Raw genomic sequence first — 60,948 nt, forward strand, 5'->3', positions numbered from 1 at the left:
TGCGCGCTGAGGACTGTCCAGTTTCCCCTTTGGGGATGAAGACAGAGCCAGTGAAAGGAGAGAGGCCCAAGGGCCAAATCTAGAAATAAAGGTTTGGCAATAAGGTTTGACTGGAACACAGCTAAGCTCATTTCTTTACTTCTTATCTATGGCCACTTTTACACGGGTTGAGACCAAGGGAAAGGAGGCTGTGAGGGCACTAGCCCCGCTGCAGGCCACGGACAGCTCTGGGTGCGGGCGCGGCGTGGTGGTGAGCGCTGACCGAGGGGGTGGCTGTTGGCTGGGGAGGTGGGCACGGCTTGGAGAGCCGCCCGGAAGGAAAGAAACATGGGAATAGCAATTCAAGAAAACCAACGGTACCTCTGAAAAGAATTAGGGACCTCACTGGGCTACCCTGACGTCTAAATTTTAGTTTTTTTCTTCTTAGTCGTTAAAACGGAACCTCAACATGATGTTCAGCAGAGCACTCTCAGACAGACCACCTAGATTCAAGGTAGCTTAAAGGATTTTAAAGATTATTCTTACTACGTCATGGGCATGCTGGAGTAACTCCAGATAACCTGATGATGAATAGTCTTTTTCTCTTCATGGATAAAAACAAAAGTTCATGGATCCACGTTCAAGGACACTATAAAGAAACGGAACAACTTAAGCTGTTCACAAGTCATCGATGTAAGTTAACTTCTCATAAAGTACAGGCTTTACAGGCAAGCAACAGGATTTCCTCAGAGGACACTCAGTCTTACGTTGGCAACACATCAAGGGGACATATGGGAGCTGTTGCCATGGGACATCCACGTGGCCAGCTGTGTCTGCTTGTCTGACAGAGATTTTGACAATGAAAAAAACAAACAAAAACTATCACCAGTCACATATAAAATGATAATATAATATTAAAGGGAGTCCTGGGGGAGGGGATCAAAAAGCCTTGGGCAAGAAGAATGTATTGGCCGTGATCCTAATATTAGCCACTGAGTGAGTTCTCACTCTACACCTGTACTTGCCATACAAGACGTGTCCAGGTAGATTGTTTCTGCCAAGGGAAAAGCAAAAGATTTTTCAAACTCTGAGCAGAAATCTTATTTAAACTGCCACCATCATGCTTTCTCACCCTTGGACCAGTAGCTACTCTGAAAGGGTGGGCCTGGTGCCTGAAGGCTTCTCTGGCACAGGTAGCAGGGCAAGACTGGCCAGGTGTGTTCCTTGCCACCCATGCACCATGCTCGCCAGCAGGGGAACAGCTGGAGTTCCTAGGATGAGGTCTGAAGACTTGCTTCAAGACTCGCCTCAACTTGGACACGGCCAGAGGCTTAGACGATGCATTGCTGCGGGCGCGCCTCGTGGACACCTGCTTGGCTCTGCCTCTTCTGCCCACAGTCGTCGGTCCCGCTGGTTCAGGGCCATCTGACCCTCCTGGCCCACCCAGGGTCCAGGGCACAGGTGGGTCTGTGTGGCGCTGCTGTGCAGACTGACCGCGAGGTCTTTCCCCAGAGGGAAATGAACGATAGTAACTGTAGTTGTAATTACCAGCTGTTCTGAACGCAGGCAGGCCCCAGGAGACGGGAACTAGACCTCCTAATGCTCCAAAACTATAGAAGGAAAGAAGCTACTGAAGCTGCTGATGTGGACTCATCTAGAAATTCACGCCCATGGAGACAGCCCGTTAGCTAAGGGGGAAGAGAATGTATGGTTGCCGGATGGCGCTGTGCCTTAAGGTTAATGTTTTGCCTCTTTTGAGTCCTGCTGTTGAATGATAGGATGGGAGGAACCCAAATAAGGAATACAACATGAATAAATTGTAAAAAATCAACAACACTCAGATCAACTGTAAAAGGACGTTTTGGGGAACATGAGGAACATTTTAAATACGGACTGGGCATTAGATGATACCAAAGAATGATTGGTAATTTTCTGAGGTACAATAATGGCATAATGTTTATTTAATATTATATTTTTAGAGAGCAGGCTGAAATGCATAGGGATGTAATGATTTGATGTCTGGGATTTTCCTTGAAATACTTAAGTGGAAAAAAAAAGAGAAAGGGATGGGTAAAGCAAGGGTGGAAAAATAACTGTTGACGCTGGAAGCCTTTACTATTGTGCATATTTGAAATTTTTCAGAAAACTAATTTTTAAATAAACAATGCAGAATTTTCTGGGACATTAGAAAGCTTCACGGACGGCCATCCACGGTCCTGGGAGACGGCAGGAAGGAAGCCTGCAAGGAGCGCGGCTGCGAGGGGTGGAGGGCCGCGCAGCGCGGGATTTTCTGCCTGGGCTGCAGGAGACGGCAGGTGCAGGCTCCGGCTCCGCACCGAAGTTTCACAGTCGGCTGTGCCACTTCATGGCTAGGTGGCCTTCGGCCAAGTCACATTTTAACACAGTCACAGCGAGAGAGATGTGTGCGCACGCGCACCCGCCCCCCCACAGGGACTCAACCCCCCGGGGCCCCCGGGGTGCATGTGTGCCTTTTGCCACGAGTTTCATGGTCACCGGCGGGACAGACACTAGGGACCAGGAAGGGGAATAGGACAAAGTAGGTCGGGGGGATGGATAATTTAGCTAAGACATCAGTCAGGGAGCCCGTCATTTCATCTGCGAACTGACCAGAGACATGAACACTCCCTCTTCCCCTCAAACTCCAACCCTAACCATAAAGTTCACAATACCCCATAACGAATACTAAATAATTCCACTAAGAGTGACAAATAGGGGTGGGGGCGGGGGCGGGGGTGTTCCAGGACAGACAGGCCAGGGGTGGTGTAAGAGAGAGGAATCCGAGACGCACACTGACTACCTCAGCGGCCTTCATCTGCGGCATTTGTTCCTTTCCGCAAAAAGCTAAGATTGAACTGATCTCCAGTGCTCCAAGATTTTAGACGACGAAATTAATTTGGGGGATGTATCCGACTTTCACGCATACCTCTCCTCTCATCAGGACTTGAGGTTCCCTAGACACGAGTAGTCCGTCCCCTTCCGCAGCGGCACCCCGCCGCCGCGTCCCCTCACCTCGCCGACGCTGCTATTTGGTGACGTTTACTGGAGGAGGGGGTGGTGATAGAGAGAAAGGAATCTCAGTCACGCTCGTTTCTTCCAATCAGGTCTATTCCGCGCGCGGCGCCGCGGTACAGCGACCCCTCGGGCAAGCCCCTGAACCGGAGCGCAGTGGCCAAAGCGCCTGCGTAAAAGTTGCCGTCCCCGAGGACAGCAGGAGAATCCCGCAGGACTCGGGGTAGCTCTACCCCGGCGACCCTGCACACCCGACCCGACCTGCGGCCTGGTTTGTGCTGGTTCTTTCCTACACCAGGGCCTCTCTGTCATAATGGCGGGAGAGGTTTCCGAGTCCCCGGAATAGCCAGGGTGACTTGGGAGTGAACATCTGGCGTGCGAAGCGCACCTCTCCTCCCAGAGGACTCAGAGGGTTCGGCCGCTCAACCGAGACCTTACTGGAAGGCCGAGGAGAAAACCCGGTTCCAAGCAATGGGCGTTGGAGTTCCCAGGCTCAGCCCCAGGGACCCCACCCCCACTCTGCTCCAGTCCGCTGCGCTCAACATTTCCAAAGCTGTGGCTCCGTGCAAGCCCCGTCCCCGGCGCACCCCACACCCCTCAGAGCCAGAACTTCGAGCTCGAGCACCAGTCCCAGTGTCCCTAGCCCCTCGCTGCCTCCCCCTGCGCCCCTCTTGCACACTGAGCCTCGACTGGCACTGCCCTGCCTGGTTGCAGGCGCCCCAGGCGCGCAAGGAACCGAGCACCCCACTCCTCGGAGCGCGCTAGCGGCATCGCCTGACCCTGCTCCAGCGAGGTGGGGCTGGGTGGGTCCGTTCGAGTCGGAAGGGGCACCCGCTGGCCTGCACGTCCCGAATCTCTCAAAGCATAAAGCCTTCACTGTGTTTGCTGCCGCCCCGGTCTCGGAACACCAAGCACAGCGAGGAGACGGCCTCGCGGGGAGTGGAGTCTACAAACCCCGCGTGGACGCTCTCGCTTCCCCTCGAACCGCTGCCCTCCCAGGAGGCCGCAGGGAGCGCTCTTACTTGGTACAAGGGTCCGCTCTGGCTTGGCTGGTGCCAGGTTTTCCACGGTGGCCCCTGTCCACGCCCACGCCTCCTCGCCTCTCTCCAGAGCAGAGGGGCGGTTGGAGAGAGCGAGGTCCGAGCTCAGGGAGCCGCGGGCTGAAGTACCTCCTTCACTCTTTTCCCGGTACTTTTAGCTGGAGTCGGACAGCAAACCCCTCCCCGAGCCCAGCCCCTCCCTGAGGGCGGCCACCGCATTGGCCGGCCTGCTGTAATCCGAGAGCGGCGACTCCCCGGGCGGAGGGATGTACCCAGAGACTGTGCGCCGCAGGCTCAGCCCTCGGAGGCTCTGCCCTCGGAGGCTCTTCCTGCCCGTGTTTCCGAAGCCTGAGAAGCTAGAAGGGGGTCTTTTCTCAAACAGATTCCTTTACTCCCCAACTTCTTAACGCTGCTGGATTTTAACCAACCTAATGCTGGTTCTCACCAACATTAGGGGCCGGGACTAATCCAGATCCCTGTCCAGAGAACCAAGCACTGACTGGTACATAGTAGACACTCAGTTAAAACTGACAAATGTCCCTGACTGGTGCGGCTCAGTGGATCGAGTGCCCACCTGCAAACCAAAAGGTGGTGGGTTCGGTTCCCAGCGGGGCCACATGCCTGGGTTGTGGGGGAAGGAGTGTGCAAGAAGCAACCAATGGTTCTCTCCCTCTCTTCCTCTGTCTCTAAAGATAAATAAATAAAATCTGTTTTAAAAAAACTGACCAATGAAGGAGTTCAGAAACTTGCATCCATCTCTCCTGGGCTTCTCCTCGAAGGGGAAAGTGGATTCCACACACTAAACAGCAGTTTAGTGCAGCAGATCGCATCTCGGGCCCTTGCCAAGCCCCTCTTTCTCCCCCCGCCTCTCCCCAGCCCCAAGGATCTGTTCTCTCTTTTGTGAATTAAAGGTTTTGGTTTCAGGAAGCTGGCCACCCCCTCCTCCACCAGGCCCAAGGAGGCTTGAGAGTAAGAGGGCAGAGGCGGGGAACCGGAGTCGGAAGCCCCACTCCCTCCCTACATGGGGTGGCTTGAGGGGAGAACAGTAGTTGCCTCCTGGCTCCAGGCCCACCAAGACCCACAGTGACCAATAAGGCACAATCCCTAGGACCAGTCCCAGCCACTGGAGGTGGAGGTTGTTTGGGGGCAGAGGCAGCTTTAAAGCAAGGCTATAGTCTGTGAGCCTCTGTGTGGACAGAACCCAGGAATGCACTGTCAACAGCCGCTGTCTGTGTCCTCCTCTGGCTCCTCCCTCGGCCCTCTGCCCTCACTCCACTCCCTCTCTAGCACACCCACACCCCCGCGGGTGGTAGGCGGACTTCCACCCGCAGCCTCAGCTCAGACTTCGCCCCTCACCCTAGGTGAGCCACTCCGCTGGAAGCGCCTGGCCCTGCGCACAGCCTCATGGCCACACTCTTGGCGCCCAGTTCACAGCCCGCCCCGGGCCCTGTGAACTGTGTCTGGCAGAAACAGGGTCTTCTCAGGCCCCTCCGCCTTAGCCGGCTCACTGAATCGATCCCCTGGACCAGCGGGCAGTGGAGGGACAGGCAGGAGGGTGGCGGGTGAGATTATAGAAGTTCCTGTGGGGCTGGGATCGTTCCATACCTTGGCTGCGACGGTGGATGCAAGAACCTACAGAGGTGATAAAGTTATACAGAACTTAACACACATGCACAGCTACAGGAAAAACGGGGGACATCTGAGTACGATCAGTGGATGGCATCCATGTCAATATCCTGGTTGTGATATTGGGCTGTGGTTCTGCGTAACATCACCATCAAGGGGAATGGGCCAAGTGTACGAGGGATTATTTTTTACAACTGCATGTGAATCTACAGTTACCGCAATAAAAATTTCAACGGAAAAAATACCCCCCACAGTACTTCTAGGGTCCTCGGAATGGAATCTGACCCCTCTGATACAGCTGACAGCCCCTTTCCGGCCTGCTCGTCTCCCAGCCACATTCTCTCCTCCCCTCCACAGGCTCTACTCCCCGTTCTCCAAGCCTGCTGTTTCCCACCCCAGTGTCTTCGCACACTCCAGTGCCTTGCCTTGTCTGCCCAGCAATGCCTTGTTCTTTGAGACCCTACCCGGCCTTCTGTCAGCACTGTACAGAGAGTCCGCACACAGCAAATGCTCAGCGAATGCCAGTGCAGCGGTGAACATGGTGCAGAGCGAACGGGCCACGCCTGCAGCCTGCGAGCTGCTTCGGCACCCACTGAGCCCTGCCCGCCGGGGCCCTGGGGCCTGCGCTTTGGCCCCCATCGGCTCTCCATGTGTAAGTTCACAGAGAAACATGAATGGCTAACAACAGAAAATGGTATTGGAATAGAGGAAATCAGCAATTTGGCACAGGAAGTTTTGGGAGATGTTGTTCACTGTAATCTGCCTGAAACTGGGACAAAATTGAACAAACAAGATGCGTTTGGTGCTTCGGAAAGTGAAAGCCGCAAGTGAACTCTATTCCCCTCTAATAGAAAAAGTAACTGAAATTAATGAAGCTCTTGCAGAACATCTGGGATCTGTCAACAAATCTCGTCACACGGATGGCTGGCTGATCAGGACAGAACTGAGTGCCCTTCGGAGCTCGATGAGCCGATGAGTGAAGGGCTATCTGAGATAGACCTAAAAGCGAGTGAGGAGTGTAAAGAGGACCCCTAAACGAAGCAGGATGAAACAACTTAATCTAGCATAGTTGTCTTAAATCGGTGGTGGGTAGAAGTTTTAAAATAGCAACTTTTAGTCGTACCAATGGAAAAAAAGAAACTACAGCAATGCTATTGGAAGACAATACCCTTTAACTTTCTAATGATTGCTGATAAACATGATTTGCACCTTTTTTACAACACCCTATAATTTTTAGGCCAGGATACTGTTATGATACTCAGAATTCCTGAAATTATCTGTGGTGAGATCTACTTATGAAAATTATGTACTGGTATTTCAAGGATAGCAATGTTATCTTAAGCCTTATATAATACTGTAGCTTGCTTACATCAGTCTCTGGACTTGGGCCAAAACACTTAATCAGATTTACATTGGAAATAATTGGCAGTGGAGAAAAGGGTTTGTAAGTTGTTACGGTATCAGATGATAAACAAAACTATCTTAATTTAGCAATATACTAAATTTGCGGGTGCTATTTTTATACAGTGAAGCATCTGCCTTGCAGGAAAACAAGAAAGTTTAATAATGAAACATTCACGTTCTTCATTAATCATCTTTTTTGTTTTGCTCTTAACATTTGGTGTCTCTGCTAGTATTTATGAAGATGTTAATTTTAACTTATGGGAAATTTTTTGAAAAAGGAAATTAAAGCCATAACAATGAAAGTTAAAAAAAATGCCAATGAAACTGAGCTCTGTTCTCTCCCCTCACACTTTTGTCTTATCTTTCCTGCTAAAGCATTAACCAATAAGGCATAAAATGAAACAAACTTTTAAAATAATGTTTTGTCTGATTCTAGGAAAAAAAGAAAGCAAACTCCTTGAGGAACATTCATAAATAAACAAACACATAACATTTTGGAGTATTTCCTTCAGGATATTTTTTTAAACCAAAGTAGGTCGTTTTAGTACCCATTTTTTTCAATTTTTAACTATTTTCATTTTGTGTCCGTTTTCCGTTGTGCTTTTAATGGTTTTAGATGGTCCAAGGTCTGAAACTCCCATGTTCTAGGGCATCATTTCCCTGTTGTCAGACAGCAAGTAGTTTACAACTTTTTACCAATATAAAATACCAACAATTGTCCTTCAGAGAGTAATATTAATTGAGCGGCTATTATATGGTTTCTACTAATTGTTACAGATCAGAAAGCCAAGACTCAGAGACACGGGGTAATGTTCGCTGAACCGCAAAGCTGGTAAACAGTCAAGCGGGGAGGGGGGGGCGGGAGGGCGGGGGGACGTTGATTAGAGGGCGCCCGAGCCCCCCCGCACGTGCTAAGTGGCTGTACCCGGGAGGCCAGCCTCGGTAAGTCCGTGTGTGCCTCTCCGTGCCCCATCCCGAGAGAAAAATGGGCATTTTCAGCTTCGCTTGTTCAGGGTGGTTCATCGACGCGTGTTGTTGAGTTGAACCGAAGACCCGGGAGATCACCCGAGGAAAGGCATTAGGCCTCTGCTCTAGATGAGATAAAATCATGGCCGTAGGCTTGTCTGTCTTGTCAGTCCGGAAGCGCCACCACCCACCTTCCAGGTCCTGTGCCACAGCGGGGACTCAGAGCAAGCTGGCGCAGTCATGGGACCTGGGTGCAAACCCCACTCCCCCGAGGGCGCGGCACTGGGGGAGCCAAGCTGGGGGGAAGGCATCAGCCTCCGGCCCGCACCGGGCCCGCGCAGGGCCAAGGAGTGACTTCGTTAGGACGCATTCCAGGATGTGATGACAGTTGTGTTCTATCACAACCCCTCTTAATGGGCGTGGACCCTTTTTAGAAGTGCTTGGGGCCAACTCACACTTTCTCCTGGTAGGCAGCGCCCCCTCGTGGCCCACGTCTCACACTGCACGGCGCGTTTGCAGTTTTCAGGGCCAAGTCACAAAACTAACAGGTTTTAAACGAACATTCTGCCTAAGCTTTTTGCTTACACACCTGGAAGCAGAAACCAGAGAAGCTGTCGACTAGACGGCGGTCCTTCGGCAGGTTGACAGCAGTGCTGGGACCAGATCCAGAACAAGGTCTTCCGGTCCATGGGAGAAGCCCACATCCGCTCAGAAGGCACAAGGCCAAACTGCAGGTGTGCCCTCCCTCGCCGGCAGGATCGGCCTTTTCTCCAGGAGGCACGTGTTTTTATGTTTAACAGCATAAACATAAAAACCTGTTCAAGGGTACAAAACAGTTCATTTAGGGAGCTCAAAGCCTCTCGTAGCCTTCTCTGATTTCTAGCCTTCCTTTCGGAAGGAAGAGAGCAGGGCAAGGCAATCCTTTACCTTCCGCACAGAGGAAAGCTAGGCCTAGGAAAGGGAGATGGGGGTCCGTTTTCCACGGTAACCTGCCATTTCTGACCAGAGCTTGGGCTGGAAGCCCCAGGTTTCTGCAGCAACTTCCGGTGCTTACAGCTTATGCAGGGTCCAGTGCAGCTGACTTTGCTCGGTGCCTCCTCTCCCCAGCAGCTCGACCAGGGCAGGTGTGGTTTGAGGAGCCTGTTGTCACTCCTGAAATCCTGCCATTAGAAATCAAATAAACCACCCATACATGCAACAGTATGGTCGAATCTCAAAAATATTATGCTGAGGAAAAAACACGCCAGCCACAGAAGAGTAAGCATACTGCATGATTTCATTCATATGGAACTCTAGGAAAGTTCGAACTCAAAGACAGGACAGAGAGCAGTTCAGGTGGGGCCTGAGGCTGAAGGGGCCTGAGGTTTGCCTGGAAGGCACAAGAGGGGACTTCGTGGGGGGATGAAAATGATCTGTGTCTTCACTGTGGTGGGGTTCACATGGGTATGTGCATTTTTCCAAAATTCAAGAAACTGGACACTTAAAATGGGCAGATTTGATTTTATGTAAATTATTGCATAATGAAATTGACTTAAAACAGCCCTCCCACCCCCCACCATACCCTCTTCCTTTACAAGGAAAGCAGTTCGGAGGCCAGCGGCACAGGGGACCTGGGGTTCGCGGCACAGCGGCTGGAGCCCCACTGCCTGGGTCTGAGCCCTAACTTCCACGCTGAGTAGCTGTGTGAGCCCAGCATGTCACTGACCTGTCCCGGCCTCAGTTTCCTCGCCTGTAAAATGCAGAGATGCCTCACAGGTTTCTCATAAGGCTGAAATGAGTTCAGACACGGGAAGTTCTAGCTTTAAGTCAGTTTATGTGGGGATGTAAATATCACTTCAAGTTCACTACGTTTTGTTCTAGTTCCTTTTTTTGTTTTTGGAGCAGTGTTAAGTTGACAGAAAAATGGAGCAGAAAATACAGAGGGCTCCCATGTACCCCCTTCACACAGCGAATTTCCCTTATTAACCTTTGCATTTGTGTAGCACATTGTTACAATTGATATGGGTTGTGACAAATGTGTGATGACCTGTGTCCATCATTACAGTGTTGTACAGATTGGCCTCACTGCCCTAAGCGTCGCCTGTGCCCCACCGAGTCATCACTCCCTCCCCCCAGCACCTGGCAAACACTGACCCCGTCACTGTCCCCATAGCCGGCCTTCTTCAGAATGTCACGAAGCTGGAATCGTGGAGAGTGTGATCCTTACAGGTTGGCTTCTTTCACTCAGTAATGTACATTTGAAGCTTCTTTATGTCTTTTCATGGCCTGATAGCTTATTTCTTTTTATTGCTGAATAATATTCCATTGTCTGGATGAACCACAGTTTATTTTTCATTTCCTACTGAAGAACATCTTGGCTGCCTCCAAGTCTTGGCAGTTATGAATAAAGCTGCTACAAATATTCGTGTGCAGGTTTTTGTGTAAATAGAAGTTTTCAACTCATTTGGCAAACTACCAGAGTGTGCAGTTGCTGGGTTATATAGTAAGAGTAGGTTTAGTTTACATGGTCTATCCATGCAATGGAATATTATTCAGACTTAAAAAGGAAGGAAATTCTGACACCTGATACAATATGGATGAAACCGGAGGATATTATTCTAAGTGAAATAAGCCAGACACAAAAAGACTACCATTGTAGGATTCCACTTATTTAAGGTACTTAGAACAGTCGAATTCATAGAGGCAGAAAACAGAGTGGTGGGTGCCAGGGTCTGTGGAGAGGGGCAACAGGTTGTTACTGTTTAATGGGTCTGGAGCATCAGTCTCACAAGATGAAGGAGGCGGAGTTAGGAGATGTCACAGAGAATTCTGGAGAGGGATGGTGGCGATGGCTGCGCAACATTACAAAAGTTTTTAATATCACTGAACTGTACACTTAAAAAAATTACAAAAGTTTTTAATATCACTGAACTGTACACTTAAAAATACATGATGGTAAAACTCATATGCATTTTACCACAATAAAAACAATTAGCCCTGGCTGGTGTGGCTCAGTGAATTTTGTGAACCAAAGGGTTGCTGGTTCGATTCCCAGTCAGGGCACACGCCTGGGTTGAGGGCCAGGTCCCCAGGAGGGGGCATGGGAGAGGCAACCACACATGGATGCTTCTCCCTCTCTCCCTCCCTTCTCTTCTCTAAAAATAAATAAATAATATCTTTCAAAATACAAATTTAAAAAATAATTAGAAAAAGTCACAACGCAGAATAATTGTGTGTGAGAAAAAAAAGAGTGTTTAATTTTGTAAGAAACTGCCAAACCGTCTTCCAAAGTGGCCGTCCCATTGTGCATTGCCACCGGCAGTGAAGGGGCGTTGCTGTCGCTCCTTAAGCTCCTCCGCATTTGGTGCTGTCAGTGTTTTGTCAGTGCTCCAGGCTCGGCCCTTCCGGGAGATCCCTGCTGGTGTGTCAGTGTCGTTTTCACGTGCATTTCCCTGGTGACAACGTGTGGAGCATCTTTTTGTGTGCTTGTTTGCTATCTGCTTATCTATTTTGGTGAGGTATCTTTTCAGACATTTCCTACTTTTTCATTGGGTTGTTTGTTTTATTATTGTTGAGTTTTGAGTTTTTTGTATAGTTTGGAACCAGTCCTTTATCAGATGGGTGTTTTGCAAAGATTTTCTTCCCATGTGTGGCTTGTCTTCTTATTTTCTGAGCAGTGTTCACCAAGCACCTGGAATAGCATCATACCTTCCTGTCTCTGTGCGCGTGCTAGAAATAAATAAAACTTAGTGCAGTGCTCAGGGGGCTTACTTTGTGATTTGGGAGAGAAGATAACATAGAAAGTAAATAGCAATACAAAGTCACATGAGATTCCCTTCAAAATTCCTGGCATCGGGCAGTGAGCTGAGATCAGAGGGACTGGAGAGCGGGGGAGGGGCATGAGACTGGGGGTGGGTGGGCGCGGAGGGGAGCAGGAGAGGCGGTCCTTTCCAGGCTGGGCCAGGTGGGGGTAGGAGTGGCAAGAGAGAGACACAGAAACCGTTGTAACCCTTGCTCAGGGAGGAGCCATGGGACATCTGGGAACAGGTGGCGTACGGCTGGGCATAGAACAGGCTCTGGACATTTGGCAAAGGCGCAGAACATGGGGCAGGTTCTGCAGACAGGCTTTGCCCACGTAAGGTGTCGGCTCGTCTCACTTCCCATTGGCCCCTCCACCAGGAAAGGCTCCTGCTAAGAGGGAGACTCACCTAGCACAGTCATTTAGAGGAAAACAAGTTAAGAAAATAAACTGGTCCAAATCACATTTCCAGACATCTGGCTTCTGCCAGCTCTGACCACCTTGTCTTAAAGGTGCAGCCAAAATAGGGCGGGGAGCGGGGCGCAGACAAAAATGGAAGCTTTTTTGCAACGATGTGTTGGCACCTGGCAGGGCCCTCGCTCCAGGCCACAGCCCAGCAAAGCCTTGCCGTCTCTCAGAAAGCCTTTGAGCAGCCTGCCCAGGTCACTCAGGGTTGGCTGAGGACACAGGCTGACTGTTCGCTGCAGCCAGGGCATTTATGAGGCTCTGCATGCCCAGACCCGGTTCAGCACCCTGGGGGAGGCAGAGGAGGTGCAAGTCCTGCTCTGCCTGCCCAGTCCTGAGGGAGAAGGCCCAGGACAAGCCCACAGGGCCGTTATCTTATTGTAAGTATCTGGAGAGGATAAGAGGTCCAGAGGGATTATGGTTCAGAAAAAAGTCCCCCAAACCCAACAGAACTAGTCACTGAAATGTCAGGAACACCGTTGTGGACTGAATTGTGTCTCCCCAAATTCACATGTTCAAGCCCGGAGCCCCAGTGTGATGGTATCTGGACAAAGCCCTTGGGAGGGAATAAGAGTTATATGAGGTCCTGCGGGTGGGGCCCTCATGATGAGCTTTGTGACTTCATAAGACGAGGAAGAGAGACTGAAAGCTCTCTCTCTCTCTCCGCCTGCTGTCTGAGGACACAGCAGGAAGATTGTCACCTGCAAGCTGGGAAGCAGGTCTTCACCAGGATCTGAATCTTCAGGCATCTTGATCTTGGATTTTCAGCCTCTAGAACTGTGAGAAATAAATGTCTGGTGTTTAAGTCACCCAATCTATTGTATTTTGTGTCGGCAGCCTGAGCTTCAGACAATATAGAGATTTAGGCCCAGGAATAGAAACATATCAGGTGACCAGGAGGCCAAGTCAAGACCAGGTGGGTAGAAGATGTTGAAACTACTGTTTGATGAGCAGTTAATCAGGGTTGGGCCACTATACCACCTTTCTGAGGTGGTGGTAATGAGCACCGCCACCATCTTGCTCCCACAGTACAGGTGCAGGAGGAGGAAGTAATCCCACTCTGACATGGAAAATTCCGCTTTCTGAACCCCTCACAAGCCTGCCTTTCTGCACAAGCAACCAAACACAGGTCCTGCTGCTTGCCACTTCAAAAGCCAGTACTTGAGAGGCAGGTGCGGATGTAAAGAGAAGTGGTTTTGTTCAGGTGCCGGCAACCTGGAAGACGGGGGCTTGTCATCTCAAAGCCCATCTTAATGTCTCAGGCTATTTTGTCTCAGGCTATACATGTCTCTAGCTAATTTATATAGGAGAACCATGGGAAGAGAGGGAGGGGCTAAGGAATTTCTGGTGACATACCGTTTCTCAGCTCTGCTGTTGGGTGGCTTCCATGTTATCTCCTGTGGGCATCACCATCTAGATTCATCAGTCCATCTGCAGCTTTACCGTAGACATCTGGGAACAGGACAGTGTTTCTGCTGGTTCTGTTATGAGTCCCTGGTGCTCGCCCAGTTTCTTGTGGTCAAGGTTATTCCTTGGTTTAAGCAGGTGCTGCAACTGCTGATGTCTACAAAATACTTACAAGGAAACTTTTAGTAGATGAATATTCTACCAGTTTGGTAGTACAGTTTATTCTAATTCCATTTCATGGTAAGTCAGAGTAAAGTTTTTATTCTCCATTACAATTTCCCACTGTTAATATTTTCTCTACATCTATGGAATTATCGATGCCCTCTGAATTTTCTAGGGGAATGAAAAACTTGAGCCTTTTGTAAAGCAAAATCTTGTGAGTTGAAAGTATATTTTTTGAGGTGCCTGTTGAGTAGATACAACTGTTCTGGTGTGTGAAAAACAAGCCATAAAGATCTTTGAAACAATAAAGACAAGCATTATAAAGAAAAGAATAGTTAAACCCAAATTAGAAATTTCTCCTAATATGGACTTGAGTATTTGAGGTATCCATGAAAAGAGACTTACAATCAGTCTTTAGTTCTCTCAAAGAGAGTGATGTGATGGTCCAATGTTTGTTGATACCAGCTAGCCTGTTGCCCAATTTTGGTGATGCTTGTTCTCACCTGAGCTGAGGTGTCAGTGTAAGTACAACAAAAGGAGTTGATGGTCATGCAAACTTCTTGTTCTGCTAGCATGTAGTCCAAGGCAATTCAACTATCTAAGACAACTTTAGCTACAGAGTCCTGATATTTTTGAATATTAACAAGTGTGGTGGCACTTTCGTTGGCTATGGTGATTAAAGTCTTGGAGAGATTTTGAAGTATAAGTGGGTGTGTAGTTATTCCCCCCAGGGTAATAGAATACATCTAAAGAAATATTCATCACCATCTGGGATTTCTCCAGGAAGAGCTCAGGTCATTTGTATGAACATCGGTTGCTTTCCCTGAAGTCCCATCTGTCCAAAGTTTTACTTACCTGCTTGTAGACCGTAGGAGGGAATAGTTTTCCTCTGAGTTCCCTGAACAGGTTAAAAGCATCTGGAGTTGGAGTGCATGCTCTGGTGGGACCTGCAGGTGAAGTTGCTGCTTGGGTGGGCAACTTGTAGAGCAAGTCCTGTCCCAGCAGAGGGATGGCAACCTGGAAGCTGGAGGAAAGCTTGTTGCTGCACTTGTCTTGTTACTCCTATGACTAAGACTGTTGTGGGGTTTTTATTATTTTTTAGTTAATTTGGTGTTTGATACCGAGTATGTGGCTCCCATGTCTATTAAAAGTCAATTAACTTGTTCCCCATTGTCAATTGTATCTGAGGCTCCTGTGGGGAAGTAATGACTGGTCAGGAGGTACCCGGAGGAGCCCCTGGGCCCTCGTTCATCATCTGAGTCTCTCTTCCGTTTCACCGTTGGCCTACGTGCTGCTTTATATCTATTTCTCTTTCTCATGTCTGTCGTTAGGCACCTGAGCTTTCTGCCTTGGTGACTTTCATGCACCTGGTCTATTGTGTTTGTTCTGATCTTGTGTGTGCATAAGTGAAAAATAAAGCTTTGAAGCAATGAACTGAGATAGAGTTTAATATATGTAACTGTGTATTATGGAATTTATTGAAACACAATTTCTCCCCTTAAAATGACCCTCATTTTTATTAAAAAGCCAAATCAAGACCAATTTATTTACTGCATTAAGTCTAGTTTCAAGTCGGCCTGAATATTTGTATAAAAAAGACAGGAATAACAATTGATCATAGAGGTTCCTTAAATGTGGTTGGCTGGAATATTATAAGGAATTTTCAGATTAAGCTTTAATTAGTCCCACACAGAAGAGAAGCCAAGCCACCCAGTTGTCACCAGGCTATGTCTGCAGTATCTATAACTTTGGGTGTTTTTCCCAAGTTCTCAAGGTCCCCAAAATGTCTTGAGGTTCTTCCTTGCCATCTCTTAGGAAAGTAACCTTTGCTCCTGAGCTGGTAACGCTGTCACGAACCTTATGAATAAGCATGGTACCAGGCCATTTTTCCAAGGAGCTTTTATCAGTTTCAAAGTCAGTCTTCATTCTTTAAAACTTTTGCTGGCATGTAGAGTCTAGACATGTCTCTCTAAGACATGACATTTCAGTCAAAGCCCTAATAAAGTCCCAGTGGGAAATTGGCTTTATGTGTCCTGTTGTGAAGAAATCACACTCCTTTTGGATTTATGTAAGCAAAGATATTGTCATGGAAATAATATTATTTACTTATTAAGAGTTTCTAAATGCCACAGGGATCAAATAGAAAAATATAAATGCCTCAATATTGTTTGTGAAAGTATAATTTACCAAATTGCTTTAAAAAAACAAGTTCTATTATGTCTGAAAAACAAAAAGATTAAAAAGTAGAAATTTTTTTAAATAAAAAGTTACAAAAATTAAAATCACCTTGTTTATTCTGTCTCACAATTTTTGTTTTTCCTGATTATTTGTCAGTATTTCTATAAGTCCAGTTATTCCATAGAGTTCTAGTAATCTGTCCAATTAAAAAAATATGATTTGAAAATTTATTTTCAGAAATATGTAATGTAGAATAAGTCTGAGTCCTTCTCATACATGTTTTCAAAGATGTAACATATCTGTAAATGTGTTAGTGTAAAACAATGACTGTCTCTGAAAGACAAAAAAAAAATACCCTTAAAATGTCATGGTTATAGATCTGATTATAATGCAATTGGCAGAGGAATTTGCTTTCTTAAAACAACATTTTAAGATAACAGTAAGAATTATAAAATGAAAGCATATCAGAACTTCATAGGCTCTTGGAGATTTTTACATAATTTCTAAAACACTCATTTTAATAATAAAATATGTATATACCAATAGAACATAGTTATTTTTTATTTGATAAAGTTTCCTATTTACTTTAAGCATACCAACAGACCTGATAAGTTTAAAGTTTTGTCTTCATAAGGAGAAAGAACAAACCCTGGAGGCATTCCAGGGACCCATTGGAAGGACTCAAAGCCAATTTTAGGTCAAGAAAAAGTCTTTTAAAATTTAAACCCTGGGAAGGTTGTCAAACATATTTGAGCAGAAGTTTGTATATCATTATGAAGTAATATTAAATTATTTATCTACCTAAAATGACAATAAAAATATCAAACCTAAACGAGAGCCCCCAAAACTTTAGTTTTTAGGATAAAGAAAATGGGTTTTTAAGTAATCAAGGGCCTGGTTAACTTAATATAACATATCATATATATTTTTAAAAAGAACCTTTGCTTTCTAGGCAAATATAAGGAAATCTTTTTTCCTTTTAACAGATAGAAAAAAAGAAGCAAACAAAGTCTGTATTAGGTTATTTTTGTATTTTGATTGATTTACCTAATTAAATTCATTTTTTAGTTTAATTATAATTTTTTCTCAAGATCTCTTTTTATAAACCTTCTTCAACTGCACAGACTCTCTGTAATCAACAGAAACCCTCTGTGACTTACATAATCTTTCTGAAATTTATATAGTTTCTTTTAGTTTGTTTTTTATTAACTCATTTAGAAATAATTAATTTTAGGATAAGTTATTTTCTTATTTTCAATAAGTGTTTTTATATTTTATATTATCAAATTATATAAATTTTCCAATTTAATTAGAATTCTTAATTCTTAGAAACCTTGATTGTAAGTGACAACTAAAAGTAAGACATTAGCATTCTTTAGATTGATATTTTATGAATATATTTTATAACTTTTAGAAACAGGTTTTCCACCATTGGCAAACACATTCACATTTTAAGAGACATATTTTAACTAAAGTACAGGATATAGTCATTAGAGATCTAAATCTGTTTTCTAACTTCTTTGCAATAAGAAGCCAAAGTAGGCAAACTCGGGTCAATTAATATTATAGTATCTTGTTATTTTAAAATACTCCTATCTAGATATTTAATAATTTTCATCATTTAACCCAACGAAACTCCGAAGTTCTGAGTTACCAAAGACTTCGGAAAACTATGTTTGGTATATTCATAATTATTATTGAAAAGTCTTATCAAAAACTTTTTATTTTAGTGACATCTATTTATTAGTTCTTAACAAGTTTATGAAATTTTAAAGTCAATTATTCCCCAAACCATTTTCTTGACAAATTTTGTGACAGAGCTAAATAGCATGACTTATTTTTGCCAACTCAGGCAAAAGAGACATATATTTTATGTGAATAACTTTAAAAGATATCATTTAAATTTAAGCCAGCTGTAATATCAAATATTTTCCCAGACCACATGATCCTGAAAAAAGAAAACTGAGATTAGTCCTTTTGTTTTACCATACACATAAACAGTATTATTAATAATTGTAGAGAAGACAAGATTTCCTTTTCTTTTTTTTCCTCTTGACCACGTTAAGGAGGACGGATGGAGAGAAACATCAAGCTCGGTTGGCTTTAGTCTCCTGAGACACTTCCTCCAGACTGACAGGCTCCTGCCGTGGACCCCCAGGAACGCCCCGCCGCCTGGGTTCCAGCACCAGGTTTTCTCCTCAGGAAACAAGGGTCGGATTAGATAACAAAGTCCCCTCCCAGCTCTGTGTCTTGATGCTCTTTCTTGTACCTTCAACGATCCTATCTTCCCCACCTACCTCACAGAGCTGTTGAGAAGGTAAAAGTGAAATGCACAGGTGCTCTAAGAGAAGAAGTTGCTCCACTGGGATTCGGTGTCACTATGAAGAGAGGAGCAGCCCAAGGGAAATACTGCAGTCAGGGGCGGCCCGCCTCCTGGGTTGCTAGGAGACCGTAGTGGGGCGGCTCAAGCCAATGCAGCATCTGTCTTTGAACGTGGCCCCTCTCTCCACACAGCTTCTACCTTGAGAATTGGAATCAGTTTCTCTTAAAGGATCACTGATGTTCCTTAGCTGAAGTAAAAAATAATAATAATAAAATTTTTAAAAGGCAGCTCCTGTGGCTCAACATAAATAATTTCTGGCCCTCAGTTTCATTCTCCTGGTTTTTCCTTATTAGGCAGATATCTATCTACCTCAAAAAATGTTAAATTATGACATATAACCTATTTTCCCAAAGAGCATAAAATATAAATATGAGCATTATGAACTAATTAAAAGCAAACACCCATATAATTACCATCCAGCTCAAGAACTAGAATATGACTGCCATCCCAGAAGCATCCCCACAAACCACAAACTCTCTTCCCAAATTGCCTCTCAGTCCTAGAGGTAATTTTTTTTTTTAATTTTTTTTTTATGGCAATGACTTCTTAACGTCTGGAGAACTCCAGGGCTCAGCGTGAGTGACCCCACCCAGGCTCCTGGGTCTAACTGCTCCTACATGCTGCCAGTTCTCAACTGTGTGTCTCCAGCCTGCCCTCTCCCATACGCTTCAAACTGCTGTGTCCAAGTCTACACGTAACCTCACCACTGAGGATCTAAGCGACACCTCAGCTGTGTTTTGTCCCACACTATGCTCACGATCCTCTTGCCAATACCTGCCCGGTTCGGCCAGCCTTCCTGCTGTTTGATTCTCGATTCGCTCCAGTGCTAATCGGCTCTGCCTTTACAGCCTTTCCAGAATCCGACCATTCTGACATCCTCCCCTGTCATCTCACTGAGGTAACGGGAAAAGCCCAACTATCTCTTTGCAGATCATTTGCCCCAACAGTTGATTTTCAAGCCCATAAGCCAAGTAATACTTTGAAAATATTGGTCATGATCTGTCACTCCTCTAACTAAAATGGGAAAAGTGGGAGTTTGTGTTGCCTGTCATTACCAGAACCAATAAGTAGAGACAAGGATTGAATCTCTTTGGGTACTTTATTCAGACGCTGGGGATCTGAGAAGGTGGCAGGTTATGTGCTCTAAAAACCATCTTAATGTCTCATCTCAAGCCAACTGTTTTATAAGGAGAAGAAAAGGGTAGGTAAGGGGTTTGGGAAAAAGGTTAATCAGATAAGAGTTGCCGCCCAGAGGCGATTTTTCTAGAATTTCTTTATCTGCTGATCAATAATTCTTCATTTGCTTCATGTATGTTCCCTCCCTGGAACACAATGGCTCAGATGTTCTGGGGCACAAAGGTTTGAATTGCTTGTCAACCTCCTGGATTCAAGTAGGTCATGCATCCCAGTTCTTGGAATAACTGCTTTCCACAGTGCAATAAGCCTATCAACTATAACTAGATCTGAAGTCTTTTACTCTTGAGTTGCCCCGTCATGATCACCACCTGGCGGTGGCTTCCCATCACATTGAGAGTGAAAGCCAAAGTCTTTACAACAGCCCACAAATGCTTACATTCTCTGCTGCCAAACCCATACTTCTCAGACCTCTTCTCCTCTTTGATTTCTCTGCTTCAGTTCCACTGCCCAGGTTGTTGTTCCTCAAGTGCCCCTGGGCCTTTGCACAGGTTCCCGCATGCTGAAACTCTTTGGGTCTCCTTGGGCTTCCTCCCTTGCCTCCTTCAAGACTTTGCTCCAATGCTGCCTTTAACAGGGTCAGGGAGTTCCCTTCTAATTTTTATTATTGCAGGTAGACTTTTATTATTACAGGTATGTTGAATTTTTATCACATATGTTTCCTATGTCTAGTGATGTTTTTATGGTTTTTCTCAATACTGAGGTACTGAATTATATAAAAACATTTCTTGGACTTCCCTTTTCCTTCTGTCCTTTCTTAGTATTAAGGTGCTTAATACATGATCACCTGATGTTGCAGACTGAATCGTGTCCCCTGAAGGATATGAAGTCCTAACCCCCAGTTCCTGTCAATGTGACTTTTTCTTTGCAGATGTAGTTGACCTAAAATGAGATTGCCTTGGGTTCGGATGGGCCCTAAATCCAATGACTGGTGTCCTGATAAGGAGAGGTTTGAAGACACAAATGAGACACACAGAGAAGGCCATGAGAAGAAGGAGACAGAGACTGGAGTGATGCTGCCACAGCCAAGGATGCCGAGGAAGAGTGCTGGCTGCACCCGGAAGCTGGAGGAGGCAGGGAGGGTTCTTCTCCAGAGCCTTAGGAAGATGCGTGGCCCTGCCCACACCTTGGTTTTGGAGTTCTAGCCCCATAACTGTGAGAGGATAGATTTCTGTTGTTTTAAGCCTCCCCTCCTCTGCCCCAGTTCATGGGAATTTGTTAAGCAGCCTCAGAAACGAATATATCTGGGCTTCCAGTTTGTTGATTTGAAGTGATTGTTCTCTATGCTGCTCATACCTCACTACCATGGGTTAGGACCCATCCGTGTGACAGGGAGGGATGAGTGAGTCTGTCATGCTGAACCTCAGCTCTATTCTCTTGCTTTGGTGAGCAGGCCATGGAAGTGCCTAGAAGGTGGGCCTGGGAGTAGACACAGGTCCGTCATTCAGGGGAGCTAACTTGTGTTATCACATTCTTTGGCTCCATGCTGAGGAATGAGGGAAGGAAACAAAATGGAGCCAGTACAGCTAAGGTGACTTGTAGTGGAGTCTGTAAAGCTGACAAAACTGGTTCAGAGCAAATAGACTGAAGCATGGGGAACAGATTTTGTTTTACTTTAGCCTGAGGGCTTAAGCTCTGGAATTTTCCTGTTGCGTGTCCATGCCTGGAGAGCTACATACACCCTATGGATAACCCTCTGAGGAACTCAGGAAAGAATGGTCACATATCCAGACCCAGTGACATCCATTATCCAGACCACTGGCCATCTACAGGGTCCCCATCTAGGGCCAAACACAGGCTAACAATGCAAGGCTGATTCTTTCCAAGAATGTACTTTTTACCATGAGAACTCTTAACTTTTCTTTCTTCCTCAGAACACTCTGTATATTGCTTAGTTTTGTTTCTGGTTTGCAAACCCTAACACCCTTGAACAAATCTTGGTTATTTATTTGTAGCCAAAGCCTCCTGACTGCGCTCTGTGGACACCAACAGCTGTCGCAAGGACTGCATCTAGTTCAAGTTCAGAAAGCGCCCGAGCCGGAGCAACATGCAGCCACTAGGTGGCGACATCTCTTTCTGCAGCTGGACAAGCAGGCCCGGTCAGCTTGATGAGGGGATGCTGAAGATCTGCCCCTCAGGCCCTGGGTCAGACTCTGGGGGGCAACTATCCAGACAGAATGGCTGAGGGGCACCTGGAACGGTGTATCCAAAAAAGTGGCAGATCTTACACCGGACTGGTGACTGATTAAATGGAGAGTGGGATAAGAAAGAAATCCTATGGAATGGATTCCAGGTTTCTGGTCTCAGTTGCCTGGGGGTGCACAGGGAGAGAAGGCATAGCGCAAGGAGGGTTCCTGTTTGGACAAGAGGTTTAGGATCCTCTGTGGTTATCTAAGTAACATCCAGTACAAAACAGAAATAAGGGTCTGGAACTCTTAAGAGGGCTTGGGAGGAAATGAAAGGCAGAGAAGGGAATCTTGGGGGCGGGGGGCCTTCCTTCCTTAACATTAGGCCCCATTTGGGTAGTGGTTTAGGGTCCAGGTGGGCAAACTCCTGCCTGTGGGCAGAATTGGCCCATGAGCTGCTTTTTGTAAAGAAAAAGAAGTTTTAGTGGAACAAAGCCACGCTTGTTCATTTGCATATGACCTCCACCTAATTTCTCACTATAAAAGTGGAGTGAAGTGAGTTTCAAACTTAAATTATATGGCCTTGCCACGCTACATTGTTTCCTATCTGGCCCTTTGGGGAAACACCCTGCCGACTCCGAGATAGAGCAGCCAGGAGCCTGGCTCCGGCCTGGGGCTGGCTCTGAGCCTCGGCATTTCCACTGGGCCTCGGAAACTCTGCTGCTGCTGCTGGTCCAAGGGCCACGCTGTCCAGTGGAAATGCAATGAGAGTGCACAGATCATTTAGAAGTCTAATGTCCACATTAAAAAAGTAAAAAAAAAAAACCAACAGATGGCAGGGCTCTAATAAGATTTAACTCAATAGAGCCAAGATATTATCATCCTATGTAACCAACATAAACAAATTGAGGTATTTTACTCATTGTTTTTGGTACTAAGCCTTTGAAATCTGGTGTGCAGTTTGCACTTACAGCCCATCGCAATAGGGACCAGCCACATTGGATGGGGACAGCAGCTGCCGAGCTGAGCCAGGCTGCCAGCCACACCACGCACCAGCTGTGCAGCCGCCGCTCCAGGTCTGTCCACCTGCAGAGTGAGAATACTGGGTGCACTACCCCAAGATATCGCCTTCAGGATTACGTACGTGAATAAAGCCTGAGAACAGCCCAGCTGGCACCTCAAAGGCCATTTTTATGCTACTCTGCTGACTGCCTGAGAAGCCCTTTCTTTCCTGCCAAAGAGAAGGCACTGCTTCCAGCCCCCGGGGCCCAGGGTGGACTTAAGCCTACTCCTTGGTTCTCAGCCCACTGTTACCCCTTACTTCCAGGTACTTTTCTTACATTCTACAAATATTTATTGAGCCTTCACCATGTATCAGACCCTGAGCCAGGCACTGGGGATACACTGTGGGAGAGAGGGTTACAAGGAACGTAATGAGCACCGAGCGCGCCAGAGGACAGCTGGGCAGGCAGAGAAGTGCAAGCAGGTGCTTTTGGTTTTCAGGAGGAGGCCAGGTGGGCCTCTGTGGGAGCGCCAGTCACTGAGGACCCGGCGTCAGCCAGGGAGAAGAATGGGGTGCGGTCAGAGAGGTGTGGAGGCATGTTAGGCCGTCACGGAATCTTCCTTTGAGTGCAATAGACAGATGACTGGATGGGTTTTTGTGGAACAAGTGTCTTGATCTGAATTAGGTTTTTTAAGGCTGCCATCCTGGCTGCGGGTGGGGTAATCAGCCCTCCCTGTAGGCCTTGAACTGAGGCCTTTGCTGGAACCTGATGCTTTTAGTAACCAAACTAGGAAAGCCGCAGGCAAATCGGTATGAGTGGTCAGCCTAAAACAACACCAGTTTCATCTTTCGTCCTTCTTTCAAAACCAGTCTGCGTTCCTCATGTTCGATGATTGAAATATACATATCCTCCTAACTTGCCGTGCTGTGTGCCTTACACTTATATAAATGGCACTATGCTACAGATCCTATTTCTTTAAGCATTCAACACTATTTTTAAGATTCATTCATTTTGCTGAACTTGACTTCAAGTTCATTGTCTCCGAAGGTTGCACAGTTTTAAATGCTATGCATCTGTTACCTTCCACGTCCCCAAGAGCTTGCTTGCTTCCAAACTACAGTGACTCAGCGCTGCCCAGAGCGTCCCCCACAGCAATGCCCAGAGTGCCCTCCTCCACAGCGCTGCCCGGAGCGTCCTCCTGCAGGGCCCCATGGACCCCGAAGGGATCGCTCGGGGGAGCACCGGCTCTTGGACACACGCACAGCTAACTTCAAAGCGCTGCCGGCTGGCTTCCGGAGTGCCTTAGCCATTTACCACCAGGAGCACATAACTGACTGTCCCCAGAGCATTGACAACACTGTTTCGCAATTCCGAGGTCATAAGGTAGTGGCTCTTTAGTATCATTCGCATCTCTCTGGCTTTCTCGGTTTATCTTTTTTTTTTTTTTTTTAAATAGAGGTTGTGTATTTATTACTGCCCATATCAATAAAAGTGACTCTAAGCAGCCAAGTTCTCAGTTTCACTTCTTCCTCTACAGCTTCTTGTGAAGCATTTGGACCTGTCCTTCTCTGAATCACCTATTAATACCTAATAGGACAAAAGCCCCCTTTTTCAGGCCCTCTTTCCCAGAGCTGCCTGGACCCCATAAAGCATGACTGACCCTAATTATTTTATGAGCCTTTATTCTCAGGACTAAAAAAATTACTGGAAGCGCCCTGAAGGTGCAGAGGCTCCGCGACTTTCGAAACAGGACACAGCAGACCCCCACTGGACCCACCCTGCACTGAAGGTGACATCGAGACACCCTGCGGCCCAGCTGGCACCCCGCTGCCGCTGCCCCATCGCCCGATTAAAGCCCACAGGCCCCTCGGGGCGGGCGCCGGGGCGTTTCTCTGCACCGAGCCCTTTCCCTCTCTTGGGAAAGTAAAATAAAACTTAGCTCTCTGCATCTCCTTCTCTTGGTGAATTCTTTCACAGCCTGCATCACGGACGACGCTAGCAACACCTATATCCCATTTTTCTTCTGATTTCCTTTTTCTTGTTGATTTGCAAGAAATCTAGTATAGTATTTATTAATCCCTTTTCCGTTTTAGTCACTGCAAATACCTTTTCGGCCTGTCATTGTGAGCTTTGACTGTGATGGCTTTTGAATTTTTGATGTAGCTAAATCTATCCTTTCACCCTACATTTGGTGCTTTTGGGGGCCAGGTTCCAAAAATAACTTTTAAGGATAAATTAGAGTGAATAAAATTCTGAAGCTATGCTTAAAACAAGATCGACATACAGAACTTATTTTCTCTATGCTAGGCTTCAGAAAACACCGGTCTTACGCGGCTCGTATGCATAGACTACCTAATTCTGCACCTCCCCCCTACTTTTTTTCCAGACTGAATGGGTTAAGAAGAAAAACACGTGAAGTAAATTTGGTTCTTCTAAGTTTTTTCTAAATACGGCTTTAAAATGCAACACTCTCTTAATAAACTTTATGGTGGGAGGGGAGCGGACAGATGACAGAGGGGCCGGGAATTCCATTTCACTGTTCACATCACAACTGTACATGGTTTTAAAACTGCAAAAAACTCTGCCATCTGGAAAGAAGATTGAGAATAAAATGTAAAGTACTTGTTTTATAAACTGTAGAGACCTAAAAAGAGGTGATTTGACAAAGAAGCCAGATTTTTAAAAAAAGATTTTTAGAGAGAGGAGAAGAGGGGAGAGAAAGAGAGAGAGAGAGAAGAGAGAAACACTGAGTGGTTGTTTCCCATATGCACCCCCTACCCAGGGACCTGGCCTGAAACCCAGGCACGTGTCCTGACTAGGAATCGAACTGGTGACCTTTCAGTTTTGCGGGATGACGCTCAACCCACTGAGCCACACCAGTCAGGGCAGAAGCCAGGTTTTGATTACTACAAATCAATATGAAGCTCTGTGTGCTACAAAAGAGTTTATTGGATTATTTATATATAGAGAACACAGAAAGTGAGCATGCCACGGTCCTTGCTCAAGAAGGTTCAGGGATGGAGCAGATACCAATGGACGGCAGGGCCACACAGAAAGCTGAAGAGGATTTAAAAATGTCATTTGAACCTTATGGAGAACATCCAGGAGATTCTGGAAAATTCTCTTGTGCTGTCATCATCCAAATAAAGGACATTACAAGGCTGAGTAGAGCCCATTAAACACTGAAGAACTTCGGTCTTTCTGAATCTATAAGCTAGGCAATAAAGCGTGTGCCAGGTGGAGAAGACAGACTCTCGGGAGAAGGTGCTGCGTCTGGTTCCTGGACTTGAAGTCATGTCTTCACAGGCGATAAGAGGATGATTCAGTTTTCCCCCCAAAATGCCCATTTCCAACTGATGATTACAAAGACAAAAAAGGGTGAAAGGTGGTAGTAAATCTACTGATTATAAACCTCGGAGAAGAATGAGAAAAGGCAGCATGGGTACTGGCTGGAATGAGTACAATGAAAGAGGGCGTCCCACGCTGGGGTTAGGATGACATTCTTGTCTTCTGATGGCCTGGCCACAAACTAACTTTTCCCACTCCTTCTTGCAGGAGAAAACACCAAAAACCTCCATTCCCCTCCCTTTCCTTGAGTTTGCGTATTTGAACGCGAAGCCTGCTTTAGTGCCTGTCACCACTGTGTTCTGCAGGGAGCTTTCAGTGTTTCTCGCAAAGCAGAAACCCTTCTTAGGGCCCGAGTTTCTTCTCTGGGCCTCTTCCACACAACAGGCTGTTGAGAGAAACTTTAAGTGGCCATGAAGTCTGGAGCCCAGATGCAATTCACCTGTCAAACAGGATCAAGGGCGAAGGGCACGGATCGAAGGCCAAAGCAGCCCTAGTCCCCCGGGGCAGCTGGTCTTGGTCAACCTTAATGGATATATTAACAGAAAGAGGATATATTAACACACCTGGGGGTGGGGGACTAACCTTGTTAAGAAACAAATGAAAATGCCTTAACAGATCAAGTCTGCTTTCAAGAGGAGGCTGGGTCGCAGACTGAGGCAGCCAGGCTCCCAGGCCAGCTGGGGCTGGGAGGACACTTCAGGGTATTGAGTTTCATCCTGATGCTTAAGCCCCAGGCAAATTGCTGAGTCTGACAAGCTGGGATTTGGCATTAAAGGTGGCTCCTGCCTTTTTTAAGACCTTTCCTTCCATAAGACAGTCTGACTCTCATAGAGAGGACAGTCACTTCTCTGCTCCCAGACCACAAACCCCTTTGTGGAACTGTTAGCATTTCTGGATCTAAAGAAAGAAAGAAAAAGGATCCATTTGTGAACTCATGGGACACATGGAAACTGGTCAAAAACAAACAAAAAACCAGAACCACTGTCTTTCAATCTGTCAACACAGGTAACCGTTGGTAACAGGCACTCCCTATTCAATCAAGTGAAGTAAAATTTAGGTGTCCTTAGATGCCTTCGGTACGTCCTGACCCTCCAGCACCAAGTCCTGCGTTAAGCAAGTTCACTTGACCCGCGACCCCAAGTCTTCCCGCTGCCAGCGGCCGTGCACTGCTCTTCGTGCTCCCTCCGCTGCCCGCACCCCCGGCTTGTCGGCCTGCCCTCCACCTCACACACATTTCTCAGTCGTTTTTGTTGTTCTTAACAGTCGGTCCCCTTCCCTTTCTATCTGCTTCCATCATCTATTTTCAGCCCCTCCTCCCTCCGCCAGGAAAACCTCTATTTATATATTCCCGAACAGCTGAGAAAGCTCTAGCTTCTGAGTTATTAGTAACAAGATTCATATTTCTATGGAAATAAGCCAATGGCTTTAAGCCTAGATTGAAATGAAAAAAGGTGTAATAGAAAGCTTTTGTTTCTACTATTTATAGGAGAAAAACATAGAAGATGGTTCTTTTTTTTTTTTTTTTTTTTTTTTTGGTTTTTACAATAGTTAATAGGTATGGCCTTTACTGTGGTGGATGGCTTCATGTCACACCCCCAGTAAGTATTCCTCCTTGCGGAACATCTGGTTTCTTGGCCGCAGGAGGGACAGACTCCTCACCCCCAGCCCACGTGTGCGGTGCTGCTTTGCCACGTGCACATGAGACACAGCAAATGCACAGAGCATGGTCAGACTCAGACAATTTATTTTACAAATTGAGAATCAAGTTAACTACGCACTGTTAACAGGTAACAAGATTCAAACATCAGAGGGAAATCTACTTAAATCACAAGAAAGCGAGCTCACACAAGCCTGTGGGCCACTGAAGAACTTTCATTTTAATCCTCAACACCCACTGATGTGCAAGGGTGACAAGGTGGGGCTCCACCAGTGGGAAGTGCCAGGACACCACAGCCCCCTAAAGGTAACTCTTCTTCCCTCCGTGGAAAGCATCATTTAAATAAAACACATTTAGGCTCCCTTCGCTTTTGTAATTCCTAACTGGAAAACATAATCATTTTAACAGACAAAGAACTGTCCTTGGTCGGTCACATCATTTACTACTGAGAGGGAAAATTCAGTATCATAAAAAAACAGAACACTGAAATAATTTACTTGTAGGTAGTTTTGCTGCATTGCACATTACCACGCAAAATACTAAAGCTGATTTTTAATTAAAGCTTGGAAAACACACTTGCCTTTTTGCATTTCTTGCTAAGTGATATGCATGCTTCTTGTAAGGAAAACTATTCTGTGTAGACCTGGGTCTAGAATTGAAATACCTGTTGCTCTAGAGCTTGCCAACCTGAGTGCACTGCACAGGTGGGGACAATGGGTGATGAACAAGGGTCTCCTCTGTCCCAGGGTGGCCAGGCTGTGCAGCAGCAGCCTCTTCAGATGACCCCAGGTGGGGGGTGCTGCCTACAGCCAGCACTAGAGGGTGAGGATGTGCAAAAACCACTGGTACAAAACAGTATGTTTGTCCTCCTGCAGTTTCCCTAAGCAGACTGCTAGGCTCAGGCACATCCTCTGGGGGCCTGGGCAGGAGCGCAGGCGAAGGTGGGGCAGGGGCTCGGCCCGCTGTGCACTTCTGCCGAAACCCGGCACTGACATTCCTCTCTGACAAGGCTTTCAGCAAGTCCCCTATGTTTGTTTTGTTTTGTTTTGGGCTAAGTATTCAGTTTACAGCCCTCTTGGCCAGCCCTTGGTGGACATGAACTCTTCTCTCAAATGAAGCTCCTCCCTGGCACCACCAAGAGGTGCTTGGCTTCTTCTCTCCTGCGGCTTAAGGTGATGAAGCACAAGGAGAGATCTCCTGACTGCAGATGGTTCAGCACGACACAGTGGGCCCTCCTGAATAGCACTTTATAAACTATTTGGGGGGGGGGGGGGCGGTTCCTGGTTTATTAGAAAATAATGTGGAAGTGAAATTCTGGTGCATAACCAAATATTTTAAAATTGAAGCCTGCTCAGTTTTCTTGCCTTCTTTGCAGCGTGAATGGGGACTCCCTTCCTGAACGAAGAGGGTGCTACTGTGCAGCCTTTCTCGAATGGCACTGCTGGCACAGGGTCAGCAAACATCTCCTGCACAGGTACACTCAGTAAGTAGCTTAGGCTCTACAGGCCAGCCTCTGTTGCATATTCTTCATCTTTTTTGTCTCTAAATATCATTTACAAATTCGAACACCATTCTCACCTCAGCCTCTAGATTTTCCCTGTGGCCAAGTCTGTCCAACTGCCTGCTGCAGGGAGTTCTGAGAGGGGAGGGTGGCATGGAATTGAGTGAGGCCGAAGGCTGTTCTGTCCCTGGGACCCTGATCTGGGGATGTCCTCTGGAGAGTGGGCAGGTCCTCGCAGAGGATTCCTACGTTGGGGTAAAGCAGGGCTTCCCTGGGTTTGTCTCCCAGACAGTACAGAACTGGACCCAATTGACCTCCTTTATTTGAAAAGTAGCTGTTTATGGTAGGAAGTCTTAATTAAGGTCTATTTAAACCTGTGGCTGTGCTGGCTTATCCTTGCCTTATATCTAAAAGGCAAAGTCACATACTCGAGGCATTTAAAATTCATTCCACAGTTGAAGGGCCTTACTATTCCAAATGGCTGGTGGAAGAAAAGGTGAACTGTAAACTTACTTCCTCTCCACCAATGCCACCCAGTCTACAGAGCAAACCCATCTAAGAATTCAAGAAGCACGCCACCTCATCTTATGTCCACGTATGCGTGACACAGCTCATTTGTAGCCAGGTCTTCATAACAGTGTTTGCCAGGGACCAAGGACTTACTATCTGGAGACCAGTGTTTCAGAAGCGGGCTTTTTCATGGGGATGTTTATCTCCACCACCCTCTCTGAAACAAGACTCTCCACATTAACTGCTGTAACACCACACAGCTCCTCTGGCCTTCTGAATATGTGATAGGCAAATATTCTACCAATAATTTCCTCATTGTTAGAATATTCACTTTGAAGAGCAGAATAAGATAATCTGAATTTCTTTCATGAATTTGTAATCTTTTAGCTCCGACTGGTGTAGCTCAGTGGGTTGGGAATCATCCCATAAACCAAAAGGCTGCTGGTTTGATTCAGGGCGTGTTCCAGAGGCAACTGATTGCCGTTCCTCTCCCACATCAATGTTTCTTTCCCTTTCTTTCTCCCTCCATTCCCTTCTAATAATAAATAAATAAAATCTTTTAAAAATATTTTGTAATCTTTTAAATCATCAACATATAGTATGCCATGGTTGTAAGTCATTAACAAGACAAAAACTCCACTTTTTCTCCCTTGGTTAAATAAGGGCTTCAAAACCTAAATTCTTTCTCTAATCAATATTTTTTTTTTTTTAAAGCAACTGATGGCTCTCAAAATATACATCTGCTACCAACTAGACGAATTTAACTCCTCTGGAGATAAACAGCATGCATGTGTGGTGCCCACATATACCACACGTGTGTACACACACACACACACACACACACACACGCATGCGCGCACTCGTGTACCAAAAGAACTTAAAAAAAACCCTAAGAATTCCCAGTGGTTCCAAATTAAATGAACAGGTGAAAAACAACTGACCTCACATATGACAATCCATTTGTCTTTTTTAGGTTTTTGTTTAAAATGTCAAACTTGTTTTCTCCAAAACGTGGGCTTCTTTTTGGCGTTAAACTCAGACCCTTCTCTCAGCGTAGGCCACAGGGGTGTCGTCCACATGGCCTGAGCCACAACAGCGGTGAAAACCTGAGCGGAGGGTGGGCTCTTCAGACTAAAACTACCGAGACAATTTATTAATGGGGAGGAGGGCACCAACCTTCCGTCAGAGACACCGGAGTGCGGTTAAACAGGCAAAGGCGCGCTATTAGGAAACACAGGTGTGCATGTTGGCTGGCATCAGCTCAAGTTCTAATAATTTTGAAACCAGTGAAGCTTTATAAATTTTCCAGCTCATCCTAAAACAAGAGTGTTCTAAGGCCACTGAAAGATAAGATGAAGAAAGTAATTCCCTGTGGTCAAAGGACAAGATGATAGTAAAAGAGATTTTTCTGAATAAATTAAAAAGAAAATTCTGAAGTGTTTCTAAAAGAACACTGTATTCCTTATTCGCCTTCATTAGCATTTTCACACACACACACACACACACACACACACACAACTCTAGTCATTATTTCACATTTTTCAGGTCTCTTCACTATCCATTTTAAAAGTAGTTACCTCTTGGTAACTAGTATTCTCTATTTTGGATATTACGTTTCTCTATTTTGGATATAAAAGGTTTTGATTTTTTAAATCTGCAAAGAAAACTTATAAGGACAGACTTCAACAATAAATTAAAACTAAGCATCATCCTCTTTAGCTTCCTGGAGGAAGAAAAGCATTTTAATTTCATTCAGTAGGTTTTTTTGGTTCTTTAAAAGTATCACCCTTCAGTCCTGGCTCCACTGATAGAAAACACCTTTACCATTTCCCTACAATAGCAAAGTGCATCTGTTTAAAATTAAACATACTTTAAAGAAAAACCAAAAATCTTCATAATTTTTGGTAAATGTCCTATGCAGCAGAAATGAAGTGATTTTCCCTTTTCCCTACTCAATTTAAAGCTGTGTACAAAACAGGGCTAAATGCAATTCTTCCAGGACAGCAGAGTTTATAAACGATGTAATTCGTTTTTGTTTCAAAAAACAAAAAGAGAAAGGAAAAATAAAACCAAACACAAAGAGAAGAAACCCTGAGGCAAAAATGGCTTTTCCTTTAGACAGTCTTCCTGGGCTCTCTCCCTCTTGTCTGTGTTCACAAGGGGCCCGCAATCTTCTGGGCTGGAAGGCCCTCCTCCAGCCAGAGGGCCGCGGCCGAACCGCTGCGGAGCATCCGCCTGTGGATGCGCCGGAGCCGCAGCAGGTAGAGAAGGATGGCGAGCAGGACCACCAGGAAGCAGCCGAAGAACAGGTAGTGATTGTAGACAAAGGAGAAGCCCCGCCAGTGAGCGTGACTGGCCCGGAAGGTCTCCTGCTGGATGTCTCTGCCCGAGTGGGAACAAAAACAAACAAGCCAGATGAGAGGTTAACAGAGAGCGGATTGGGCAAGGAGTGTGACACGGGAGTGCACAGGACACGGGTCAGGATGCAGCTCCGCAGACAAAAACGAACCCTGTCTCGAGACTTTGCTTCCTTTTCTAAATAATATGGCCTCACAGAGAGCAGCTGTAAGTGCTAACGAGGGAATGTGAAAGCATCTTCATTAGTAGGAGGCAGTTACCGTCATCATAATTGGGTTATAACAAAAATGAGAGAAATCTAGAACTGTGAGGGTTTCACCAGTTACTCAGAAGCCAGTGTGGAACAAGCCACGTTTCTGAGCAGTAATACCCACTACTCACAATCTCTGCAGTGAACCCAGCTACATGTACTGCTGGGAGATGCTCAGCTAAATGAAGGGGGAAAAAGCTCAGGCCTCCTTTGTCAGTGAGCTAGGGTTCCTCCATGGCGGCCAACGGGCAGCAGGCCTGCAAACCTGCGTCCGTCTCTGGCTATAACACAGGGTTTCCACTGAACATGAACGCAGCCGGCAAACCACTATGGTATCAGCAGAACTTGTGACTTTGCTCCTAGGGACACTCACAGACTTTTTATAACACACTGTGGTACTTTGCAGGTGTCTTAAAATATTAATACACATCACCACACTGAAATTCCAGAAGGCTCTATCCCTGCTGCCAGACCTCGTTATTTCATGTGTTAATAAAGAACACAGTTACTACATCACAAAATGTGCTTCCTGTAGTTATTTTGATAAACATATTTCAATACAAGGGTTTCCTGTGTGTCAGCATTACAGACTGCATGTTGAGAAGGGCTCCAGGGCCGCAAAGGGGAAGAGCCCAGGAGCTGACGCTCTATGCGGGGCTGGAGGACTGACACTCGAGAATAACCAGGCCCTGGTGCGGCACCGCTGGGGCGGGGCAGGGCGGGGAACAGCACAGTCAAACTGCACGGACTCTGCGGCTCTGCCCGCAGCCAGCGCTACCCAGGCACCCCAGACGCCCACAAGCCGCAGCTGCCACGAGGCACTGTAACGGAAGAAGAGCATCTCATGTTTGATTCTTATTACCAAACTCATGTTCGTACCTTAAGGGCAAAAAGCGGGTCCTGTAGAGGATTGCTCCAAGGGTCCACTGAACCTCCTTGTCATAAACTTGCAAGGCGGTCTTTAAATTTTTATAGGTGACGGGAAACGAAAAGCCGCTGTGGAACACCTCGAACATCCAGGCGGATTTGAAGCACTGATACCTGCAGACACGAAGCACAGGCAGAGGTGGGACTGGGTCACTGGTCACACTGTCCACAGACGTTCCCCTCCCCGCGCCCCTGTGACCAGTGTGCGTAGACAGGCTTCCTGAGGCCAGAGCTCTGAGCAGCCAAACCAATCACATGCATTTCAAGTTGATCTACTTGGTTTCTGTCCCTTGTCCCACAACATGAAACTGTTTACCTGTTGAAATCAATCAGTTCGTGAAACTTGGTCTCAGGGTGATTTAGCACAGTGCCATGCCAGCTTTTCCCTCTGGCATGCCATCTTTTATTCATTCAATAAATACTGAGCAAGTTCCAGCTTTTTGGGACCTCAGTTTCTTTTTTCTTTTCTTTTTTTAATTTTATTTTAATTTATTTTTTCAAATTCAGTTTCTTTATTATAAAATGAGAAAAGAGGAGGGTCCCTTTTAGCTCTGTTATTCTATGATTCTAAATATTTATCAGAGGCTTACTTTTGGCAAAGCACTGGGCTAAGCAAGGTATAAGATATAATAACAAAAAATAAAATGGTCAACGCACTTAAATAACTTATAATGGAAGGGTTTTTGAAAAGCAACTATGAACAAAGCAGAAACGATAAATGTCCCCAGGGAGACTGAGGGCCCTGGAGACTCAGCAGGAAGGGAGGGGCCAGCTGAAAGGGCAGAAGACTACTCAGAAAAGACAGCTCCCAGCCTGATGCCGAGGCCCGGGCAGGATTTCAGCAGCAAAGGATGACTGGGGGAATTCCAGGTGGAAAGAACAGCGAAGCTGAGCACAGATATGTGTGGAGCAATGTATGTTTGGGCACAAGGATTTGCCACCTTGCTTGAAAGGAGGCCAGGACAGACGAGGGGGGAGTTGTGGGGGAGGAGGGTCAACAGGGGGGCTGGGGCCAGGGCGTGGCAAGCCAGGGCCCACGGTGACTGCGTGCTTTCCTGAAGACTCCCCGGGCTTGGCCGCCCACGACTTACTTTAGCCTGTGGAGGTCAGCGTGAGAGGCATATAGTCCTCGGTCAAAACGCTCCCGTAAGATCGACCACTTTGTTGCACAATAATCCTGAAAGAAATTTTGCCCAAAATAAATAATTGGTCAAGGTTTATTACAATGTTTTTTCATTTAAAGAAGTGTTTATCAAATTCATATTCATTCCTAACTGGAAGCAAACATATCCTTCCAGTTAGAAGCATAACTTAGACGTGTACCAAGACAAGACACATAACCGCTCAGTGAGTATTACTGAGCAAAGAGTACTGTTCTTATTTTTTTAAGATCTTATTTTATTTTCAGAGAGAGGGAAAGACAGGGAGAAAGAGAAGTAGAGAAACACTGATGCCAGAGAGAAACACTGATTGGTTGCCTCTTGTATGTGCCCTGTAAGTGCCCCGACCATGGACCGACCCCACAACCCAGGCATGTGCCCCCAACCGGGAACTGAACCGGTGATTTTTAGCGTGGAACGATGGCCAACAAACTAAGCCACACTGGTCAGGACAAGAATGCTTTTCTTTGTCTTAAAATTCTGCCAAAGTGACTGTTAGAATTTGACTGCCCACACCAACCTCTTGGAAACAGCTTAGTCTCTCCCTCCGTGACTGCCTGTGACAGGCACAGGCATGTGGATAAGCGAGTTGGCACTGAGCTAGCTCAGACTGAGCAGCCTGCGTGTGGTTACACAGTGCAAGGTTCTGGGACACAAAGCTGATTACGAAGAGAAGACAAAGAGGTGTCACAACACTTAAAACGACTCCTCAACATGGCTACTATTCTAACCTCTATTTAAAGGGTGAAAAACGGAGGCTCAGAGAAGCTGAGAAACTTGCAAAAAGGAACAGGAACAGCACTCAGCCTGAAAGAAGAGGGAAAAGGACAAGCATTCTGGGCCCAGGGAACGCCAAGAACGAGGACGAGGTGGGAAGTGGCACAGGTGTGAGGGAAACAGAGTTGTCTGGTACAATTACAGAGTGAAGAGCCAGGCGCGGGGATGACGCCACAGGGCGCGGGGATGACGCCACAGGGCGCGGATGTGAAACGTATCCTGGAAGGAAAAAGAAGCTGCGTAAGATTTTCAACAGGAGGGCAGGTGACGCACTTGCATTTTGACAGAACAGTCTAAGAGTAGCTGGAAGGTGAATGATGAAAGAAGACCAGATGCAAAAACACCAACTGCGAGGCTCCTGCAATAGTGCAGGTGACCGACAGAGGCGTGGACTAGGCCAAAGGCACTGGGACAGAAAGCAGGAAGGGGCCTGAGAAATATCTATGACATCAAGTAATGTGCTTGATTAGACAGGGTTGTCCAGCGAGGAATGAACAAAATGACAGGGTACAGGATCGTCAGTGCTGCCGCTGACTGAGCATATGACAGAACGGAGCAGGGAGAAAATAGTGGGTGTATTTGGAGTCAGAGCAGCTAGCACGTGCTGGGTGGGGTCAGGACAGCTGACAGCAAATCATGAGCAGGGGTGAGACCACCTGAGAACCTGCAAGTCAGGAGGCCAAGAGTGGGAGTCTGGGATCACCAAGGTTTAATGGGTGTGAAGAGGGGAACCCTTAAAAGACCCAAAGAAACTCAGAAGGCAGGGGGAACTAGCGACGGAAGTCCTGGAAGGCGGCAGCGAGAAGTGTCAGATGATATGCCCATTAGTACACAGGAGCACAACCGGGAGCCACTGGTGAGCAGGGCTGTTCGTGGAGTGCGGGGCAGAAGTGAGCTCACAGAGGAGTTCCAGCTTCTGCCTGACCGCTCCTCTCGCCCGGCTGGGGAACAGGATCCCCAACGTGCAGCAGGAGAACCCTCCCTGCCCCCCATCTCCCTTCTCTTGGCCTGGGCCTCCAGTGTGGAAGGGAGGACAAGGCCTGCCACTGTCCACCCGCCTCCCACAGTGCACAGGAGAAGGCTGCTCGGAAGGCTACCTTCGCAGCTTTGGTGAATGCGGCAGCATTGTAGTCTCCTCCCATTCGCAGCACGTCCTCAGTGCAGTAGTAGAATTCAGAAAAGCCATAGAATTCGCTGTTCTGGAAGTGAATCGGGGGCTGGTAGACCCCATTGAGGGAAGTCTGCGTCTCATTAGTTTTGTTCATAAAAGGCTGGAGAGTCTGTCGACACAGGTCAAAATCTCCCGTTCCCCGCAGGTACATGGTCTGTCCGTTCTGCTGGATTTCATCTTTAATGTCTAGGGGTAAGCAGGGGTCCAGGTACGGAGTATCAGGAGCTAGACCAGTTTGCTTCCCCAGGAGCCTATGGGACAAAAAGACACTCGATCATGAGACTGACAGAAAACTGTGTTTTGAAGTCAGTGCCTCTCCAAGTGTGTTCTGTGGACCACGTGCCCTGCCCAGCATTCTGTGGGCACAGAGGGTTCCAGGATAATTAGGTTAGGAAAGGACACCCTTGAGCCCCACCTGGAGATTCATGACATACATCTTCATAGAGCAGACACCTGAAAAGAATCTGGGGAAACACGTGGTCTGGTGACCGCAACCTTTCCGCTCCTTGCACGCAGCCTCGTGTCCCCCCCGCTGAGTGCCCCTGGGCAGGGAGCCCCTCTGCGTCCCAGTTCACCGCTGCTGAGTGCCCACTCACTGTGTGTTCCAGCCTCACTTCTGCCACTAGTGCTTGTGATTTTTATTATATGCAGATGAAATGCGACTGAAAAGAAGTAACAAGTGAAAATGTGTCCTGTGAAAATTAGATGTCTTAGAAAAATATGATAAAGGTGAGTTGCTAGAAAACTGCTGTCAAATTGATGTTAGCAAGATTTAAAAAGAATTTAGAGCACAAGTGTCTATCAGTAGATGAGTGGATAAAACTATGGGACATTCACACGACTGAGTATTACTTGGCTGTAAAAAAGAAAAATTTACCCTTTGCAACAGCATGGATGGATCTGGAGAACATAACGCTAAATGAAATAAGCCAATCAGAGAAAGACAAATACCATATGATTTCACTCATGTGTAGAATTTCATGAAAAATCTCATGTTTATTCCCAGTCACCCCTGACAAATGCTAACAGCAGGTTCAGCAAATGCTTCCTGGGAGCCTGGCACTGTTGTGGGGCACTGTACATGTATCAGCTCATTTAATCCTCCCAACAGTGCTACAAGGTAGATACTATTTTACTCTCAGTTAAAACATATTTTTAGGGGGTGGGTTGGGCAGGGGAAAGTGGTGGCGGGTAAATGGAGACAAATGTATTTGAAAATTTTTGTAAAACATAGATTTTAAAAAATAAATAAAATAAAAATAAATAAATAAAATCTTTAAAAAATACAAAGAATGAATCTAATGACCTGAATAAACAAGGAAAATGGGGACTCACAGATGGAGGGCAGGAGGGCAGACGGTGGGGGTGAGGAGGGGGAGGAACTGAGCAAAAAGGAAAAAGGACTCATGGACGTGGACAACAGTGTGGTGACTGCTGATGGAAGGGGAGTATAAAAGGACTTAGTGGCATTTTTATTTAAGTTAGGTGAAAAATATTAAAGAGGAAAAAAAGAATTTAGAAAAATGAGTAAAAACCAGACGGATTTGATATCAAATTCTTCACAAATGCCTGTAAGTTCTTGGTATTCTTTAAGCCAAAACAACTTCCAGTGGACCGGGCGTAGCGCATGTCTGAGAAATGCCGGAGGCAGCCTGAAAACACCTTGGCCCAGCGCGAAAGACTTGCAAATGAACCCATCAGTGAAAATAAGATGCATTATCTGGGGCTCAGAACTACGGCAGTGTCCTGAGAGGGACACTTCCACCAGGGAGGAGTGGGTCTGAGTGAGGGACAGTGAGCCTCCCTGGGACCCTTGGCGGGGTGCGGGGCTGAAGGCAGGACCCCTGGGTCCTTCCACTGCCTCTCCCAGCTCAGCAGGCAGGGGACTAAAAAGCCAACAGTGCTGACAGGCTTCTGCTGACTGAAGTCTTACTGCTTTGCCAGGGTGGGTTTTTATGAGCAGAGACCTGGATCTGAGCTTGCCTGCTGGGCAATGAAAGGTGCTTTACCTGTTCTTTTGAACTGTGTTGGCAAATATCTTATCTTCATATCTCTGCCGGGCAGCATTGCCACCAAACCCAAGAAATGTGGCCACATAGACTCGGTACACATGCTCAGTCTGATGAACATCACATCCAAGGTTAAACTCAGCCAGCAAGTTCTTAGCCACTTCTTCCTGATGATGTAAGGATAACAAAATTAACATTTTGAGCAATATAAAAACAATTATCTTCTTTAAAAAGAACCAAAGAAGATTCTCATCTAAATGGAGCAAGAATTTCTGCTTCTGTATTTCCTTCTAGATGTCCCTCCTAAATCAGTATGACAATTCTGACTTGAGAAATTTCAGATGCGCTGCCCATCTGTGATATCGTCACAACTTTTTGATAAAGGAAGTTGGCAATATAGTTCACATCTGCTAACCTAGTATTCTATTTATGGAATCCTATGCTTTGGAAATAATCTTGAATACTGAAAAGTCTCTATACACAAAGATGTCCTTTGTAATCCTGGGAGAGAAAAAGCTGGATGTCATCTAAATATCCAACTCCTAGGAGGGTTTAGTAATTTATGCTAATCAAGTTTATGGAGGAACACACTTATGTACTGTTAAATAAAAGGCACAAAACTGCATAAACAGTAAGATTATAAAAACCACATTTTAAAAAACTGTAAGTAGGAAAAAAATGAAAAAATAGCATCAAAATGCTAACAAGGATTTCTTTGGATAATGCATCCATGGGAAATTTTTAATCCTGATTTTTCAGTATTTTTTTCCAAGCTTGCTTTATATATATATTTTTACTACATTTTGAAGGGAATAACATGACTTTTTATAGGGTGTGACAGTGTCCAGAGGTATGTCTGGATGGGAAGTAGGAGACGCAGACTGCAATACTTGAATTTATCAAGCATTTTTCTAAGGAGTTTAATAATGTACCATTTATTGGGCGAACACTAGGTGCCTAGCAATGCGTTAGATATATTATACGCACTATCTCATTAAAAGTTTATAGTAACTCTGCAGTCACATTTATAGATGGAAACCAGCTCGAAGAAGTTAAGTGACTTGCCCAAGGCCACACAACCAGTGAAGAAGGTTGACAGTGCACCAGTCTTTTTCAACCACCACACTACGCTGGGGGAAGCGCAGGAATGAGACTTTGGTATTAGTGTACAGCAGAATGGACAGAGAGTGATAAAGCCGTGTGGCAACTGAGGAGCCCTTCTGGAAACGCTTCTGCTGTTCTCCACACAGGCCGCAGCCGACTGGGACATGCAGTGACAGGGAGTACGAGGGGACGGAGAAAGACAGAGTGAACTGGAAGTTCAGAAACGCGAAAGCAGTCCTTTCCAGGAAAGTTAAAAGCTACCAGCCACTTAAGACGACATATATACACATGTATCCCCCAATTTTAACTTAAGAAACCTGATGCTATTCTATTTAAGTTTTACAATCTCTGTTGAGAAAAGAATTGAAGAGAAAATGCAAACAAAACTCAAGCATGTGACTGACATGTATACCAAAGAGAAACTCCATGTGAGTTCAGAAAACAAACCGGGTGAGTTCAATGAACACACAAACGGCTTAGGGGGGCTTTGCCTTGGCTTCCTCCTGTCTCCTTTCTCCTGGTTGAGAAGGTGGTACCTCAGCAAGCACAGTAAAGATGTGTTCAGACTCAGAAAACAAAACAGAAATGGATGGAGACATGTTAAACGAAACCAAATCAAAAAGAAGGAAACTTGTACAGATAATACCTGCTGTGAGGAGGCAAAGCTTACAGTTTTGGGGACTTCGTATGCTATCTGAGTCGACACGCCTCCCATGTCGAGAATACCGGCAGTTCTTTTGCGGAGAATGGCTTCACTGCCTTCACTCCCAGGAACGTTCACTTCCACCACAGCCTCGTCATCTGCAGAGAACGAGACACGCTCATGGGCGCGGAACAAACCCAGAGAACTGGGATCTGGGGAAGTGCCATCTTGTTTCCATGGTACGTTTCAAGCATTTCTAAGCAAACCCAGCCTCTTCTTCCCAACTACAATCAAGCTGTGTGGGACAGCAGCTTCTCTCACTCTGTCCTACACACTCAGCTGTGTCACAAAACTTAGCGCCTTTTTAGCCCTTAGAATAAACAGAAAAAGCCATGACTTCCAGTCAGATGCATCAGCTGGAAACATGCTACTTACCATCTTCAATATGCTCAAATCGTCCGAGGACAAAATTAATGCCGATCCAAGCATACACACCTATAGGCATTGCACAGGGTAAAGATAAGAACAGGATTTTAAAATATTTTGTATAACTCTGGTCAATGCTGTCTGTGCATATATCTCATTTTTTTTTCCCCGACGACCTGTGAGAACATCATCTGGAATAACATTTTTTTACTGATATATTTTACCTTTCCTAGTGGCTTTCCAAGAACTCTCAATTCTAAAACTTATAGTTTCATATCATTCACATAGGGGTAGTTTATTTATTTACAAAGGTGGGGGGAGAAAGAGAAGGAGAGAAACATTGATCAGCTGCCTCTTGCATGCCCCCAGCTGGGGACCTGGCCCACAGCCCAGGCATGTGCCGACTTGTGGGAATGTAAAGAGGTCTAATTCCCATCAGCCAGCCTTTCCAGTCCACAGGCTGGTGCTCAGTCGATTGAGCCACACCAACCAGCATGGGCTAGTTTTCCTTAGAAATTCCCAAGTTGTTTTCATATCCTAGAGTTTTTATTTTTTATGAAGTTAAACTTATCAATTGCAAGATTTTATAAACAACTTGGACTCTTCTATTTCCTTTGTCCCTCACTTTCACTCCTTTACCACATCTGATTCTGTTTTTACAACATTTCCTACAACCAGTCTTTACCCATTTTCATTACCGTTTTGATTTAAGCTGTGCAGAGGTCTAATCAATCTTCCAGCCCCTACTCTTCCACTCAACCCACTCTATTCTCTGCCACTGAATGGATCTACAGAACAAAGTCCAAACTTCACAGCCGGAAAATTCAAGACCTGTCCAGTATTTTTTATTGACTTTGACATATAACATTCTGTAGGTGTGGTGTACAGGTTACTTTGATACATTTGTATACTGTAATACATTGCCCTTATAGTAATATTTATATTACACTTAATGTATATTATCGCCTATATTCATTATACATTTGAATTTAAATCTGTTATATGCACCTGAAAAGTTCAAACTCACAATGTCCAAGGTACTGTGCATTCGATCTCTAGGGCTTGTTTACCACTTGTCCCAAATTTGAACCCTTAAACACCATCAGTCTTAGCCCTGACACCTATCCTCTGGTAACCACCATTTTACTCTGGTTTTACAGGGTTTGTTTTTTTTTTTCCAGATTCCAAAAACAAGTGGTATTATATAGTACTTGTCTTTCTCTGAGTTATCTAGCTTAGTATAAAGTGCTCAAGGTCCACGCACGTTGTTGCAAATGGTAGGATATCCTTCTTCTCATGGCAAAATCACATTCCACTGTGCATTTGCACCACATCTTTTTAATCCATTGATTGTTGATGGGCATTTGTATTATTTCCATATTTTGGCTATTGTGAATAATGCTGTGATAAACCTAAGGGTGCGTACACTGTGTCAAAGTCCTATTTTGATTTCCTTTGGGAATGAAATACCTGGAAGTGGAATTGCTGGATCATATGGTAGACCCATTGTTAATTTTTTAAGGAGCCTCCATATTGTTTCCATAGTATTTAGACCTATTTACATTCCCACTAACAATAAAAAGGAAATCCTTATATTATACAACACATCCTTACTAGCACCCGTTCTCTCATTTTCTTGACAGCAGCCATTCTGACAGGTGTTAGGTGATACCTCATTGTGGTTTTAAAGTGCATTTCCCTGGTGGCAGACACTGAGCAGTCTTTCCATGTGCCTGTTCGCCATTATGATGTCCTCTTTGGAAAATGTGTTTCATTCTTCTGAGCATTTTTTAATTGCATTGTTGTTGTTGTTAAGTTGTATGTGATCTTTACATATTTTCGATATTAACACATTATCTGATATACAGTCTGCAAAATTTTTCTTCCATTCTGTAGGTCTCTTTTCATTCTATTCTTTTGCTGTAAAGTTTTTAAGTTTGATGCAGTCCCATTTCTTGATTTTTGCTTTTTTTTGTTTGTGCTTTTGGTGTCATGCCCAAAATACCATTGCCATGGTGAATACTGAGGAGCTTCTTCCCTAACTTTTTCCTCTAGAAATTTTATGGTATCAGGCCTTATGTGTAAGTCTTTGAATCTACCGAGTTAATTTTTGTAAGTGAAATCAGATAGGGGTCCAATTTCATTTTCTGTGTGTTCCCCCAGTTTTCCCAGCATCGTTTTTAAAAAAGATTTTGAGAGAGAGGGGAAGGGAGGGAGAAAGAGGAAACATTGATGTGTGAGAGAAACATCGATCATATGCCTCGCACACATCCCCAACCGGAACCTCGCCCAAAACCCATATATGGGCCCTGACTGACCAGAAACCTTTCGCTTTGCAGAACAATGCCCAACCAATGAGCCACACTGGTCAGGGTGCCAGAACCACTTGTTGAAGAGACCATCTTCTCCCACTGGATGTTCTTGGTTCCCTTATTAGCTGACTGTATAAGCAGGGATTTAATTCTGAGCTCTCTATTCTGTTTCCTTGGTTGACATATTTTTCTGTAACAGTATCATACTGTTTTTATTACTATGGCTTTGTAGTATAGTTTGAAATACAGAAGTGTGATACCTCCAGCTTTATTCTTTTTTCCTCAGGAGTGCTTTGGCTACTCAGGTTTATGGTTCTGCACAAATTTAAGAACAGTTTTCTTCTATTTCTGTAAAGCATGCCTTTGGTATCTTGATGGGGATCGGGTTGAATCTGTAGATGGCTTAGGGAAGCATGGACATTTTAGCAATAAAAATTCTTCTGATCCATGAACATGTGATGTCTTTCCCTTTGTCTTCGATTTCTTTCAGCAAAGACTTGTAGTTTTTGTTGTACAGGTCTTCAATTTCCTTGGTTAAATTTATTCCTAAATGTTTTTGGTTCTGATGCTATTATTTCTTTTTCAGATACTTCATCATTAGTGTAAAGGAATACAACTGATTATTGGATGTTGATTGTGTATCCTGCCATTTTATGAAAATTGTTAATGATTAACCAATTTTTTAAAAGACTCTGGGGTTTTCTATATATAGATCATCAGCAAATAAGGACAGTTGTACCTTTTCCTTTATAAATTGGATGCCTTTTATTCCTGTCTTGCCAATTTACTCTGGCCAGGCCTTCCAGTACTATACTGTGTAAGAGTGATGACAGTAGACATCCTTGTTTTGTTCCTGACCTTAGAGGAACACCTTCAATTCTTCTCCATTAAGTATGCTAGCTGTGACATGGCCTTTATTATGTTGAGGTATATCCAACACGTCAAGGGTTCTTATCATAAACACATGTTGTATTTTGTCAAATGCCTTTTTCTGTGTCTATTGAGATGATCGTGTGATTTTCATCTTTCACTTTATTGATGTGATGTATTACACATTTATTGATTTGCATGTATTAAATCCTTTTTGTCTCAGAAACAAACATCACTTGGTCCTGGTATATAATGTGCTCTTGATATTAGTTTGCTAATATTTTGTTGAGTTTTGCATCTATATTAATCTCAAATATTGGTTTACAGTTTTCTTGTATCCTTATCTGTTTTTATCAAGATAATGCTGGCTTTGTAGAGTGAGTTTTGGAGTGTTCCCTCCACCTTGATATTTTAGAAGTGTGCTGCATTCCACAATACCTGATAAGTTGTATTTCACTTTTCATTTGTTTCAAGATAATTATTTCCCTACTGATTTCTTTTAACCAATGGTTGTTTAGAAGTATTGTTTAGTTTCCACATCTTTGTAGATTTTCTCTTTCCTCTTGTTGCTGATTTTTAATTTTATGCCACTGTGGTCAGAAGAGATAGTTGGTATGGTTTCATTCTTTTTAAAATTTGCTAAAAATCCTACAGTCTATCCTAGAGAAGGTTCCATGTGCACTTGAGAATACATATTCAGCTGCTGTGGGCTGGAATGTTCTGTATATGCCTGGTAAGTCAACTTGTTCTAACATGTGGTTCAATTCCAACATTTTCTTGTTGATTTTCTGTCTGGACAATCTATGCACTGCTGATAGTGGGGTATTGAAGTCTCCTAATATTATTGTATTGTTATCTATTTTTCCCTTAAGATCTGCTAATACTTGCTTAATATACCAGGTCCAGAAGGTATCCAGCCATGTAATATGAAAAATAGAGACATTTATTGAAAAACACACAAGATACAAGAAACACTGGACACAGGGCAATGATACCTCAGTCCCCTTCAAAGTAGGCACCTTGGGGACTCACAGAGCTCTCCCAAGAGTCACCACCGGCTCCATTGGATTTTCCTGAATCTCACTGATGGTCTCAAATCTCCTCCCTTTCAAAGGTGATTTTGGTTTGGGGAAAAACCAGAAGTTGCAGGGTGCCAAATCTGGGCTGCAGAGGGACTGAGTCACCTGGGTGATTAGATGTTTCCCCAAAAGACTCTACATGAGACATAACACACGAGCAGAAGCACTGCTGTGACTGTGCCCTAGCCCAACCACCAGCTGCCCAGAGCTGCGGCCTTCTGAATCATCTCAAGTTTCCACACAGAAATGTTCAAGCTTAACGCGAAATTTGATGCAGATTCATCACTTTACTCATTCAGTCATTTTCAATGTGAGGGCTCCACAGTACACATGCTTACTCAATGGCTTCTACCACCCTCCACTGACAAGTACAGTGAAGCTGTCACTGTTCACACATGCGCATTCCAGTACACTCCCCTTGGCTGCCATGTTACAGCAATGATGCACAAACCATTTTGTTTATATTAACAACGGCTGGCCTTTTTCTGGTCAGGCCTCATATTTTGGTGTCTGGGTGTTGGGAGCATATGTATTTATGTCATAGCTTTTTTTAAAATTGTTTTATTTTTTAAACTAGTTTTACTTTTTTTTAGATTTTTAGAGAGAGGGGAAGGAAGGGGGAAGAGAGGGAGAGAAACACTGATGTGCAAGAGAAACATATAGATTCGTTGCCTCTCACGTGCCCGCAACTGGGGACCTGGCCCACAACCCAGACATGTACCCTAGCCAGGAATCGAACCGGCAATCCCTTGGTTTGCAGGTCTGTGTTCCAATCCACTGAGCCACACCAGCCAGGTTTGTCGTATCTTCTTGATACATTGATCCGTTTATCATTATATAATGACCTTCTTGTCTCTTCTTATCCTTTTTGTCTGAAGTCTAGTTTGTCTAAGTACGGCTACATCTCCCTTCTTTTGGTTTCTGTTTGCTGTGACCACCACCCTCCAACCTTTCATCTACCCTATGAGTGTCTTTAGAGTTGAACCAAGTCTCCTACAGGCAGCATATAGTTGGGTCTTGTTTATTTTTTAATCCATCTAGTCACTCTGTGTCTCTTGATTGGTGAGTCCAAACCATTTTCATTTAAGGTGATTACTGACATGTAAGGATTTATTACTGCCATTTTCATCTTCTGCCTTCTGGTTATTTTGTCTCTCCACTGTTTCTTTATACTTCTGTCTCCTCCCCCGCCCCCGCAATGCCTTTAAAATTCTTTTTCATTGGTTTCTGAGTTTTAACATAATGTATCTTGGAGAAAGACTTTTTCTCCAAGTCTTGAGATAACAGGGTATTCTACCAGCTTTGCAGACCTGTAATTTCAGTTCTTTCCCCCAGTTTGGGAAGTTCTTAGTTATTACTGATTTAAACACACTCTGCTCTGTTCTCCCTCCCTTCTGGTATACCCATTAATCTTATGCTGGCTCTTCTAATGGTGTCTATAGTTCTCATAGGATTTCTTCACTTTTTAAAAATCTTAGTTCTCTCTCATCTTCCATCTGAAACATCTTTATATTCGTATCTTCAAGCTCACTTATTCTCTCTTCCATCTGATATGACTTATTTCTAGTACTTTATTCATCTCATTTATTGAGTTCTTTAACTCCAGAATTTGGTTCCTTTTTAGAATTTCAATCTCTTTGGTAAAGCACTCCTTCTGTTCTTTAATTTTATTCCTGAGATCATTTCATTGCCTTCCTGAGTTTTCTTGTAGCTTGGTGAATTTCTTCACAACAGTTTTAATGAATTCTTTATCAGATCACACTAGTCCATGTCTTTGGGTTCAATTACTAGAAAACTGTCGTCTTCTTTTTGTGATACATTACCGTGATTTTTCATAGCATTTGATGAAAAGTGCCTCTGCTGACGCCTTCCAAGTAGTGAAGACCTTTCTCATTTAGGTAAAGCTTGGTTTATTTTGATTCTAACAATTCAACAGGTTTGTAAGCAGGAGACTTTCATTTTCCAGAAGGTGGCACTACTGCACAAGTTCTTGGTTTCTCTTATCAGAGCTGAGTAGGCCGGGAGCGTGCTCATAAAAAAAAGTTGTTGGAGAGGGGAGAAAGCGGTGCCCAGAGTTCGGGGGGGTGTGTGCTCAGCTCCCGTGCTCTGGGTGTGTCCACAGAGCAGAGAGGGTGTCCGTCCGTGAGTGGTCCTCTTGCAAGAATCCTAAGGCAGACAGCAGGCAACTCATTCCTTCAGTTGTCTTTGCCAGTCCTTCCCTTTCCTTTCCCCCAGTCACCATGAGGTCTTCCCAGAGACAAGGAACAGGTTTTTCCAGCTGCAGCATGCGGGTCCGGGCAGACCCCTGCTCACGACCGTCCTCCACCTCCTCTGCCAGGAAGGTCCTGCTGTCACCCCTGCCGCGCTCGCCTGGCTCCACAGCCTCCTCTAAGGGTCAAGCCACTCACTTTTGGGTAAATAAATGAATAGGTCTCTCAGGTGCCCTGGTGTGCTGTGCAGAGGTGCTTCTTTTTTTGCTTTTGTTACTAATGTCTTATTATAAATCAAAAGGGAGAAAACGAGAGTGACTCTGCTATGACGATGACACCAAAACCTGTCCAACTTATACTGTTATTAACACCTTTCAAAAGAGCCATAATCCAGTCAAACTAAAATAATTTCACCTGTGTTGACTCAAATAATTTCTCCTGGTTGAAATGTGCTTCCTATCTCTCAGAGCCCAACCTATACCATGCTCTGGTATGTCACATTTATAACTACTTGTTAGGTACCGTCAAATGTCATTTTCCTCATGATGCCCTTAGCTAGAAAAATGTCTTCCTCTTTCAAACTCCCACGATACTTTTTCCTTATCTTCCTTCAGTACCTAAACTGTACTCACAAAGCGGTTAACTGCGTACTTTACTTGGCATTATCCGAATTAACCCAAGTTTGAGTTCTCCACAGTGTCTTTCAAAGAGGAGGGCTTTGCTAAAATTTTAGATGATTTTCAAATTTTTTTTTGTTCTCCATTTCTAGCAAGTTGTTCACCAAATAGTATCATTGATTTGTCATTTAATTCTCAAAAGAATTATTTCTTTGAGAAATAAAAAAAGAATATTTTCTCAGTATATCAAAGCCAAGAATAATTTCCCCTTCCTAGAGAAAAAGTCAACAGGAGGCTCCATCAGCTCAGTAATTATCATAATTCCAGAAACTTGTATATCTTACGCAAGAAACACAAAACTTTTCTATCACAATGAGTCCAAAATTTGTTTCCCAAGTGTGGTGAATACAAACTAAATTATATTTTTAATGGATTAATGTTGGATAGTAAAGGCCAGCCATATAAGAAACTAATTTTGCTATTTAAAAATCATACTATTTCAAGGCTATGGTTTTCTAAATTTTAAGGAATAATTTAATAAAGTATACATGGTGGAAATGGAGGATTTAAAGCAATAGTTTCCCAAATTTTAAGGGAAGACCAGTATACCAACCTTCTTGTTTCCCTGAAATTACTTCAGCATGAGAATCAGAAAACAGAAAGTCAAAGTGCACAGGGATGTCAGTCAGAAGGTCTTCCAGGATGGCTTTCTGCTGGCTGTAAGACAATCCAAAAATTGACATATCAAAATATTGTACGGAGAACTTTTGTTTTAAAAAGGAAAAAAACCCACTCTGACTCTGGTATATCCTATATGAAAATGAAAAACTTTAAAACCAAAGCAATTCATTGAAAAGACTGTTTACTTTAGGAAGAAATTTTTAAGAGTTGTGTGAATTATTCAATTCCTGGATGTAAAACTATAAATTCTTAAACTAATAAAATGGAAAATCACAGTTTTTTTAATGACAACTTTAGAGTTTACTATTTACTTACAATCATAAACAAATACATTAAAAGATATTTGGTGAGTTCTACCTAAGGGAATAGTTCTGATACTATTCCAGATTTGAAAAAAAGAATTTTTAATGTCTTCTTTTTGATGATGATGACGGAAGAGGAGGAAGGGGACTGGGGGAACAGAGGGAAATAAGGAGGAAAATAAATAACCACCGCCACCAGCGTGGACTGCGCTGTGTGGGTGGAGGATCACCTTTCAGGAAGGATTCTCATTCCAGCTGTGCAAAGAATGTAAAGAGGTGTCTCTTTGTGTTTTGCCCGCGGCACATGCTCTGCAGCAAAGTTCAAGAGTGGAGAAATGTAATCGCTGACTTTCTCTGGAGAAGTAGCAAATTCTGAAATGCCTACAGAAAAAGAACACCTCTGTTAACAAGTATATATTTTAGCTGATCAGTTACACTTCTTCACTGTGGCTAATGTGAGAGCAACTCAACCTATACACCATACTCTCCTAGTCTTTTCCTATCTACCTGGCAACACCTTTCAGTCTCTCTTCCTTAAGTGATGGTACTTTCTTCAGTGCTATGCTCTCTTATTCTCACTCATCAAAAGTGACAGACCTCACTGAGCGAGCACCTGTTACATGTCAGACACCCGGAGTCGATTACACTGGAGCACACCCCTGCCCTTGGGAAACGTGCCCCCGCCTTCCTCAGGCAAGCGTCCTCACTCCCATGGTTGCCATCACCATCAGTACGTCTCGGACTTATCTTATCAGCAGCCACCCAGATCTCTTCCCCAACCTGCAGAGCAGTATGTGGTAACTGTCCACCCGACAACGCCATGTGCTTGTCCTCAGAGCCCCCTAAAACTCAACATACGCAAATCTGAACTCAACATCCACTAGAAACCCACTCTTACTGCCAGTTACCTACTTCAGTGACCACTCTCTCTAGCTGCCCAATGGCCCATGAATAAAATCCCTCTCCCTCCCTCCAGCATGTGTTCTGCGTTTCGTCACCTGCCTCTCCTTGGTTCCTCTCACATTTTTCCACTTCTCATCTCTTCTGAATACCTCTACGCTCTGCCGGCCCACACATCCTACTCTCTGGTTTTGAAATTTCCTGACCATTCCCTATGTCAAAGGTGTCTCTTCTTGACTTAAAATCCTCTTGGGGCCCCTCAATGCCCTCCAGATAAAGCTCAGTTCCAGAATGGCATGACCTGCCCTGCATGCTCGCCCAACCTGTGTCTTCCTGCACTCCTTCCGTCTGGCTTCAGCCATACTGAACAGAATTTCTGTAATGCATCCCTCTCTGCTTTAGGGCCCCTGCCTCCACCAGAAGAGCCTTCTCTTTCACTGCCTCCCAACCCACTTCCCCTCTTTCCACCTGGCTAACTCCGCCTCATCCATGGAGTTCTTCCCTGTGGAGGGAGGTCTCCCCAACAGAACCCTGAAGACGAGCTCTCTTTGCCCCCATGCTCTCCTCTAGCTGTGGCACTCACGGCCTTGTCCAAATCGCCCATTTACTTGCTGGTCTCCTTTCTACTGCAAGTTTCTCAAGGGCACAAACTGTGTCTGGTTCAAATTTATACTCTCAGCACTAACGTGGGGCCTGGCAAGTAGGTGCTCAGCAAACACTTGCTGAATGGATGCATAAGTGCATGAGTATTTCTAGTTGTCACTGAGCCTACAATATTAAAGATGAGGGGAATTTTAGAAGTCCAAAAATTCCTAGTTTCACAGACTAGGAAATTGTGGGCCCAGAAAGATTGAGTAATTTGTCAAAGCTTTGAGTAAAAAACAGACTAAATGCCAGTATTTTTTTGACTTCACATACAATACTGTTTCAATGGACAACAAGCCCAAAGCTATCTAGAACCTATTAAGGAACTTTCTTGAGAGTTGCGGTAATGCTATACATGAGAGGCCATGCTTCAGGACAGAGAAAAGCTATAAAAAGGTTCTTGAATTTCTACTTACAGAACTTCTGGAACACCAGAGAGAACAAAGTTAAGCCTCATTTTAGTGAGAGTCTGGTGTCCACTCTGGGCTGCTGCTATAGCTGACACTTTGCTCTCAAAGGTAAACTCCAAGGTGTGGGAGTTTTCATCCTATTCCGTGAGAGCAGTTTAATCACTGATGGGACCTGGTACGTGAAAGTAGATGAAACCCAAAGTGCTTTAGAGAGTTTTAGTTTTTAAAATCCTGGTGAATTTTTTATTTGATCAATATTACTTTAATCCTGAAAATGCTTCTAAAGATTAGATACATAAAAATTCCAGGGATGGAAGAATAGAAAAGTAAAAATTAAGTCATTCACTAAAACCTAGAGAAAAAATGGTCTTTGTTAACAAAAATGTATTATGATACCAAAATAATGCCTGTATAAGACACTGAGATTAAGTTCCCTCTCTTTATCCTGAAAAATGAAGTAGAGTTTTTGAATTTTCTGAGCAATATGCTGGTGCCCAGCTGCCTGACCACTAGGGCCGCCCGGAGAAGGAAGTGGGGCCTGAGCTACGCAGTGAAGAGTACGCAGGGCGCGAGCGTCCATAGTCTGTGTGGTTAGGAACTGTTTTATTCTGTCAGGTTAAAACTGAAGCTCCTTTTCCCTTGTTTTTGAAATAGCAGATAATTAAGTTATGATAATTATTTTTTGCCAATATTCTCTAATATTTTAAAAGATAATCTCCTTGGATTGTTTGGATTTAATATTTTACTCTCTAAAACATTTGGCAAGATAAAATTAAAGTGCTGAATCCGTAAGAGGTATGGTTCATTGTTTTAAATTAGAGGTTATCAATTTAGCAAGACATAAAATGCCTATTTCAAGGTACTCCTGATACCTTCTATTCCTAATGCTCCTGGTAGTAGAGCACTGCCCATGGAAATGATGTAGATATAGAAAAAAGGCTGAAAACTACTGATTTAAATTGGTAAGGCACATCCCAATTTTTCTATAACACACTTAGAAATTGTGGTCTCTTTAAAAACTGAACATAATGATATCAGCTCTTTAAAGTTCTATGGTCATCCTTATTAAATAATCTATATGATTAGAAATATATTGGGATGGCAATTTTTAAAAGGATAAATATATACCAATTTATTAGAATATAGATTTCTATGAATTATCTGAAATGATCTTGTCATTACGGATGAAGACCAATGGCAAACGACCAGAAAAAAAAATATCCCTCCCTAATCAATGTCAACCAGCAAACGTGAGCAGGCACCATGAATAAGGAGCTACGGTAAATGCTGCAGGAAACAAAAGAAAGACATGGTGTTTTGATATTTTATTAAGGTGTTAGTCACCTTATGCAAGAAGGATAAAAAAGAGAGAAAGAAGTGAAAAAAGTAAAACAAGGAGACCAACTGGGTCCCTGTGAGCTCTGAGTTAGGGTGACTGCGGGGCTGAAAGGGAAACACGTGGAAGACATCACGGCGGCGGCAAGGCCAGAACCTGGTTATCAGAGACATACCTGGTTTTATTTTCATAACCACTGGCTTTCGGTGTTTATCCCTCATTTGCCTGATGTCCAGCAGGTCACGGGGATTGCCGTTGTGCCTGGGCCAGCAGTAGACAAACACCCGAGACCCGCTGCTGCCACAGTCCACCACGACACCGTAGTTCACATTGGGGTTGCTGGTGTCGGTAGCTTCGATGTCAGTAACCCGTGCCAAGTACCTTGTTTAGAAAAACAAATATATACTCTTGAAACAGAGGATATCATCCTAAACCTAACAGGTCAGTGCAATAAACAAATACTAAGTCAGTGATTTCTAAGCTGTGCAGTAGCACCAATATACCATTTTCTCAATCTCCAAATGATTAAAGAGTCAGAAGAAAACAAACAATAGCAATAAAGGTAATATAAATCAGATATACACTCACTATTCCTTTAAAGTTCAACCGAGTTCTCAAAAGCAAAACTACTTCCAACCTATCACCATTAACTGAAAAATCAGCTGACAAGATATCACAGAAGCAGTTGATGTTAAATCCTCTTATGTGGATTTGGTGGTTAATGATTAAACAGTTTCAAACAGTTTAATTTTTCATGCCATGCTGTATTCAGCATGGCACCTGTTCCCTACAGCCACAGGCTCCTGAAATTCCACCTAATCCCAAACTCCTAAAGCCATGAAATGAAGATATAGCATCCCATCGTGAAAATAAATGTTTTTTTCTCTTACCTTTGAAACTTCTTGTCTCTGGATAGTCGCCCATACTTATTTCGGATTATGATGACAGAAAAGTATAAAAGTGAAACAGCAGCAGCCAGAATACTAATAACAATAATTTGGCGTAAATTGGTATTCAAAATTCGAGGACATCCCACTGGAGAGATGCTAAAATGCCAGGAAGCAGGAAATAGACAGGAGATTCCAATCCTGAAATTTCGAAAAACAGATTTCAAAGCAATCTGCTCCGAACCTCACCTCAAATGATCCAAAAGCAAGACATTCAGTTTGAGCTGCCCCAACTCCCCCGCCAACAGGTATCTATATACCAGCATCGTCCTTATCGCTGTATTGCTTGTAACTCATTACACTCATGCACTGCATAATGATGTTTCAGTCAACGATGGACTGCATATGTGACGGTGGTCCCATAAGATTATAATGAAGCCGAAAATTCCCATCACCTAGTGATGTCGCATGCAACACATCACTCATGTCCGTGGGGATGGTGGTATAAACAAACCTACTACACTGCCAGTCATAGCGAAGTGAAGCACATGCAAGTACGTACAGTACATAGCACACGATGATGATAAATGACTATGTTGTTGGTTTATGTATTTCCTGTACTGTATTTTTTTATCGTTATTTTTTAAAATACTTTTACTTATTTATCTTGAGAGAGAGGGAAGGAAGAAAAAGAGGGAGAGAATATACATAGATGCGAGAGAGAAACATCGATCGGTTGCCTCTCCTATGCGCCCCAGCTGGGGACCGAATCCGCAACCCAGGCCTGTGCCTTGACCGGGAATCGACAGCGACCTTCCACTTTGCGGTACAATACCCAGCCAACCGAGCCACACCAGTCAGGGCTTCACTGTTACTTTAGAGTGTGCTCTTTCCACTTACATAAAAAAGTACCCCATGTTATAAAGACAGCAGCCCCATCCATCCTGTGTCTACTGCATCCCTTGCTTGCATTGTTTTCTCTTGTGCTTGATTCAGTCTCCTGCTGTTTTATACAGAAACATGCTGTACAGGCTCATGGCCCAGGAGCAACAAGATATAACCTGTAACCTAGGCGTGTAGGAGGCTGCACCATCTGGGCCTGTGTAAGTGCACACTGTGATGCTTGCACAATGACAAAATTGCTTAACGAAATCCCCATCATGTTCTCCTTGTTAAGCAACACATGAACGTACTATCAAATTAGATGAATGAGAATTAAGCCTTTCTGTGTTTTCCCACTTCTTGACAGAATTATGCAGATTGTTATTTGTACCCTGCTTTGTTCCAAAATATTAGAGACCGCTTACAAGAATAAGTTCAATAACATACATATAAAAATCTGTAATAAAATCAGGTTTAAGGACGATGAAACCAAAGAGAATTTAGTACATAGGAATGTATGTAATCGGGTAGGCCTTCAAAGGTGGTTGTGCATCCTCATGGCCCATATACTGCCTATTAGATTGGAAACACAGAAATAGCTCAGAAGGAGTAAGCTTTTCTTAACACTGAATTTGAAGGCAAATTTCTCCCTGATGATTATGTGAGAAAATAGTATTTTTAACAACATCCTCATTACATAGTCAATAAATGAGTTATGTATGTTGTGTTTTTAGAAACATCCCTGAGACATGTTTGCACATAAAAACTTTTCTTCTCAGTTTATGTCAGGAGTGAGGGGCTTTATTAGGCTTAAAACAAAAACAAACAAACAAACAAAAACCCAAAACAAAAACCACCTTGCTAACATTAGGATATATTTTAGTGTTTTACAGTTAATTTCTATACTCTTCCTTTTAAAAAGTGCTTCATGGACTCACAGAAGGAGGTGGCATCCTGTTAGCCCAATGGGATTTTCCATTTGTTGTTTCTAGTCTCCATGTGGGCTCCTGGGCCAGCCTGTGGGGTTCACCGCCACGCCCCCACACCTCTGGGACTTAGAGACAGTTATCCTGGGCTTCATGCAACCCTCACAGACTCTGACACACATGCCCTTTATGATACACCACATTAACCCCTGTAGGACCCACTTGGCTTTATCACCTTCTGTCTGCAACAGGAGCCCCCTGGGGCTCTGTAAGAACAAAGGTATAAAATAAAAGTGTAGCACAACTGTGAACACTTTTCGCTTGGGGTTTAGATTTTTTTCCCTCTCAAAACCTGTCTCAGTGGCACCAAAATCTCAGGTTTCCCAGTGCAGTGGTCGGGCACTGTTACTCACCTTCCCATGCTGACGGGTCAGAGGTTGGCCAGTGTTCTGGGAGTCAGTCCTCATCCGCCATCACAAAAACAAGGGGGTCCTCCCGCAGCCAGAGCCCTCCTGTTCCAGAAGTAAGACAAATCACAAAGAAGGCCCAACCCAAGACATACCTATGGTCTTTGTCAACTGTATGTTTAAATCCAACCACACAAAATCTGGTACCTAATCCTTGCACTGAAGCTGTCAAGAAGGGTTTATTTTGAGCATGTAGCTTCTGCATTAGCACTGATCTAGCCTGTCTATCTTTTTAGTCTTATCCCCAGACAGACAGACAGCTATTACCCTATGCGCCAGCCATATTAAACACATGCTGCAAGTCACTGCAATGCCCTGCATTCCACTGCATTTCTAGAAGGACCTCTTTGGTCCATCTGTTGGCGTTCCTATGTAATCCTCATGACACACGTCAACCACAGTTCCTCTGTGAGGACGTCCCTAGTCCTCATCTCCCCAGAGTATGTGCTCATCACTGTAGTGGGCTGCAGTATTATACTTGGGGCTGGCTGACTTTCTCATCACATGGCAAGCCCCTCATTGGCAGGGACAGCCCCTTAGTCTTCTGTTTCTCCAGTGACCAGTGCCTATCACATAAGTGATGAACAACCATTGTTTGTTTCATGGATGGTTGGGAATGGGAGACACAAAGGTGAATCAGACGTGGATCCAGCCCTTAAATTTATAATGCAGTACAGGGGAAAGTGTGCACACCCACGCACACAGAGTGTTAGTAAGGCCTGCCTGGCAAATGGGAGAAATAACTTTAATTAGTTCAGGTTTTAATAAGGCGTCCACATTGTACCATAGACCCAAAACTTAGGACAGACAATATTTGTGACTTAAGCTTTATGCCAAGAGGAAAAAAATGTCAATTACTTTAGGAATTTTAATGTGTTTTTATAAAGTAGTTACCTTCTAGCATTTGAATATTGTGAAATTACTACATTCTACCTTTATTAGAATTCCAATGCCTCAAAGATTTAAACATTAAAAATATCCATTAATATATAAGATGAAAATGTAGGTAAGTTTTTACATAATCTTGGAATGGGTAATGCTTTTCTACAATGGTATCAGTGTTTCAAACCATAAATGAAAGAAAATACATCTACACTTGAGTTAAAGGCTTTGGACTGTTTAAAATACACAAATACACAAAGCTTGGGAAAATTACTTGTAACATATGTGACAAAAGGTCAATACTGCTTACATATTAAAAAGTTTATAAAATAAATACATAAGAGAAACACTAGAACAAGTGAGCAAGGATACAAAATTAATGCAATAAGAAATATGAATGGCTGATAAAATAACTTCAATAGTATTTAGAGAAATATAAATGAAAACAAGACTTTACCACTATCAGACTGGCAGAGATTAAAGTCTGCTGATACTTTGCTACCCAGGGGGTGGAGGGGAAGGCCACCAATACAGCTGTGGAGACCTAAATAGGTACTGACCTTCTGGGGTCATACTGGTAACAGATACAGCAATTTTTAACATGCTTACCCTCTATTCAACCTGTCACACTTCCAGAAATTCATCCTTAGAAAACAGGGTAAAACCAAAATATGTATATAGGCGTTCATCCTAGTATTGTATATAATAGCAAAACATGGTTTCTAAACTCATGTGTATTACAGGGGATGAGTTAAATTAAACATGGCCACTTATGCGATGGAATACAATGTGGCTATTAAAGGTGATCTTGCAGCTCTATATTTATTGACATGGAAAGATGTCCATGATAGATTAAGTGAAAAAATTACACGGTACATAAGAAAGGGCTAAATTGAAGGAGAGAAACCAAAATGTTAACAGTGGTTAGTTATTTCTGAGTAGTGAAATAATAGATCATCTTCATTTTCTTCCCTAGGCTTGCTTATATTTTTTAAAGGGCATATATTGATTTTTATTATCAGAAGCAACAACAGAACTATTTTTAAAAAGCTACCTTTAACTGATATCTTTAGTTTCCAGCATCAAATCCTCTTCTGGATAGATAAAGAAAGTCTAACTTAAAAACTCTTCATGACATAGGAATTCCAACTAGGAAATTTTTGTGTGATAGTTGATCTGAATTTTTTTAAAAAAATGCTTCGGTTAACAGCCTTAAGTCAAGGTCCCTGGGGGGAGCGAGGCCTTTAGCGATTCCGTGACGAGGGCTGTGAAGTGATATGAAGGGCACTGAGGAGGAGCAAACCTGACTCCCGATTTCAAGGAGCCTGCAACCTGGCTACAGAGAAAATACTAATACCCAGGAGATAATCAAGAGTATAACAGAAGGCAATGTTAAATTATTCAGACTATAACTGCTGAGAGAGGGGTATAATGAAGGCTGGTAAATAGGAACAGATTCTGAAGGTCAGAAGCCAACTTTGGAAGGGGAAGAACAGAGAATGCATTTCCAAAGAGAAGATGCACTGTTAGAATGATCATAGCAAACTTGGCAAATGTTAATTTAATCTGGTGTTTGTCTTAGGACTTTTTGTTGAGGTATGTGAGGATTTCGACAAAAAGGATAAATAGATATTTTTGTAAGTTACAAAACTTGTGTTTAAAGACACACAGAAAATAGGACAGCTTACAAAACTGCTGAAGTAATTACTTTTATTTAGGACAAAAATATGGCTGAATATTACCCAGCAATCAACAATATGGTAATTTGACCTTAAAATGTAAACTCCCACTGTATATGCAGCTGAGAATCTTGGCACCAAAGTTTAGGGATGCAAAGTCCTAGTAATATTACATAAAAATGCCACATTTTTTTTAAAGGCCCAAATTGTGTTAGACCAATCATCAGAGATGCATTTATTGCATTACAATTTCAGTCAGTGCGGCCCTCCTTAGCTGAATGTTCCTTAGCGGAGTCCCGCCCCTCTCTCTCACTGACAGTCCTAAGGAAACCAGTGAAAACAATATAAATCAACTGCCAAGTGAAATGGTTCCTGTGATGAAAAATGTGTAACTCGATAAAACAGACATTAGCAAATTCTCAAATCATAGGCAAACAAAATCACCGACAAGTAAGACTCTGGAAGAGCTAGACCTCTGAGTAAGAAACGGTGAGATGACACAGTGGGCGCTTTAAGAAAGAATGGTGTGCGTATCAAAGGGTACAAGGGGACCCTGAAACGTCAAAGATACCCAAAAACACTTAGGTTGAATTTTGTAAGAAGCAACTGTTTTTGTGAGAGTGAGAGGCCAAGGTGAAGTGAAGGAGACTCTGGCACTCAGTTGTGGGAAAAATATATCAAAACAATCTGACTCATTGTTTGTTTTAAGAATGCATATAGTTGCATCTATGATCAATATTTTCTTTAATGTTTATTTTTAAATAAAAAAAATTTATTTTTCAATATCAAGTCCTAACCAAACATCTTCCTCTCACTATTCATTTGCAAAATTCTGGTTCCCATTTTAAGAGATCTTTTTCTAGTCACACTTTTTCGGAATCACCTGTGTAGTTTTCCAAGTCTGCAGCTCTGACTTTCCTCAAGTTCCAGTTCCATACCCCGAGCTTCCTGATGGCTGTCATCACGAACGTACTTAGTCTAAGTCTGCAGTCAGTCTTTGACACAATCTAATACCACTCCCCAAGTTCACTGGGTCCAAGACTGGTATCACCACCGACTGGATTCGCCTGGTTCTTAACTTTGATTCCCACTTATCTGCGTGCGACACATGGTACCATTCATCAGGTCCCATCAAAGTGTCCTCAAAGCAGCCACGCATCCAACATGATCACAGAAGACATGACCAGACAGATCTCTAGGCAGGTCACCAATCTTCTGCCTCCACTGTGAATACCACCCTTCCAAAATAACTCTTGTAAAACACTACCTTCAACGTACGACCAGCTCAAGAACTTTCTGGAGTCTATGGGGCCAACACCAATGTTCCTGTGTGCTGCCCGAAACCTCCGTCCATCCACTGATCCATCGTATTGCACCAGCCTGCCCTTCCCTAAGCCCCAGGTAGCATCGTTCTGGTCTAGCGAGGTAGCTCTCTTCTCTCCCACACAAGCTGTTCTCTTTTTTGTTTCAGGTCTTTACTAATGTCACTTCCTCCTAGTATGTCTTGCTCTCAACATAACATTTCCTTCAAGGCGCAGATCAGTATTTTTCTTTGCAAAGTTGAAATCATTATACTTTCCAATAGTTCCTCACACTCCGAATCTTTGTTCGTTTTTTAAAGAAACATGCTGAATATGCAGAGAATATACATATCATGTAAATCCTCAGATGAACTCCCATTTTTGTTTCTTCCTTCCAGACTGCACACACAAGGGTGGAGACCATGCATTCCCACTAGGGCTAGAAGAATGTAAACCATAAATTCAATAAGCAACAAACACAGAAACACAGAAATGAGGTAAACACAGAAATAAAGATGGTAAACACAGAAATAAGCAAACTACTTAGACAAACTACTCATACAAATTAGTATTCCATTTTATAATTCTGCTAATGTGTCAAACGACTAACCTGACACAAAGACAAGATAACATCAAACATAAGATAACACAAAGAATATGATTCTTTGAGGTCTCTCCAGGGCTGGAGTATAAGGTACTGTCATTACACAAGACAGGACACAGTCAAGGCTGCAAAGTGAAATTAAACTAGGGATTTGAGTCACTAATTTAGAATTCTTTAATAACCTCTAGTTTATCTTCGAGCACAGAAGTTGCTGAATTGCAAAGCATCTCCTTCCTTTCCTAATAGTGATAAACATTCTCTGAAAATGCTCTGCACCGGTGTTCATCTAACTGGGTTCTGGGACATTTTATAGAGAACAAGATGACTGTTTCTTTAAATGGTGTCCACACATTACTCAAGTCTGAGAAACACTGCTCTCATCATGACTTTATCGCCCATTTTTTCCAAGGAGATATCAACATGAAACTTAGTAAAAACAGCAAAGCAAATACGACGCTTAACGTGCAAACGTTATGATAAGGCGCCAGGCGAAAACCACTGGTCTTCGGAGCGGCATCCCCCTTCTCCTTGGCCAGGTGCCTCCCCGGTGTGGGACGGATCCACCCACACTACGTGTTAGGGGGAAAAGCCAGCGTGGTCACCGGAGCCGGCGCGACAGCACGACCGCCAGGCTTCTCCTCCCAGGGGCTGGGGGAGAGCACCTGTCACCCAGGGTCACGGGCACGGACGGCCCGGACTCTCGGACGTGGCCCTGCGGCCGGGAAGGAAGGGCGCAGGTAGGACAAGAGGCAGGAGCCGGGAGGCTCGCGGTAGGAGGGCTCGCCGGCGGCTCTCGACGCCCGGCCGAGCCCCACGGTCCAACTGTCTCCGTGTCGGCCGGCCGGCCGCCCTCTCCACCACCGCGCCGAGCAGGCGGCCTCACCTGTTCTGCAGCGCCTGACGCAGCGGTGAAGGCTCCCGAGGGCGGGGAGCCGTGAACCGAGCGCATCACGGCCGACTCGGAGAGCCGGCGGGGTCAGCAACGCGGGCCTCGCTTCCGGGAGGCGCCGCTCCGCGCCGGGAGCCACACCGCCCACCGCCCTCACCTGCGTTGCGTCACCGCCGCGCCGGGAGCGCGCGCGCTGAGGGGCGTGGCTTGCGTGCGGGGCGGGGGCTCTGCCGGGATTGGCGTCGCTGCAGCGCGGTTCCGCGTAAGCGCACGAGCGCCGGTCGGTTCTGGGAACGGCCAAAGTGGGAGTAGCGTCTCGGAAGTAACTGGCACCGTAGCTCGGTTACCGCGGGTGCTAGTCCGCCTGGTTTTCAAGGAGCCGCAGTGTGCTTATGACGCAGTAGTTTAGCTTTACTTTGTGGTCCTAAGGATGATGAAAAATACCAGTTGAAAACCTAACAAAAACTAGGCATTTTTGCCCAACTC

At 44.4% G+C, this 60,948-nt stretch overlaps 1 protein-coding gene across 2 annotated transcripts; it reads right to left on the reverse strand.

Annotated features, from left to right (window-relative positions):
• Window positions 1-31,748: 31,748 nt before the first annotated feature.
• ENTPD4 (ectonucleoside triphosphate diphosphohydrolase 4) lies at window positions 31,749-60,651 on the reverse strand. 2 transcript variants are annotated; one of them, XM_054578983.1, is made up of 13 exons: window positions 60,457-60,651; window positions 55,054-55,152; window positions 52,836-53,033; window positions 52,121-52,326; window positions 48,885-49,035; window positions 48,285-48,388; window positions 40,593-40,652; window positions 40,185-40,315; window positions 38,411-38,577; window positions 36,328-36,652; window positions 34,385-34,470; window positions 33,246-33,407; window positions 31,749-32,140 (listed from the first exon to the last, which is right to left on the reverse strand). In XM_054578983.1, the coding sequence occupies exons 2-13, from the start codon at window positions 55,059-55,061 to the stop codon at window positions 31,912-31,914; spliced, it is 1,827 nt and encodes a 608-aa protein (XP_054434958.1). In that variant the 5' UTR covers window positions 55,062-55,152; window positions 60,457-60,651; the 3' UTR covers window positions 31,749-31,911. The 2 variants fall into 2 exon arrangements, with proteins under 2 accessions (XP_054434958.1, XP_054434957.1); XM_054578982.1 differs by having other exon boundaries at window positions 40,161-40,315.
• Window positions 60,652-60,948: the final 297 nt, after the last annotated feature.

The sequence above is a fragment of the Pteronotus mesoamericanus genome, unplaced genomic scaffold, assembly GCF_021234165.1.
Source record: "Pteronotus mesoamericanus isolate MK-2021 breed Mesoamerican mustached bat unplaced genomic scaffold, CSHL_Meso_final contig_502, whole genome shotgun sequence".
Classification (NCBI taxonomy): Eukaryota; Metazoa; Chordata; class Mammalia; order Chiroptera; family Mormoopidae; genus Pteronotus; species Pteronotus mesoamericanus.

What these genes read in the sequence shown, in the direction of transcription:
- ENTPD4 (XM_054578982.1), bottom strand. An exon ending in ATGAGAATCCTTCCTGAAAG is followed by an intron (nt 48,389 to 48,884) that starts GTGATCCTCCAC and finishes ATTGTCTTACAG; the next exon opens with CCAGCAGAAAGCCATCCTGG. An exon ending in ATTTGAGCATATTGAAGATG is followed by an intron (nt 40,316 to 40,592) that starts GTAAGTAGCATG and finishes CGTTCTCTGCAG; the next exon opens with ATGACGAGGCTGTGGTGGAA.